Genomic DNA, 72,089 nt, shown 5'->3' with positions numbered 1-72,089 from the left:
AGGGCCCTAAGTGTGTTTTCTCACAAGAATCGATGCAAGTTTTGCTGAATTTGGCCAAAAAAGGTCAAAAACAGTCAACCCGAGGCGGATTTCTGACACAAGCAGTGGTGCCGTCGCCCAAGCACGGCGGAGCGGCCGTGCCAGAATTTTGAAATTGGCCGAGTAGGCCCTGGATCTGATTTTTGGGTTATTTAGGACATGTGTAGGTACCGTAAGCACGTTTCAATTCCCGAGGAAAAATTCAAGGAACTCAAGGACTGCACGTAGGCGCAGTAACAATCTAGTTTTCGGCGTTGAATCAAGTAAGGAGCCCTCACCCTATTTCCTATCATGGAATTGAAGTTTGAATAAATGATAATACTATTTTTTGTGCAAATTAATAAATATGCATAATTAATTAAGGTTGCTTTTGGAGCCCGAATCAGACATTATTCTCTGTCGATTCCTGTTTGATTTATTTTACAGTTTAAATGCATTATGGTATCTGGTCTATTTATTCTATGGTTTTAAATGCATGTATTACTGTCTTACTTGACCACTGTGTGATTTTAGAATTTACAATATGATTGTATTATTGGGTGCATGTTTATTGTTTATGTGATTATGTTCAACTTGGTAACGGAGACTACCGGAAAACAGATAAGGTGACAGCCTCACTAGATATCCAGGGAGATGGTTGACCAATCAGGTTCATAGGAAACCATACTGTGAACGTTGTCTCATACCGGAATGGGTATGGAGACTTGGTAATTTGGCGCTCATATCGGACGGGGTATGGGGACGACCCGCTTCACCCTCATACCGGACGGGGTATGGAGATGGCCCTGAAATTAAGATTGTTAAGGAGAATGGTTCACGTGTAGCGGGGACACCACTATGGATCCCCATGGATATTAGTAGGCTGGTAAAAATGAGAAACGGTGATAATCAGTTATTGCTAATGAATACGGATTTATGATATGTTTTATGTTACTGATTATGTATGAAATTGTGATCTGTATGATGTTATTATCTTTATAGGTTGTTTTCATAGGTTCTCCAAGGGTAAGAAAAAGGGTAAATGGTTTTATTTTAAATAAATGTATTGGTTTAAAATTTGTGCTCCATTGGTTGTTTTTGGTTTTCTATCAACCTTTGCTTCTGTGATAGTGATATAGTATGATGTCCTTACTGGGCTAGTGTAGCTCATTCCTTATTTAACCATTTTAGATTAGGAGGACCTAGTTCCCAAGCCCGATCCACAAGAAGACTGCGAGTAGATGCTAGATACTTTATAGTTTCCTTTATTTTTCTCATTTCTCGTATTTCTTTCGGAGAACTTATTCTGTGATGTTGTTTAGTACTTTTAAGTTATTGTGTAAGGGATGTTAACCTTAATTTTTTATTTCTCTTCCGCACTCAGATTATTATTACATGTATTTCCTTTTGAATTTCTAGGGCCGTTACACATGAGTTCCTCTATTTGTCACATATTACCTAGCAACATTTCAACTTTTGTGACAGTCTGAATCAACCACTAAAATTATATCGTCTATTGTCTAATTTCTACCTGTAATAGGACCCTTATTAAAGGTACCATATATAAATTTTATACTTGACGAATATTTTTCTAAAGTTTGGATTGTTATTTGAGGATGTTTAAGCTTCCATTTCGTATTTTGTTTCTTTTCTTCTTAGTTAGATTTAAAAGTTTAGTAGAATAGTACATAACTTACCTAGAAATGTAGTAAGGACTATTGAAAGATATATATTTATTCATAAGCCTAAGTTTTTTGTTGACTTGCTTAAGCAAAATGGTTTTTATTGTTTATGGATGAAGACATTTTCTTTAAAAAAAAGTAAATGTTATAATGTTGTTATTGTATTGACTTACATTGTATAAACTTATACCATACTAGAAAGAAATACGACTAATTTTATAGGTCAATAAAATGACAAAATAGAACTTATCTTGAATGAATTATTTAATCTCATACAAATGAATGAATCAAATGACGTACATTTATTGTTTAAAATATAGTGTTTTGACAATTGATCAAGAGAACTGATGCTTTAATAAATAATGAGAGGTGATTGATGGCGATTACAATGAGATGCAACTATTACAAAGATAGAAGTTTTGATGTCTTACAATAGAAGAGATCAAATTTTCTTTAGGTTTGAGTACATAAACATGAACTATTTTATTTCTAGCTTCTTATGTATTTACTTTATCGATATAAAAGTTAAATAATTTTTTTCAAAGAAATGGATAGATTTTGCATGAAATGGACAAGTGGCTTCCTTTATTTGGTGTATATTTATTTACTTAACGACATTTTGACTTTTAGTGACAACCTTTATCACCTGCTAAAATTGTGTCATTTATTGTCTAATTTTTAGTTGGATTTAAAAGTAATTTTTCATTCCACATTTTGTTTCTCTTTTTCTTAATTGGATGTAAAGTGTAATTAGATAATATGTAACAAAGCTAGAGATGTAGTAAAGAATTTTGAAAGATATATAGTTGTTCATGAGTCTCAATTTTTTGTTTACTTGCTTAAGCAGAATGGTTTTATCCATGATTTTTTTTTAAAAAAGGAAAAAGTAAATCATGTATTGGATGTTAGTGTATTAATTTACATTGTTTACTGGCTTATACAGTATTAGGAAGAAATATGGCTAAATTTGTAGTTCAGTCAAATAATAAGGTATGATTTAACTCGAATAAATAATTTAATCTATAGAAATGAGTGAATTAAGTAACGTAAATTTACTATTTAAAATACAATATTTAATGACTAATAAGAAAAATTGATACTTCAATAAATAATGAGAGGTGATGGGTGATGACTGGAATGAGATGCAACTAATAGAGAGAGAGAGAGAGAGACGTTTTAGTATCTTGCAACAGAGGAGATTGAATTTTCTTTAGGTTTTAGAACATAAAGATAAACTATTTTATTTATGGTTTCTTTTGTACTTCTTTTTGTCAATATAAAAGTTAAGTAATTTTTTTTCAAATAAAGAAATGGACAGGTTGTGCATGAAATGGATACGTGGCTTCCTCTAAATTTGCGGCATTTGAACTTTTAGTGAAAATGTAAATTTGTTGGTAAAATTTTATCATCTATTGTCTAATTTTTAACAGCAATTAACCATTCTTAAAGGTGCCAATATAATGTCTTTATCAGCTGAAGTAATTTATTTAGAGAAAAACCATCTTTGTCATTTATACAATATTATAAATGGATTAAATTAAACTCTTGTTTTATTAAAAGAAAATATTTTTTCTCATAAAACGGTTGGCAAAATTAATCTAAACTCGGAACACAAAACACAAAAATATGCAAGTTCATTAACGCATAGAATATTGATAACCTAAATATTAATCACTAGAAATGACTGAGATTATTAGCAATTTGTTATAAATACTAAACTCATTATAACTCTCAGCCACTTCGGTGAGCATTGCAGATTTGAAAAAAAAAATAGTCTCCTTTCTCTCGGTAAAACCATTTTCTCTTCTCTAATTGTTTCAAATAGGACGGATCGAAGCACGCAGCTGCTCGAAATGATCCCCTTAATGGAACAAGAGGTTTAGTGCTTAACATCTTATCTATTTTTTTTCTTATTTATTTATCATGTATATATATCGATACTATTGATTGATTTGCATTCAATTTTTTTTAAAGGTACGATAGATAGCTTTTTTGGAATAGCATATGAAATGAAAGGAGTATTTTGTAACACCCAAAATAATTTTTTCTATTTTATTTTTTTTGATGTAATTTAATTTAAATTAATTTTTTGAATATAAAAATATTAATAATGATAAAATTGGGTAAAAATATTATTTGGATTTAATTGAAATTGATTTTGGAAAAAAGGGGTCAAATTTTGGATTCTAGGGGCATTTTTGAAAAGAAATTCGGAAACCGTGGGTCAAAACGCAATTTAGAAAAATTGTGCCCCATCAGCGCCACGTCAGTAGCCACGTCAGCGGCCCAGTCAGCAGACTTGGCCAACTAGGACCTGCCGCGTGGCAAGGCCACGCCGACCCGGGAACGGGCCACGTGGGCGATCCGCGTGCGCACGATCGGACGGCCCAGATGCGTCCCCGCGCGCACGGACGGCCCATATCAAGCGTGCGCATGGACGGCCCAGATGCACGCGCACGGACGGCCCAGATTCAATCAAGTACGGACGGCTCAGATTTAATCGCGATGGACGGCCCAAATTTAATCCAAATTAAATCGCGATCGAACGGCCCAGATTAAATCAAGATGGACGGCTGTGATTAAAAGGCAAAGGGTATAAATAAACCCCCCACACCTGACCAGAAAAACCCTAGCCGCCAGCCCTCGCCGGAGAAAACGAACCAGACGCCGCAGGAGCCGGCCGCCGCCACCCGCCGCCGCACCGGGGAGTTTTCTGACCGCCGATCGAGGTAAATTTCATACCCCCGGCTCGTTTTTCAATGCTGAGTTCCCCTATGGCCAAATCGGAGCCAAACTCCCGGCCAAACGGCCGAAACCTAGCGGCGCTGCTGCGCCTCTCCTCGATTTTTGCCTCCGATGAGGCCCTTCCCAGCCTCCGTTTGATACAATTTTTATATCACCGTGATCACCATTCTTTTCTCTACAGGTTGATCAGAGCCAAATCACCAAAACACGAACCACGCCGGAGAGCCGCCGCACCCGAGAGCACGCCGCCGGTAAGCTTCAGTTTTTCGTAATTTTTGGCCCCCCGAGGGCCCTAGGGTTGTTTTATCACAGGGACCGATGTAAGTGTGGCCGAATTCGGCCGAAAATGGCCAACCCGAGGCGAATCGTCGTCGCAAGCGGCGGCGCCGTCGCCGGAGCACGGCGGAGCCTCCGTGCCGGAATTGCGATATTGGCCGAAAGGGGCCCTAGGTCTGATTCTGAGATTTTTGGGACACGTGCAGGTACCGGTAGCGTATTTCAGTTTTTCGGAAAAAAATTCAGGAAATTTAGGTATAACCCGCAGGCGCTCGGAAAAGCCTATTTCGGGTCCCAAAAATAAGTAAGGATTCCTCACCTTATTTCTTATCACGGTATTAAAGTGCAATAAATGATAAAATGGTATTTCATGAATCAATAGCTGTGTGAAATTGTTTAAGGTTGCTAATGGAGCCCGAGTCTAGTGTATTTGTCGGTCAGTTGTTGTTTGTTCTATTTTACAGTTTTAGATGCAGTATGATGTCTGATATTTTTATTTCATAGTTTCGTGTGCATGTATCACTGTTTCATTGATTATGGACTGAATGACTGAGAACCCGATGTTGTGTGTTGTCTTGTTGGCATGAACTACTGGTTTGCATGTTTGTGTGTGACTTGATGATGGTGACTAAAGAAAAAGGGATAAAAGGTTATGTGAATTGGCAAACGGATAATGTGGACAGCCTGACTAGGTATCTTGGGAGATGGTGGACGGACCGGGTCCGTAGGGAACCCTACCGGGAACGTGGTCTCTCATACCGGATGGGGTATGGAGACATTATGTGTTTTGGTGTCCATACCGGACGGGGTATTGAGGTTCATGGTTTTGGCGCCCATACCGGACGGGGTATGGGGACGACCCTTGAATCAAGGTTAAGGGTTCACGGGTAGCGGGACCCCTATGGATCCCCATGGATACTAGTAGGTTGATAAAGAGGAATTATGTTGTTTAAAGATTGAAATGCAAACGCGTGATAAATGTTGTATTATAAAGTCTATGTGATAACGTGATGATGATAATGTGTTGCTTGTGTATTGTTTTATGGATCTCACCCAGGTAAATGGAAAGTAAACGTTTTTATGAACAAATGGGTTTATTACAAATTATGCTCCATTGGTCGTTTTTGTTTTCTACCCACCCTTACTCCTGTGGCAGTGAGGTAGAGTGATGTCTTTACTGGGTTAGTGTAGCTCACTCCTTACTTAACCATTTCAGATCAAGAAGACGTGGTTCTTGAGCCCGTTCCGCAGGAAGACAGCGAAAGGGATGCCTAAAGATCCCATAGTTATAATTGTAGTTCTTACCTTCGAGCATTTATTTTAATTAGTTTATTCCCTCATTTGTTGAACACGTTTTGGTATTGCGTAAGGGATGTTAATTGCAATGTTTAATACGCTTCCACAAATTCAGACTATTTATCTATATATATGCCTTTCCAATATTAAATTTTTTCGGGGCTGTTACAATGTATATATATCGATATTATTGATTGATTTGCATTCAATTTTTTTTAAAGGTACGATAGATAGCTTTTTTGGAATAGCATATGAAATGAAAGGAGTATTTGATTGCGGTCCTAAATATTTCTATGATCTACTCTCCACCTTTGTAGTTGAATATGAAATCACCTTATCAGACATGATTAAAGCTTTGTATGTGTACATAATATATATCTCGATATAGATCTGAGTAGTTATTAACCACGTTTGACTAGTTAATGGGTTTTAATTATTTGGTCTTCATCTCTTAATTTGCAGAGACAAAGTATCTGATGTAGATTTTCCTAAAATTTGTGTACTTTGCAATAAAAAATGACTTCTTACTTCTGAAGGAAAAAATAAACATCCTTTTTGAGGTAATTTTTTATTTCACATATTTTGTGAAATTTTATTTATATATATATCTTTTTCTCTTATGGATTTCATGAAAATTTTAACAGAATTTAAATTTGCTGATTTATAAAGTACGAGTTTTACTTAATTAAAAATCTGTTTTGCTGGCTAATAGTTATAGCTATTAACAATTATAATGAATTATAATAATATGGTAGCAGTTAAAATTTTTCTATTTTATTTAATATTTATAAATTTAAGTTTCACTGAAGATGTAAAGTTTATATTTTAATTAAAATGTAAAAATATTTTTTTTAAATATTAAACATTGTAGATTTCAATTTAAAAATCTTTATTATTATTATTATTCCCTGAATGTGATATGTATGGTGATGTAGTTGGAAGCAAGCACCACCCCTCGCAAGCGCAAACGCACTCCTTTAAATTAAGGTACTCTTGCTGCTTACAACTTATTTAATTCGATTCATATTTTTTTTAATTCTTTAATCTTTTAATTCGAATAGTTCTAGTAATGGAGAATATTACTCTCGATTGGTTTGCTATTATAACAAGTACAGTTTCTTTTTAACTAATTCTATTCGAGTTTAAATTAATTAAGAATAAAATAAGATTTATATTTTTCTTTAATTACTGTAACTTAACTAAAGTAATTATAACCCTTTATTTAATTTATAAAAGTTAACTGAAATACTTAACATTTCACTATTAGTATTTTATCTATTTTTATTTCTTTCAATAACAATATTATAAAGTAATTATGTTTTCTTTTGTTGGGCAGATAGGGTGGATGAAAGCTTCTAAAAATCAATACCAATAAATTCTCTACAGGTTACAATAAATATTCCTTTTTCATGGAAAACAAATTTAAACTCTAACTTTTTTTTATGTTGGTGGTGATGCCATGATTAAATTGACTTAAATCTCAACGTGCCTATTATGTTTTTAGGCGAAAAAAATAGTTCATGATTATTAGGTTCCCTTAGTTGAGGGAACTATAGTAGATCAAAATCTCGACCTAATTTTTAATTTTTTGATTTGAAACTCAAATTTATTTTGCAGAGATAGTTACAAACTAAAGGGTTTTGTTTCAAAAAATTATAAACTTTGTTACTGTTGGTTGAGATGAATCATTGATATTTAATAGTTTCATGTAAAAGTATATTGGTGATAAAAGATAAAAGAATTTACCTTAGACATTTACTTTCTATATAAATAGGACTTGAAGTTTGAGGATACATTATAAGGATTAAGGTGTGCACTAGGTCAATCGGATAAGGTGAGTATAGAAAAGAGCTTTTTGACATGTTAATTGCTTGATACAATTAGCTTAGCTATAGATCATAGATTTTATTAATTTACACAACTAGAAAAGTAAAAGTTAGAAATCTTTCAAGAAAATTTTAAGAAAAGTGAAATTGAAAAAAAAAGAGATAAAAGGGAGAGCAATAGAGAAATGTAGCAATAAGATACTATTTATAAGGTAAACATAGGATGATCTAAGTGAAAAAGAGAAAATAGCCACTAACATCCATTAACATGGGAACATGCATTTCATGCACCAAAAATGCCCCTATTAAAGTTTGTGACTATTGTTCATTTATCACAATTAAGCACACAGTACAATGAAGTTTTTAAGAATTTTCATAAATTATCATAAATATGGTGGTTTAATAGTTAAGATTCTTAAGTTTTTAAGAATTTTCATAAATTATCATAAATATGGTGGTTTAATAGTTAAGATTCTTACATTTTTCTTGAAGACAACAAGTCTGAATCTTATTAAAATGTAAAATATATCACTTTTGAGATGTAATTATATGGATTAATGATGATTTGTTTATAATATTTGATTCAATAGAATCAAAAGATTTAACTTATGACTGTGTTGACAGAGATATAGTAATCAAATTGAATTTTGTCCTAAAGAGTCATGATATATCCAAACGAAAATAATATTCTGTAACGATTAGATTCTTTTAATTAGAACAATTATAATAAGCGAAAAATTCTGAATTAGCATTTTTCTTAAATTATTTATTAACATAAATATTAAAGAAGAAGAAATAGACTTGGATTTTATACTAAAATATTTATTATTAATTATTTCAATAGTAATCGTTCATGAATGATAAATCTTTTTTCACATAAGAACTCTGAACAAAAGAGGAAAGAGGAAAGGATTAATTTTCTTTTTAAATTCTATTTTGATTCTTGGTAGCTAACTCATCATTATATTAATAACTAATATTATTCATTATTTTCTTATAGTAATTATTTTTCAATTATAAATTAAAACCAAACAAAATATTATAATTTTCATTTCCTTTATTTTTTAACTTTTAGTTATCAGAACCGAAAAACATATTTTTTTTCTCATTTATATATATTTAGATATTCTCATGTATAATATGGCAATCATCATCATCATATCCACTTCCTATTATAAATTCCATTGAAAACTTTATAGTGATTTACCATTACATCAAGTTACAATAGCTCTTTAAATTTATAAAACGCACAAACAAACACACACATACACACACACACACACATATCTGTGTGTTTGTGTGTCTATTTCTCAAAAAGATCTGATGATAAGAAAACTTAAATAACTGTAGTTACTTTTATTAGGCATGTATCAATTATCAAATCAAAACAAAATGTAAGTAAATTTGTATTTCATTCAATTACAAGATAAAACAAATTAAAAAATAATAAAAAATGATAGAAGCTAAAATTTTTTATTTTAATTTTACATAAAATTAATTTTCATTTATTAAAAATTATTTTAACATTTTACAATATAATTAAATATAATTTACCAACTTTTTAATATTTTATAGATAAATCATTTGTACTTTACCATTATCTATAAAAGTTGTATTTATAGTTCGGACTATAAACTATACATTTTATATATTATTATTGATAAGTTGTGCTATTATTAGTGGATAAGTAATATATAATTAATAAAATATTCAAATTTATATTTTTTAATAAAAATTTGAAGAATCTCCCTTCTTTCCTGCTTCAGTTGAGATACTTGTTAGGATATTCGCCCATGATTCCATCAATTTTTCCCCCTGTTCATCTTGTAACCATTTACTCGTCGGAACTGGATTCTGTCGGGGATTTGCGCAGAGGGACTGATCCCATTCCTACTGCAGCGGCACCGCACTAGAATAGATGTGGAGTTTGCAAAAAAATTCTAAATGCCCCAACTAACCGCATAGGAAGTAGAATAAAGGCAGGCATTCATACTTGAAGATTGCAAATGCGGATTCCCCATTTCTTAGGTTGAGCCTCTTTCTTATGAATAGAGGCTTTCAGACATCAATTGCCACCTGAACCCACAGACAACCCCCCATCTCAGCCATAGAAGATGAACTTGTGTCATAGTCGATAAAGCCCCCCAATAGGTTCCCAAACTGCCTAGCCATTATTTTCGATACACAACCCAACGGGAGTGAGTGAATCTATACCTAGAAGAGGCTTGTGTCAATGGCTACTTTCATTGGATGTTTTCCCTCCCTAAGGTGGTGCACAACCAACAAGTGGTTGTTAAAAGTCCATGGCCCTCTGTTGAGCACTCTTTGGAAATCCCATTCGCAGAAAAATCTGTACAACAGATCTGAGATCAACAATATTTACCCCCCTTTCAATCTCCTCAGGTCTGCTAGTGTATTCATCATTGATTTAAACTTCACAACCGCTTCCATCAAGAATCTTCCCACCAAACAGAGGTCATACGAATCTTGCTATTCAGGGACAAGTTCAGTTAAGTCCGAGCCCCCATCCTCCTCCTCTGCGATCGACAATGACGCTACGCTATCCACAGTATCCATGGATCACCCCTTACGTGCCAGTCGACTAACTATTAAGAGAAAAAATAATAACTTGTCTATGGTGTAAAAAGGTCTCACTACTGGAAACAATACCTCTTGTAACAAAAAAAAACAAATGGAGAAGAGGGTCATCCAACATTGACTTGGTACTAGACCAAGTCAATTCTTATTTATATTCTATTTACATTTGTAAGTTTCAAAACCTAACCCTCTCAGTAAATAAGGGAGGTAATTAATTCTACTTTGTGGAATGAAGGAATCATCAGGGTAGATTCATTTTTTTGTTGTAACAGTTGTTTGAATAGCCATATGTACTCGTCAACTGTTTATTTCAAGCAAGGGAAAAATTACCTTTATTGTTCATTTGAAATGGTAATGGACATTTGGTATTCAGTTTTTGATTTTTTGGAGCTTGCAACCTTTGTAGCAAAAGAGTGGTTATATAGAATAATTCTGCACATGGTGTAATAGGGGCTTGTTCCAGCAACTATGCTGGAAGTGAAATTATAAAACTAAATAAATTTGGGAAACAATAGTGGAAGTTTAAAAATAAAGCTAGTATTAAGTACTTGACAAGCTTTATTTAAATTGATATCATATCTTCGTGTTTCTCAAGTGAGTTTCTGGCATGTGTAATAAGTATATGATTCTAGTCTGGTCGATTCAAAAAATGTTCAACTATTAGAATTGTTACTCAATGTATTTTTTTGTTGCTTCCGAATGGTGTAATTCCACAAAATGATGGAGATTGTATAGTTTATAGCATATATTTTTGGAGATAGTTCATAGCTTACATGTCTGACACAATAGAGTTTTGGTTTGTGCCTTAAGTATGTTTCTAACATGGTGGTGGAAATAACATATTATGATCTGACTCACTAGCCTACATGAATCGGCTATTATTTAAATTTATAAGTTGGTAACTAATATATCTTATTTATTTACCTTCTTTTCTATGGCATCCCCAATTAATCCTTATTTTTTATTTCTTATAGGCACTATTTTATTTTGCCTTACTCTGTGCCCATAAAATGCTTACTCCAAAATGGATCAGTGAATCTTATCTGGGCATTGAATAATCGCCTACTTGCTCTTTTATTCCACATCAGGGAGTATTATTGGATTGATTTATGAAAACTGAATGAGATTTATCGTTACAAGATTGAGGAGTACTCATATGATGCAGTTAATAAGTTCAAAATTTACCCAGATCAAATTTCTCCGTGGTTGGTGGAATAGATGCCTAATAAAGGAAGTTATCTAATTGGAAACTTACAGGCAGCATATATGGATTTCCAATTTTTTTCTCTAGGAAACATGTGGTCTGTTGTAGTAGTTTGGCAACAACTAATCAGTCACATGCCATACTAGATCTTATTGAAGTGAAATGGGTAGATTTGGTAGCAGACATGCCATTAAAGATATGTAATCCCACTTTTGAAGGTCAAGAGTGGCAAATAATCACTGGTAGTGATCCTAAGAACACATAAGATATTTGCTCTCATATTATTTATTTATGATCTATCTCTTCATTATCTTCAGTATTTCTCACTACATTTCTTTCTGATGCAGGCCTTGGTCTTACCACAATGGTGGTTTTTGGCTGACTCTGCTATGGCAGGTTAGTTTGTTATGCTCAAATATTCTCTCTGTTGCTAATGTTTTATTCATTGCTCCAAAAAACCCTTTGTAGAAGTTATGTTTAGGTATACGTTTCCTGAGTTGTCATGCTTGAATCCAATAGGATATGGTACCTCGTTGATGTTTTATAAAATAAAGCAATAATGAAGGAATGTTGACAGTGCGGCTTAATATTTTAAAAATGGACTTTTTGTAGCTTATTGTGGCAACCGTAAAGATGAAAATACCAGAAATCACTACAAGAGCTATTGAAGTTGCTTAAAGACACATATCAAGAGACTAGTGGCTTGAATACTATGACTAAAAAGAGGAAGGTTCATCAGGAATTAAGCACGGTTATTCCAGACATGGTCAATTGCTGGATACCTTATGGCTAAGCTTATACTTGCAGACCCAACTGCAGCCAAAATTCTGATAACTGAAGAGGATTCTGAGCTTATCAATGCCTTCTCTTGCATGATAAGTGCTAACCCTAAGAGAAAGTGTGGTCAGAAGAACTCCCAAAAGACTTACATAATATAAGATTCTGAAGCTGCTTTTATACAAGGATAAGTAACTTCAATTTATGGCTCAACTTACCTATCTGAACAACTTAAATGTATAACGGTGATGATAACAATGGTTTATTTTTAATTTTATTTTGGGGTTAAAGCTTTTAAGCAGTGATTCGAGTATCATAGGATCTTAATGTAAAGATGATTTGTTGATTTACGATTAGTATTAGCTTGAAACATCTTCCTGGATTGGATATTAAACAAATTATTTCCTTTATAGACTTTATATGTAACACCCCACAAACCTTTGCGTTTAATTTGTAATTAGAAAATCCCTATTTATTCAAGCCCTAAGGTGACTTGAACTCTTTTAATTATTTCATAATTTTTATATTGCATTTCATAAATTTAATTCACATTTTTAATTTTATTATGAAATTTTTATTTTTATTATTTTTGTCAATATTATTTTATTCTATTTTAAAAATAAATTTTCAGGAGAAAAGACAGAAAAAGGGGTAAAATCCCATGGGAATATACCTACGGGAAAAGACCAACGCGGGCATTGCACGCCTCGTGCGCATGCATGCGTGCGGCCAACACCGGAGGTGCACAATGTGTGCACGTCCCATCACCGCAGGGCACGAGGTCAATTTGCGCGCGCAGACAGGCATGACACCATGTGCCCTATGCACACGCCGTCCACGCTGTACGCCCTGCACGCAGTAGGATAAGCCAACGCACCTGCAGGCTAGGCATGCAACGCGCAGCCAACTGGGGAGGAACACTATTGCCTCAGGCAGTGTGCTGCCACAACCTTGGGTGTCAAGCACTGCCTCGGCTCGTGCACGCCACTAGTTGGGTGGTATGCCATTGTTGTCTTAAGAGTGTGCCACCGTCAGTTGGGAGGCTTTCTTCATTTTTGCACCACAGTCGAGTTATGTCACATCACTTCTTTCCCATTTAACTTTCCCTTTCCTCACTAGATTTCGTCATTTGTTTCAAATTTAATGGTCCCCATTTTCTATAAATAGGGACCCCTCTCTTCAATTTTCTTATCACTTCCATTTCATTCTTCCATTCTCCAAGAGCTTAGGAGTGATTTATGTTTTTTTCCTCCCTCATCTGGTCTAGAAAGAAGTGAGAGGACCGCTCCCTGTAGATGATGGTGTACCCTCTGACGAGAGTGGTGCTGTGAATTATCTAGTAGGGGTCACATTTGGTTAAATACTGTCGTGGTTATAAGCTATCTAATAAAACTACTATGGTTGGCACGGTCGTTGTCATAGATCATGTCATGGTTTGGCAAGCCGAAAATGTGTTATTGGCAAATTACTGTTATATATCTTATCTGATCATTCCACATGAGCAGTCAAAAATTCGTATTTGCCCTTAGTAGATGGAAGTTGGAATGACTTCCCGAAGCATGACATAAAAATCTAAGTATATCATGATTTATTTAATTTTCTCTATTATGAACATGATTGATTTGATTGTTATGACTATGATATGATAGATTTGATGTTTTTTTAATAAATAAATTATTTCCATAAATAAGAAAGGACCCTGATGGTAAGTATTGATGAAATAATTATTCACTTTTAAAATCTTATGATGTTATTTAAATATTATTTTCCTTACTGAGTGTATGGAACTCATCCCTTTTTATGCTCCCCCCTAAGACGAGGAAGATAGTGAGGAACAGATCGCTGACCTACCCTTTGAAGTCTATAAGGATTCCGTGGATCCACAAACCTTGAGGGCATGACTTGTCCCAAAATTTTCTAATGAGTCCATTCATATAGTAAAAGAAGTGGCCCTTTTTGTATTTTGATATTTTGTATTTTGTTGCAACTTCTGGCCTTAGTTATATATGTATAATTGGAACTCATATATTTTGGTAAGGAATTTATAATAATTTGCTCCGCTACATTCAATTATCTATCATGCACTTGTAACCTGTTTCTGCATTTGGCACCCTTATAACTTAATTAGCATTTGAGATGTCACATTATATCATATACATAGTACTATAGGAGTGAAAGGCATTCTTTTGAAGAGTTCACTGTAAATCGAGAATATTCTTACATTATTTTAACTTTATTATTCGATTATGACATTTTATGTATCTTGCATATAATTTTTGAGTGGTTATGGTATTTTTCTGTCTCGTAAATGGTCACCATGCTATCTAAATTAATGTTTGACAATAGAACTTTTTTAATATATTCCCTTGGTTGATTCCAGATTAGTCGAAAAAATTCAACTGGTATGTAAAATATTACTTGAGAGAGTGATTAGAGAGTGATGATAAGATATTTCTTGCAAACTAATATTTGTATTCATTGCATATTTTTGCATTACTACAGACTTGTAAGTTTTTAGTTCTGAGTATCAGCTCATAAAGGAAACTAAACATATAGAATTCAACAACTTCTACTTCATCTAGTTCTAGCATTAGCCACAGTCCTTCTCTCAAACTGTACCACAAAAAATATCAAAAACAAAAAAATAAATATATTTCTAGCGACAATAGAAATTAACCTCATATATATGTATATATTTTCAATTTATAAATGAATAAATTACATAGAAATTTTTAGGTTGTAGGTCAAATTATACTACTCATTGAGAAACTATATTGTAAAAATAGATATAGTATAGTATAGTAGTAGAAGTTAAAATATTTGTATAGGTATCTAATTGTTCCATTTGCTTTAATTTCTAAAAAGCTTCATCATTTTCTTAAGAAATTTAATTGCTACATTTCTCCCATATTTTATAATTTAACAATATATCACAATTTTAATATTTAACATCTCTCATTTATGTTTTTTGAGAATTGAAATCTAATTGATCTTCCTATATATGAAGGATTACGAAATAAAATTTTATTCAATGAATTTAAGCTAAAAATATAGGTGGTTCAAAAATAAAATTAATGAATATATACCTCATTCAACATGTAATGGATTACTAGTAATTACACAAAAAGTAAAAATTGAATCAAATGAACAAGATAGATTTAATACCGCTTAATGTAAGTACAGATATATACTTTTGGACATATTTAATTTACAATATAATTTTATGTTTTTCTGTTATTTAAGGTAAAGAGGTAATTTCATAGAAAGTCAAATATGTGCTTTGTGTTATTTAGCGGTTTGAAACTTAGGAATCGTTGGAAGAATATGATTCCTTATAACGAATCTACTTTATAATTACTACCTAATTGTGCGTTATGCATTAGGAAAAAAAAAGAACTTAACTTTATAATACTACCAATCTAACTCTTGTTTTCCTATCTCATATCCTTATGTTTTTCCTCTTTCTCACAATTATTTTTTGACTCTTCTTATATTTCTAAATCACCTAAAATTGATTACATCGTAAAACAATAATAAATGTGAGGATAAGATTATGAAGCAATTATATTGTGGTGGAGAAATTAATAGAGTTAAACAATATAAGATTAGACTTAAACAATATCTAAATTTAGAAAATTGAATGCTTGTTAGAAGTCAAAGTCTAGAGATTTAATTTCTTCATCAGTCATTAAAATTTAAAATTTTGATTACTACTTCAATAATTAAAGAGATAAAAATCTTCTTTTCAAAAAGTAAATATATAAATATATTTAAGAAGATGTTATTAGTTTCTACCATAATTATTAAAAGTAAAAATATTAATTATGCCTCAATTATCAAAACATATTTTGTAATATCTATTTAATTTAGGGATTTCGTTGCCATCCTCAACGGTTCTGGAGGTTCCTCCTTAATTTTAAAAGAGGACGTTGGGCTACAGGGGAAGAGAAGAAAATTCAGAGCTAGGGTAAACCGAGAGGAAGTTTTTATGCGATTTCTTCAATAAGATTAATCAGCTAGTAGTGGAATCGGGAGCGGAACAAGGGAGGAATCTGTCAATAAGATTAACACCATCACTAAGAAAAAAGGTAAGTGAAATTTGACTCTCACCGCTTGAGTAAAATTTATCTTCTAAATTTTTTGAGATATTTTTTAGAAGAAATGAGTTTATCTTGGAATAGGGACATTTTCTTGAAATCAGATTAGAACCAGGAGTAAAAATAAAAAAAATTGAGACTGAGAAATGAGGATAAACAAAAGATTGGAAAAATGATGGAATTATCGTGTGGACAACTATGAGGAGAGGACATAGGAGATATGCTAGAAACATAGGAGGAAAATTGAAAGGATGAGAACGGGTGAGGGATAGGAAAAAGAAAAAGAGGAAAATAGTGGTCTGAATCTGATGTCTGTTTGGGAATTATTATTTTGTTATCTTTTATATTTAATTCTCTTTATGTCTGTTTGGGAAATGGTGGTATTGGTGAGTCGAGACAAGAAAACAAACTGGATAGGGATTAAAAACAAAATAAATATAAAATTCTAGGAGGCAAATCCAGGTGAGCGAGATAGTGTTCTCTGTGAGGGTAAAAGTGATGTTGTTTGGAAGTAGGAATGGGATTAACAATGGAACAAACAAACTCTAGGAGCTGATTTGGGTGAGCAGAGACAATGTTCTCTGTGATCCATGTGTAAGAAAGGATAATTTACACAAACTTTAATTATATTTTTTTTTAATTTTAGATAAATCTAATGGTTAACCCTCACTAGCAAGTGATGTGAACATTGCTCTTAGACACACTTATTTTTATTTAGAGATACAACTTTATTGTATTTTTCGTGCTGGGAATATAAGTTTTTATGGTACCCTAACTCCCTATAGAGGTATGGGTTGTTATAGCTCTTATCCAATCATTTCGAATAGAAGGATCAAAGCACACAGCTCCTCCACATGATCCACTCGATGGAATAAGAGGTTTAATGCTTAACATCTGATATATTTTTCTTTTATTTATTTACCGATCATGTATATATATCAATGTCATTGATTGATTTGCATTCAATTTTTATTAAAGGATATGGTAGATCACTTTCTTGTAGTAGCATATGAATTGAAAGGAGATTTTGGTTGTGATCCAAATTATTTCTATGATATGGTTTGCACCTTCGTGGTTGAATATGAAATCATCTTATTAGATATGGGTAAAGCTTTGTATGTGTACATAATATATATCTCAATATAGATATGAGTAGTTATTAACAATATATGATTAATTGATGGGTTTTAGTTATCTGGTCTTCTTCTCTTAATTTGCAGGGACAAAGTATCTAATGCGGATTTTTCTAAGATTTGTGCACTTTACATCAAGATTAAAGGAGCCTCCTCAAGGTATATAAGTAATACTAATTATCACAAATCAAAACTCTTTAATTTGGAGTATTTATGTGTGTTATTATTGATCTTATAATATATATTTAATGATAAAATTTATCAAGCACAATTTTTGCTAGTAAAAATTCATAGATTTTAATAGTTAAATGATATGTCATGGGATGTATAGTTTGATTTGAACTCATACTCTTATAGATAAGGATAAATATACTTAGATATCTATCCAAAAAATATATAATTATTAATTTAATTAACTATATACGTGTATACTTAATTAATTAAATAATTAGTTTAATAGTTTATGTGTTTCTTCTTTTATAGGAGATTATAAGTTCGAATCAGATTATATTTTTATAGGTATCATCGTTTGAAAGTTATTTGTATCGTAGTAATTAGTGTATATCACTTAACTAATCTTGGGTGAAACTGTATTTTATGTGTATTCGTACTTGGAGATCATTTGTATTGTGTTATTCTTGTGCATATCACTTAATTAATAGATGTACCTAATTTTTACTTTTTACAAAATAATTAGCTAATATTAATTGTAGCCTTCGCGCTTGTCAAATGGCATTGAAATGTAAGGAATTCGTCAAGGCATTTGATAAAAAGAATAAGGAAAAGTAAGCTTTTATATACAATTGAGGTCATAAATCAATTAACAGTCTTTATATATTCATGTGGTAAACGAATTTTATACTTAATTTTTATTACAGATATTACTAATATATCTCTTTAAAGAGTTTTCTTTTTTTTTTTCAAATTTCTTTATTGGAATAAAAAAGTGCATGGATGCATTAGATGCAATCAAACGTGAATTCTCATTAGTGAAGGAAAAAATGAAAATCCTTCTTAAGGTAATATTTTATTTTACATATTCTATAACATTTTATTTTCATGTATATCTTTTTTTTTTGGACATTGTAAAAATTTTAACTGAATTTAAATTTGCTTACTTATACAGCATGAGTTTTACTTCATTGAAAATCTATTTTATAGGCTGCATAATTATAGCTATTAATAATTAAAACAATATGATAGTAGTTAAAACTCTTACGTTCTATTTAAAATTTATGAATTTAACTTTTATTAAAAATGTAGAATATTTTATACTATATAAGTCTGTAAATTTCAATTCAATTAAAATTTTTACGAAATCTATAAAAGAAAAAGATATATATGAAAATAAATTTTATAAAATATATAAAATAGAATATTACCTCAAGAAGGATTTTTATTTTTTCCTTCATTATTGAGAATTCATGTTTGGCTGCATCCACTGCCTATGTACCTTTTTAAAAAGATTTAAATTTAAAAAAAAAAAACTTAGTGAAGAAATATATTATTAATATGTACAATAAAAAATAAGTACTAAATTTATTTACTATATTCACTAATTGATTTGATTTATGACGCTGTCAATTATGTATGAAAGTTTACCCTTCCTTACTCTTTTTATCAAATGCCTTGACACGTGTGTATATATATATAAACACAATTCATATATATGATGGTGTATGAACAATCATATGTGGCCCCAATAAGTTTGAAATTCATTTGTGATCGGTGGTCGTGTTTACTCACTAAGTCTTATCTTGGTGGCGATCTTCATGTCCTCTGTCAAAGGCAGTTGGATAAACGCTTCAACGAAGCTGCTACCTAGTATATACTTACAACAACATTAATTATCTGTATCTATAAATATATATTATATGATTATACAAATTGTTAAATTATTATTACGATATTCAGTGCAATTAGTATCGTGATATACGTACATACATTATCTATATACACTCGCACACACATGTATATGTATTGATAAATTGAGAAGGTTATGTATATATATATATAGACACACACATTATATATTTATATAATTCCCAATTATAAGTATCTTCTTTGAAGTTTTTAACCTTTCCCCTTTGCACCTTCTTGATTCTATCATATTTCTGCATAAATATATATATATATATGTATATATAGATAACATCTTCATTTTCATCTTTATTAATTAATAAAATCTTCTTTTCATATTTTAATATGATCCAAAAATGTTAAAGTATAAGAGCCAAATTCAAATGTGAAGGAATTTGGTTTACAATTTCATGAACTTATTTATATATTCATAAATTAAATATATTATATATTTTTATAATATGGGTAATATTACAAGAGATAATTATATTTCTTAAATGTTTTGTTAAATATATTAAATAGAATAAAGTATTAAAATTTTCAACAAGCTATTCGCATAACTTATCAAACTCAATTTTATATATTTCGAACTTATTTAAATTTATTCATTTATTTTTTTTCAAAAAGATTTGTGACCTTATCCTTTTTGCACAGATTTTATGCATATGAAGTCATAGTGGTCATAGAATACTTAAACATGATGGGAATAGTTTAGTGCGATTGAAAGCCCAAAAACGTGTTAGTAAGATTTGACGACCACATTTTGTTGACTGACTTCAATCTCTCACGAAAAGATGATAATTCCACATCAACTATTCACATAATTTTTTAAAATGCATCATCAATCACAAAAACAATTTGTTATCCTGTTGATCAACCCAACTTTTCTAATTCTTCAAGCATTCTACCCAATTGTATCACACCTGCAGTAGCCTCCTACTTACACCCTAGTCAACATAAATAGAAAAAAGTCAACACATCACACAGCTGTGGAAATCATCATAGAGCCAATGAATATCTATCAATGTCTTTTATTAGGACCCACGAGTACTTAGCACCAGAAATTGTGTCTGGTGAAGGGCATGGAAACTTGGCTAATTGGTGGACACTAGGGATATTCATATTCAAAATATTATATGGGACGATACCGTATTAGGGAGCTGACCAGGAGTTGCCCCTAGCAAATATTATGAGTCGAGCACTTGAGTTTCCTATAGAACCCATGGTTTCAGAGCCAGCAAAGGATTTGATCACAAGGCTATTAACTAAGGACCCCACAAGGCAAATGGGGTCCACAATGGGTGCAACAACAATCAAACAGCCCCAATTTTTTGATGGTCTTAATTGGGCACTTTTGAGATGTATAAAATCACCATTTGATCCTTCTCCATATCTTGTAATGAGTTTGTTACATTTGATAGTACTATAGAGAGTTCAGTAGAGTATTACTAGGAAGCAAGAAATTTATTCTTTAATTTAAATGATAAATGTTTTTTTTATGTATATCAAATTTTAATAACTAGACAGAAGTGAGATTGAAGTAATTTATACATTGGAGTAAGAAATTTTAATGAAATTCATGTTGAAAGGTTCAATATTTATAAAAATATATAATTAATGATTTACTGGATCATTTTATCTAACAAATGATACAGCATTTTCAATTATTCTCAATTAATGTCTTTACTTAACCGTCTAGAAGTAATATTAATTTCTCTAATACGTGGTATAAGAGGTAGTAATACTCTTTTTAAGGTATTACTTGGATAAACCGAAATGTATTACATCAAGGTCCTGATAATATCAAATAGCAAAACTCATGGGTCCTTGTGCAATGCTTCATTACTGCTTACCTAATTTGGGATAAACAATGTTAAGGTTCAAGGTTAGTTGAGGATAAGGAAACTTTTGGCTTCTAAAGCTATTTTGAGATACCTATGATGTTACAAGATAGCTTTGTCAAAAGGTTGTGTAAGGTTTTAAAATTGTTCTCACGTTCTAGACCTATCTTAATAAAGACAAAGATGAACTTTTATATTTTTAATTTTTTTTTGTACTCCTTTTTGTTGATAAAAAAGAAAAACAACTCTTTTTTTAAAGTAAAGAAATAGATAGTGTGGGCACGAAATGGACACATGAGTTCCTCTATTTGTCGCGTATTACCTAGCAACATTTCAACTTTTGTAATAGTTTGAATCAACCACTAAAATTATATCATCTATTGTCTAATTTCTAGCTATAATAGGACCATTTTTAAAGGTACCATGTCCAAATTTTATACTTGATGAATATTTTTCTAAAGTTTAGGTTGTTACTTGAGGATGTTTAAGCTTTCATTTCATATTTTGTTTCTTTTCTTCTTAGTTAGATTTAAAAGTTTAATTGAATAGTACATAACTTAGCTAGGAATGTACTAAGGACTATTAAAAGATATATATTTATTCATGAACCTAAGTTTTTTGTTGACTTGCTTGAGCAAAATGGTTTTTACTGTTAATAGATTATGATTTTTTCTTAAAAAAAGTAAATGTTCAAATGGATGTTATTGTATTGACTTACATTATATAAACTAATATCGTACTAGAAAAAAATAAACTAATTTTGTAGGTCAATCAAATAACAAAGTAGAACTTGACTTGAATGAATTATTTAATCTCATGCATATGAATAAATAAAATTACATGCATTTACTGTTTAAAATGCAGTATTTGATGATTGATCAGGAGAGCTGATGCTTTAATAAATAATATGAGGTGATTGATGGCGACTGCAATGAGACGCAACTAATACAAAGATAGAAGCTTCGATGTCTTATAGTAGAGGAGATAAAATTTTCTTTAGGTTTAAGTACATAAAGATGAACAATTTTATTTTCAGCTTTTTATGTATTTCTTTTTGTCGATATAAAAGTTAAATAAATTTTCTTTTCCAAGTAAAGAAATGGATAGGTTGTGCATGAAATGGACAAGTTGCTTCCTTTGTTTGTTGTATATTTAGTTAGCGACCTTTTGACTTTTAGTGACAAAATCTATTAGCTACTAAAATTGTGACATTTATTGTCTAATTTTTAGTCGGATTTAAAAGTAACTTTCATTCCACATTTTGTTTCTCTTCTTTTTAATTGGATGTAAATATGTAATCAGATAGTATATAACATAGCCAGGGATGTAGTAAGGACTTCTAAAAGATATATAATTATTCATGAGTCTTAGTTTTTTGTTCACTTGCTTAAGTAGAATGGTTTTTATCCATGATTTTTTAAAAAAGTAAAAAGTAAATGCCGTATTGGATGTTATTGTATTAACTTACATTGTTTGCTGTCTTATATAGTACCAAAAAGAAATACGACTAAATTTGTGGTTCAGTCAAATAATAAAGTATGATTTAACTTAAATAAATAATTTAATCTCATACAAATGAGGGAATCAAGTAACGTATATTTACCATTTAAAATATAATATTTAATGACTGATAAGAAAAACTATACTTTAATGAATAATGAGAGGTGATGGGTGATGACTATAATGAGATACAACTAATAGAGAGAGAAGTTTTGGTGTCTTGCAAAAGAGGAGATTGAATTTCTTTAGATTGTAGAACACAAAGAAAAACTATTTTATTTCCAGTTTCTTTTATACTTCTTTTTGTCAATATAAATGTTAAATAATTTTCTTTTTCAAATAAAGAAATAGACAGGTTGTGCATGAAATGGATAAGCGGCTTCCTTTATTTGCCACAAATTTACGTTGCGGCATTTTTACTTTTTATGACAATATAAATTCACTGGTAAAATTTCATCGTTTATTGTCTAATTTTCAACAGCAATTAACTGTTCACAAAGTTGTCAATATAATGCCTTTTATCAGTTGAAGTAGTTTATTTGGAAAAAAACCATCTTTGGTTTTTATATAATATTAAAATGGATTAAATTAAACTCTTGTTTTTTATAAAAAAAATTACTTTTTTCAGAAAAATGTTGGCAAGATTGATCAAAACTTGTCACACAAAATTCAAAAATATCCAAGTTTATTAATGCATACAATATTGGTAACCTAAAAATTAATCACTAGAAATGACCTAGATTATTAGCAATCTATTATAAATACTAAACTCATTATAACTCTCCACTGCTTTTGTGAGTACTGCAGATTCGAAAAAAAAAACAATATCCCTCTCGACAAAACCATATTTCTCTTCTCCAATAGTTTCGAATAGGATGGATCGAAGCACACAGCTCCTCGACATGATCCATTTGATAGAACAAGAGATTTAATGCTTAACATCTTATCTATTTTTCTCTTATTTATTTATCGATCATGTATATATATCCATATTGTTGATTGATTTGCATTCGATTTTCTTTAAAGGGCATGGTCGATCTCTTTTTTGGAATAGTATATGAAATGAAAGAAGTACCTGGTTGCAGTCCTAATTATTTCTCTGATCTGCTCTCCACCTTCGTAGCTGAATTGAAAATCACGTTATCAGAATGGCTAAAGCTTTGTATGTGTACATAACATATATCATGATATAGATCTAAGTAGTCATTAACCACGTTTGATTAGTTAATGGTTTTTAATTATTTAGTCTTCTTCTCTTAATTTGCAGGGACAAAGTATCTAATGTAGATTTTCCTAAGATTTGTAAACTTTGCTTCAAGATCAAAGAAGCCTCCTCAAGGTATATAATTAATACTAATCATCAAAGCTCAAAACTCTTTAATTTAGAGTATTTATGTGTATTATTATTAATCTTATAATATGTATTTAATAATAAAAATTCTCAAGTAAAATTTTTGTTTGTAAAAATTCATACATTTTAATAGTTAAATGATATATCATGAGATATATAATCTGATTTGAACTCATACTCTTATAGATAAGGATAAAAGTACATAGACATCCACCTAGTAGATAAATAGTTAATAATTTAATTAACCAAATATCTATTTATATTTGATTGGTATATGTGTATACTTAATTAATAAATTAATTAGTTTAATAGTTGAGACATTTCGTTTTTTACAAGAGGTCATAAGTTCGAGTCAAATTATACTTTTATTTGTTCTATCATTTGAAAGTTACTTGTATTGAATTGCAATTAGTGTATATTGCCTAATTAATCTCGAGTGAAAGTATACTTTTGTGTGTATTCTTACTTGAAGATTATTTGAATTGCGTTATGATTGATGTATATAACTTAATCAATAGATTTACACAATTTTTATTTTAAAAAATATTAGTTGATTTTAATTGCAGTCTTAGTGCTTGTTGAATGGCATTAAAATGTGAGGAATTCATTAAAGCATCTGATAAAAAGAGCAAGGAAAGGTAAGCTTTCATCCATAATTGACGTCATAAATCAATTAACATATCTCTTTTTTGTGTTTTTTTCTAAATTTTTTTAATTTTTTTTTAAAAAAGGTGTGTAGTAGCATTGGATGCAATCAAAATGAATTCACATTGGTGAAGGAAAAAATAAAATCCTTCTTGAGGTAATATTTTATTTTATATATTTTGCAAAATTTTATTTTCATATATATATTTTTCTCTTATGGATTTTGTAAAAATTTTAACTCAATTTAAATTTATAGACTTATACAGTATTTGTTTTACTTAATTGAAAATCTATTTTGCCAGCTACATAATTATAGCTATTAATAATTATAATGAATTATAAAAATATGGCAGTAGTTAAAACTTTTGTGTTTTATATAAGATTTACGAGTTTAAGTTTCACGAAGATGTAAAGTTTACATTTTAATAAAAATTAAAACTATTTTTTTAAAATATTAAACATTGTAGATTTTGATTTTAAAATCTTTATTGTTATTATTATTATTTTTCACTGAATGGGGTATGTACACTGATGCAGTTGGAAACAAGCACTACCCCTCGTAAGTGCAAGCGCACTCGTTTAAATTAAGATAAAGTTGGGAAACTCATGGGTCCTTGTGTGGTGCTTTAGGATTGCTTAGCTAATTTAGGATAAACAATGCTAAGGTTCAAGGGTAGTTGAGGATAAGGAAACTTTTGGCTTCTAGAGTTATTTTAAGATACTTATGAGGTTACAAGATAGCTTTGCCAAAAGGTTGTGTAGGGTTTTAAAGTTGTTCTAGTGTTCTAGACATATCTTAAAATAATTATGAGGTGTCGAGCTGTATTAGGTCTTACTAAAGCTCTACAACTGCGGTGTTACATCTAAATCTAAAGGTTTTAGTCTTTTCTCTTTTTTTTTAATGTTATGTCGCACTAAGATATAAATTTTTTGTCCTAAAATTTAATTTAGTATAGATTTTATTTTACTTAGTTATATGGCAAATTTTGTACCTAGTATAAATTTTATACTTGATGAATATTTCTTTGAGTTTAGGTTATTACTTGAGGATGTTTAAGCTTACATTCTGCATTTTGTTTCCTTTCTTTTGAGTTGGATTCAAAAGTATTATATGAATAATGCATAGCTTAGCTAGAGATGAGTAAGGACTTCTGAAAGATAGATAATTGTTCATGAACCTCAGTTTTTGCTTCACTTACTTGAGAATGATAGTTTTGGTCTCTTACTTGAGCATGATTTTTTTATTGTTAATGAATAATGATTTTTCCTTAAAAAAAAAATCATAGTTGATTCAGTGCCAAAAACAAATACTATTAAATTTATATTTCAATCAAATAATAAAGTAGAACTTAATTTGAATGAATTATTTAATTTTATGATAAATAAGTGAATTGAATGATGTATATTTATTGTTTAAAATGTAGTATTTGATGACCAATTATGAGAATTAACTCTTCAATGAATAATTAGAGGCGATTGATAGTGACTACAATGAAATGTAACCAATAGAAAAATTTGCAACAGACAAAGATGAACTATTTTATTTTTAATTTTTTTTTGTACTCCTTTTTGTTGATACAAAAGTTAAACAACTTTTTTTTGGTACTCCTTTATAGTGTGCTTGTCCTCACTAATAGATATCTCCTTCGTTTGCACATCCACTTTACTTATCATTAGCCATGTGATTCAGAGAAAAGAAAAAGCAGAGAGAAAAAGAAAAGATAGTAGAAAAATAAGAGAAAATTTAGATATAGAATTAAAAATAATCAAATGAAATGAATAAATAAAACAAGGGGACAAGATGAGAAAAAAAGAGCAAGTTGAATTTTCATATAATTTCTTATTTATTTATAATGATCCACAATTATCCAAAACAAAATTAAATATGATATATACAATTACATTATTATTGGTTGTGTGGAGATATTGAAACCACACGACATTGTCTTCTCTTTTTCCAGATTTTTCTACTCTCAAACATTGCTTCGATACAAACCCACTTTTTATTTCATGTAAGGTATGCACTTTTTTTCTTTTATTTTCTCGATTTAGTTTTAGAGTATGTTCATTTTTAATATCACTTCATCTGGGTTTGGATTTAAGCTATGATATTTTTTTTCTTCTTTCGGAATCCTTGATTTATGAATGGTCCAATTAGTAGGACTTTTGTTAAGTTCTATCATGAATTGACTGGTTATTTCGATGCTTTTTGTTGTTTTTTACAAAAAATTTGCATCACTGTCTCGTAATCATCAGCTTTTGGCTTTTGATGAGTTTTTCTCACCGTTTGAGTACTCCTATTATCTGAATTTTGGGTATTAGAAGATAATTCTTCTCTGGTTCCTAAAAATAAAGGGGAAGAATTGATGTATTACATATATTTGTAGCATCATTTCTGTGACATGCCAAATGCTACTTGAGGCAATGGGTATCAGATACAGAAACAGAATTACGAGTGCATGATAAAATTTTATGCAGCGGAATAAATTAATACAAATCCCTTACAATATATATGAGTTTCATTTACATATATATAACTGAGGTTAGAAATGGCTACAAAATATAAAGTCAAAATACAAATGAGGGCCACTTCTTTCACTATGCTACTGGACTCATCAGAGTGCGAGAATGATCATGCACTCAAGTTTTCTGGATCCACAGGATCCTCATAAACCTCAATAGGTAGGTCAACAGGTAGTTCCTCAATTTCTTCCTCATCGGGGGGGAGGGGGAGGGGCATAGAAAGAGTGAGTTTCATATACTTAGTAAGGAAAGAAGTATTTAAATAATATCGCAAGGTTTTAAAAGTAAATTATTCTAACATAAATGCTTATCATTTGGCTACTTTGTAGACCTATCTTACATTATGAAAATAATTTATTTATTAGAGAAAACTGCACGTTGATAGAAGCAAAACAAACACACATCAGACCAAATAATAGAGAAAATCAAATAAATCATGAAATGCTCAGATTTTTGTGTCATGGTTTTTGATTTTGTTACAATTTTCATTTCTGAAGGCAGATAGAGATTTTTAACTACCCATGTGGAATGACCGAATCATATATAGATAACAACAATTTGCTCAGGCACATTTCCAGCTTGTCAAACCATGATACGATCTATGACTACAGCCGTACCGACCATAGTGATCCTATCATATATTCTATAGTCATGATAGTACTTAGCCAAAGGTGACCCCTAACAGATATTTGTGTCACCGCTCTCGTCGAAGGGTACGCCATCATCCATAGGGAGCAGTCCTCTTATGTCTTTCCAGACCAGATGAGGGAGGGAAAAACAGATACCCTAAATGGGGTTAGGGAAACAGATACCTCTCAGAGATAAAAAACCTAATGAGACACTTGATGCATTATACATGTCTATACATACTTCAAATAATTCATTCTTCATTCCACATTTTTTTTCTTTTTTTTCTTTTTTTTTTATTTTCTAGGTAACAACACTGACTTCAGATTATTATATGCAAATCATCAAGTGTTTATAAATCAAATAACATGCTTGAAATTAAGAATAGTTCAACTTATTAGACCTATGAACATAAAAACATGCAAAACAGGAAAAATCAAAATTATTATATTTAATAATTTTTTTATCTAAAAATATTTCTTAAGATGTTTAAAGAAATACTAAATTCCTTAACGAAACCTTGATAATTTCTTCTACACCATTCTTCTTTATTTTTCTCCTTCTCTCTCTAGAGTATTCTCTCTCTAATTCTTGAAAAATAGAAGAATGGAAGTTTGTGGAAGAATGAGAAGGGAAGGCCCTATTTATAGAAATTAGGAATCATCAGATTCATGCCAAATGGTGAAATTCAGTGAAGAGAGAGAGGAAAAAGATGCTCGACATGAAAAACGAGGGAGGAGAGTCTCCTTTGCTGGCGGCGCACTGCCTGAGGTGGCAATGGCCCGCCTAGTGCGCTGTAAGCTAACCTATTGGCGCACGACCCTCTTGCCGCGTACGTAGAATCTAGCCTCCTCGTGTGCAGGCCTATTGCCTGTAGGCCCTAGGCGCATAGTTGCCTATTTGCGCAAGCCTATTGGGCGGACGGCATGCGAGGTGACGTACAGAGGGCTCGCTTGCGCGTGATAAGATGCGTGCAGGGTTTGACCCCGCACCGCGCATGTGGATGGGACATATGCTCTGTGCACACGTCCTGCCCCACTGTACACATGCGCGCGTACAGTGCGCAGGCGCCCGCGCAGGTAGCTCCCTTCCCCGCAGGATTTTTCCATGGGATTTTTCCCGTTTTGTTGCTTTTCACAAATTTCATTTTTTTCTTTTTTTTTTGTACTAAATAAAATAAAATGAAATTAAATATACTTAAATAAAAATAGAATTAATTAAGATAAAATTAAATAAAATCAAATTAAAATCTACAAAATTCACGAATTACGATAGTAATTTGCAGAGTAAATTAAATGAGTTCAATGCGTCCTAAAGACCAGGATAAATATGGTTTTTCAAATTAATTAAGCACAATGATGAACGGGATGTTACAATTTCATTAGTCTTCCTTGAGTGTCAAAGTTTATTTTCTTTTTTATTGTTGAATTTTTGGCTTTTGGGCTGAATGTCTAATTTAGTCGAAAGTTTTCACTAAAATACTTGCAGTGAATCTAATGCCTTGATTTGTTCATTTTGCTTGTTTTTTGATTTAAAGTTAATCATTCTTGAAATCAAAGTGGACGAAGATGTTTTTTCGATCGGGTCAGGAATCTCTTGGGTGCAGTTTGATCAAATAAGGGTTTGAGGTTTGAGAGGTTATAATTATTTGATTAGCATTATGTCTATGGGAGCTTCTGGGGCAGTTTTGCCCGTTTTATCTGGAACTATTCCCTGTCCTTTTAATTCTGATCCATGTTTTAGCAAATTGGATTCAATATTTCATCCTAAATGAGTTGTAAATTTTTTGAAAAAAAGGGCACAGAGGTATAAACAATTTTTCATGTGTCCTACTATGCCACTAGGTTTCATGGGATCCCAACTAGTTAAGGGGTTAGGAAGTGGATTGCATAGGAATAGAACAACAAACAGGTTCCAGCTTCTAAGCTGCAAATTACAACATGATGAAAAGTTTGGGGGAACAACTATCGAAAGAAATGGAGCATGGTTTGTGGATAGTGCTAATGAACTAAATTAAATAATAGGGGATACAAACTGAGTGTTCTGGAATTTGGGGATGTTAAATAATTGAAACAGTAAAAGGAGAGTTTAACATCTAATTGTACAGCTGGACCAGTTACGACAAACTTTCAGAAGGCCATTATAGATTCTATTGAGGATGATGCATAGGACCTATTGCGTGACTCTGTGGCTTATTACTGTGGGAGTCCTATTGGAAATATTGCCGCCAATGATCCCACCAGTTCCAATATGTTAAATTATGATCAGGTCTTTATCCGTGACTTTATACCTTCTGGCATTGCCTTTCTTTTGAAGGGAGAGTATGACATTATTCAGAATTTTATCTTTCATACCCTTTAGTTGCAGATAATGTGAAATTTTATTAGTAGGATCGCATTTGCTTTTTATTCTGGCAATTAATCATTTACAAATAGCAGTTTGGACTAAAACACTTTTTTGCTTGCTTCTGTAAATTAAGAAGTGCAACAGATACACGTGATATGCATCTTTCTTTTTGTTGTTCATATCTCAGCTGGGCTTTTCCAAGAAATCCCTCTACTGATTAGGCACTTTTTGATTATGAAAAAAATATCATATAAGAGAAATGTATTTTTTCAAATAAGCATCCATCTAATTTGTTCATAAGTAGTCCACATAGTTAAACCTCTATCAATGAGTTCACTTTCAAATCTGGCTATCAAGATAATTCCATAAATTCTTAGTAACTGGTTTTTATGTGTGGTTGAATGTACACAGGACAGCATGTGCCTTTTCTATAATATTTTTACAAGATTATGATTATGTTAATGAATCTTCTTGATATGTAACTATATTGTGAATAAAATTGACTACTTGTTTCATAGTTGCGAGAATGTGACTATTGGCACCTAAAAAACCCATGCAGTGATGTAATTTAGAAAATGCTTTGAGTACTAGGTAAATCTGTGCATGAGCGATCCCTAGTGGGGCCATGACCATCCGATAAATTATATCCTAGTCTCTTGCTCACCTCAAACATAATTGATATGTATTTTGTTTTTGACTTTCTTTACAGAGCTGCGACAAATGATGGACTGTTAGAGCCCTTATCAGAGGTTGATGCCGACTAGTTTCATGGTGTAAACTGTTCCCTTGGATTGTGATGATTCTGCTATAGAAGAAGCATTGGATCCTTACTTTGGAGAGGTAGCAATTAGCATTGTTGCACCAGTCTATTCTGGTATGCGGCAAACTTTATATCATGCCAGAAATTGTTCAGAAGATGACATATGAATTGTGTTTGTTTATCATGACGAGTTTTTACTTTTTTTTCCTTTTTCATAATTCCTTTTACCTCTACTTCTTTTGTAGGTTTATGGTGGATTGCGTGCATATGGAAAGTGCTCTGTTGATCTATCTATTCAGGAGAGAGTTGACGTGCAAACTGGAATTAAAATGATATTGAAGCTTTGTCTTGCTTATGTTTTTAACATGTTTGCTACATTCTTGGTGACTGATGGTTTTTGCACGATTGGAATTCATGGTCATCCTCTCAAAATCGAGGTGATTAGTTCTCCTGGTATTGAAGTAGTATTTTTTTAATTTAGAATATAGAATTAGTATGTGGAATGAGGAATCATCAAGGCATATTCATTTTTTTGTTCTAACAGTTGTTTGAATAGCCATATGTGCCTGTCAATTGTTTATTTCAAGCAAGGGAAAAATTGCCTTTATGGTTCATTTGAAATGCCAATGGACATTTGGTATTCAGTTTTTGCTTTTTTTGGAGCTTGTGACTTTTGTAGCAAAAGAGTGGGGGTACAAAATAATTTAGCGCATGGTGTAATAAGAGCTTGTTCTAGCAACTGTGCTGGAAGTGAAATTATAAAACTAAATCATTTTGGGAAATAACAGTGGAAGTTTAAAAATAAAGCTAGGATTAAGTACTTGACAAGCTTGAGTTAAATTGATATCATACTTGGTGCTTCTCAAGTGAGTTTCTGGCAGGTGTAATAAGTATATGATTCCAGTCTGGTCGATTCAGAAAATGTTCAACTATTGGAATTGTTACTCATTGTATTTTTGGTTATTTTCGAATGATGCAACTCCCCAGAATGGTGGAGATTGTATAGTTTATAGCATATATTTTTGAGATAGTTCATAGCTTACATGTTTGACACCATGGAGATCTGGTTTCTTCATTAAGTATGTTTGTAACATATTGGTGGAAACAGCAGATTATGATCTGACTCACTAGCCTATATGAATCGGCCATTATTTAAATTTATAAGTTGGTAACAGAGAGATCTTATTTGTTTACCTTCTTTTCTTATGGTATCTCCAGTTAATCCCTTTTTTTTTTTCTTGTAGGCACCATTTTATTCTGCCGTACTTTGTGCACATGAAATACTTACTCTAGAAGATGGTTCAGCTGATCCTATCTTGGCACTGAATAATCGCCTACTTGCTCTTTCATTCCACATCAGTAAGTATTATTGGATTGATTTGCGAAAACTGAATGAGATTTATCATTACAAGACTGAGGACTACTCATATGATGTAGTTAATAAGTTCAATATTTACCCATATCAAATTTCTCCTTGGTTGGTAGAATGGATGCCCAATAAAGGAGGTTATCTAATTGGAAACTTACAGCTAGCACATATGGATTTCTGATTTTTTTCTCTAGGAAACATGCGGTTTGTTGTAAGCAGTCTGGCAACAGCTAACCAGTCACATGCCATGCTGGATCTTATTGAAGCGAAATGGGCAGATTTGGTAGCAGACATGCATTCAAGATATGTTATCCCACTCTTGAAGGTCAAGAGTGGCAAATAATCACTGGTAGTGATCCTAAGAACATGCAAGATATCTGCTCTTGTATTATTTATTTATGATCTATTTCTTCATTATCGTCAGCCTTTCTCATTACATTTCCTTCTGATGTAGGCCTTGGTCTTACCAAAATGGTGGTTCTTGGCCAACTTTGCTATGGCAGGTTAGTTTGTTATGCTTAAATATTCTCTCTGCAGCTAATGTTTTGTTCATTGTCCCAAAGAACCCTTTGTAGCAGTTATATTTAGGGATAAGTTTCCTGAGTTGTCATGCTTGAATCCATATTGGATATGGCACCTTGTTGATGTTTTATAAAATAAAGCAATAATGAAGGAATGTTGGCAGTTTTGGAGAAGAGAGCTTTGTTGAACTCAGACTTGCTGCAAATTTACTACAACAGCAAAGAAAAATATAATAGACAAGAAATGAAAGCAGTAGGAAAATAAAAATATTAATCAAAACATTTAATGGGTATGAACTGTTGCTGGAATTTTAAGTGCAATGGGATGATATATTCAGCAACTAGAAATGCCTTTTAAATAGGCTTTACAACTCAACTAAAAACAGAAAAAATAGTAGAATAATTTGCCACTCAAATTCTATCACTACTGACAAAACATCAGAAATTTTAGGAGATAAATCAAAAATTCAGTCAAATATCCAGCTGTCAATATTGAATTAGTCTTCAATACTCCCCATTGATTCAAAGTTGCAAAAACCAAGCAGATTTCTCAAGTAGACATGCTTGTCGTAGGAGAGATTTTGAAAAAATATCAGCTACCTACTCATTGGTATTGCAATACTGTAGTTTAATTGACCCATCTACCACAAGATGACAGATGAAGTGAACTTGAATATCAACATGCTTTATTCTCCCATGATAGACTGGATTCTTGGACATAACAATTGTTGTTTTGTTGTCATAATAAATAGTAGTTTCTTCATTTTTCTCTTGACTGAGATCTACCAAAATTCTTCTAAACCATATTGCTTGATAAGCTGATGTCACTGCAGCTGCATATTCTGCTTCTGATGAAGACAGAGCTGTTGTAGCTTGTTTTTTTGAGCTCCAGGCAATAGCTACTAATCCGAGATTGAATATGTAACCTGAAGTGCTCTTTCTATCCTCCAAGCAACCAGCCCAATCACTTTCACTGAACCCAGCCAGTCTGAAATATGATATTTTCTCATACCACAACCCATAATCAAGTGTTCCAGCCATATAACGCAATACTCGTTTGGTTGCCCCTAGATGATGCATTGAAGGGTTGTGCATAAACCTGGAAATTAGTCCAATTGAAAAAGCTCTATCTGGCCTTGAATGGGTCAAGTAAATTTACCCATCAACAAAGCTTTCAAAGTGGCTTGTGTTAGCTTGTTAAGTTCCATCAACAAGCTACAACTTCTCATTCAAATTCATTGGTGCTGCTGCAAATTTACAACTAAACATGCTGAATTTTGTAAGTCACTTGCATATTTTCCTTACGACATAAAAATTCCATCTTCAACTTGCTTCACCTCTAACCCAAGAAGATAATTCAGCAAACCCAAATTTGACATCTCAAATTTCCTTTTCATGCACAACTTGAACTCATTAATAAGAGAAGAAGATGAAACCATATATATCATGTCATCAACATGAAGGCAAACAATGAGGGAATCATTTTTACCTTGTGTTTTAAAGTAAAGAGTGTGTTCATTCTTACTTTTCTCAAAGCCATTCTCCAAAAACTATGACTCAATTTTGCTATACCATGCCCACGGAGCCTGCTTTAAGCCCTAAAGAGCCTTCTTTAACTTGTACACTTGCTCCTCTTTCCCATGAACTACAAAACCTTCAGGTTGAGAGACATACACTTCCTCATCCAGCTCTCCATTTAAGAATGCTGACTTGACATCAAATTGGTAAATAGGCCAATTTAATTGAGTAGTTAAAGCTATTAGAATTCTCACTGTCTCAAATCTTGTAATCGGATAAAATATTTTATCATAATCCACACCTTGTTGTTGTGCATAGTCTTTCACCACAAGCCGTGCTTTGTGTTTTTGTATGCTGTCATCTGCTTGAAATTTTGTTCGAAACACCCATTTTACTCCAATAGCTTTCTTGTCTTTCGGTAGATCCACCAAATCCCATATTTCATTTCTACGAATTGCTTCAAGTTCTTCCATCATTGCATGATGCTATTCTTCCTTCTCAGCTGCTTCTTCTAGTGGATTAGTTACAAATAAGGCTTGTGAAGCCTCGTAAATTTCAGCTAATGGCTTGAATTTTCTTGGAGGAGTATCATCATCGGATGAACTTTTACTACTAGAACTTGAAGAAGTGGAGGCTGATGGAGTTGAAGAAGGTGAGCTGGAAGTATTTAAAGGAGTTGGTTGTTGTCCATTAGTTAGTGGAGCTTCATTTTCAAGTGGAACTTCAAACTAAATGCTATCTAATTTTTTTTTCCAAACTCCAACTTGCATCTTCATCAAATACAACATTCCTACTAATAATTATTGTTGTGATGTGAACTCACTAGCAAGTGCACTAGTTCGAACACGTACCATAGCGATAAATTCGTATATCTTCCCTTGAGGACTAATATAACAATTACTAGAATCACAACTAATTGATAGTATTTGGCCAACAACTAAGAGAATGAATATAAATTAAAACTTAATAACAAAAAGAAACAATGAATTCAGATTAATTAACAATCAAGATATAATAATAGTCAAGATCTTAGAATCCACCCTAAGTTCAACTATGAATTTCCTTAATTCAATCTACAACCAGAACTTTCCCCCAATTTTATTCAATCATGTAGTAATCTCTTTCTAAAGATCAATTACCTTACCTACTTCATTGTAACACACATATCTCTATGAATTAGTATGAATCAGTGCATTAACATTCAATCATCAAATATATAAATCATGCCTAATATCTCTACTCACATTCAATCTATTGTGCTAACTTGCTATTCTAATGAACAATCAATCTCTCAATTCAATCATTCGTCATAAGTAAATAAATAAGTGATCAATCTATTTATGCATTAAGTCACAAGATAAAACATAGGGATTGGGGAAAAAGCCTTTCATAGATTTAATAAGAAAATCACAAAGTATCTATTAGGATTTCATCAAAGATCCAAATAAATGAGTTTAGTTACACATCATAAAGAAAATTACGAGAATAAAATCTAAAGGAAACATGAAAAGAATAACCGAGTAGAAGAAGTTCTTGATATCTGCAGTTGTCTTCTCATTTTTCCTCCTCCAGTCTCCCCTTTTTTTTTAGATCCTCTTCTTTTAATATCATTCAAAACCTTATGTTCTGATCTGGCACGCCCCGACCGTGTCAAATTGACACAAGACTATGTCTTCCTCGAAATTATGTCAATTTTCAGCTTTTAGACATGACATGGCTGTGTCTCCCAGACACACAATCGTGTCTCTTTCATTGAGAAAAATAGAAACGCTACCTTCTTAACACATGGCTGTGTGTTAACCTAGTATAGGGCACACGACCGTGTCTTTCAAGAACATGGTCATGTCTCACTCCTCAAAAAAAGAAACGTTGGCTCCGTAACACATCTTCATGTTTCAACCATTTTTTGCCCAAATCTTGTTCTAACCCACTCTAATTTGCTTCTAAGTCCCAAAATCATTCGTAAAAAGTGCCAAAGACAATCCAACAACATATTTTGCAAAAATCAATCAAAATCAACTCAAATAAAATAGAAAAATATTTATAAAATTCAATTATATCAACTCCCCCACACTTGAGTTTTTATTTGTCCTCAAGCAATCTTAAATCCATTCCACAGCAAAAACATTAATGAAATCCTCCTCATCAATACTATATTACCTCAAGATAACACAAAATAATATGTAAAAAGGCACAATCATCTATATAAGATAATTCAATAACTTTAGAAGATAGACCCCATCCAGACTAATCTTATTCTTACAAATTAAGTATCCAAAACATTCTATGAGTTGTTCAATCATTCGTAGTATCCAAACTTTATAATCCAAAACATAATCAAGCTCAGTTGACAAAAGAGTAGGCATACATACAACTTTATTTATTATTATTTTTTAAAGCACCTTATTAGTTGTTCATAATGTCAATCGACTTTTTTACGCGAGAGCAAACATTGGTGATGCCAGCCCCGGTTACTCAGTTGATCACACTTCTAAATGGCCACTAGCTCTACTCATAATCAACATTTTATTTTTGGAACTACATCGGTCCACTAAGGAGTAAACCCTTCCTACCAAATGCAGCTGCGTTCACAGGGCTCAAAATGAGACCTCTAGTTAGGCAGTATAGTGTCGAACTGCTAAGCTATGCCCTTTAGTGGTGTAAAATTGAGTGATTAGCAGAGTATTTTTTTTTTACTAGCTTTACTCATCATCAACATTTTATTCTTTGAGCCAAATCGGTCCACTAAGGAGTAAGCTCTCCCTACCAAAGGCAGCTGCGTTCCCAAGGCTCAAATTGGAGACCTCTGGTTAAGCTAGCATAGCGTCAAACAGCTAAGATACGCCCCTTGATGGTGTAAAATTGAGTGATCAGCAGAGTATTTTATTATTATTATTATTATTATTACAAATATATATATCTAATTCTATACCTAAATATGCTTTCTTTTGTAAGGAATTATTCAATTTAGACAAAAGAATAAATTTCACGACTCAAAGGATGTAGAAGATCTTAAACTCTTAAAACTTGAATAAACTAAATAAGGTCAAATACGTCCATTGCTAAACTATTTCCACAAATAATCTTATCTCAGTACATATAGATTTAATGCCATAATTATTATAATAGGTAGTCATGACGCAACAGGACACATCAAGATCAAACCATAGAACTTCATTAAGAGTTAATTAAGATTTAGAGGATAATAACAAATATAGAATTAGAATACCACTCCCCCACACTTAAATGCAAATATGTCCCCATAGTTCTCAAAGCCAAAAAATAAAAGGCAACGACAACAAAAGAAATGAAACTTCCTTGAAATTTTGATGGAGTAGCGTCCATTGCAGCCTCGATGAAGTTCGCAAAAAAAAAACCTAAAAACATACTGACAACACAAAAGTCGAATTAAGCAAGCAAGTTATTGGTAAAGGAGAGAAGGAAACTAAAAGATATAAAAGGTAAAGATAGACTGAAAAACAAATATAAAGAAAATAAAAAATAAAATAAAATAAAAACAAAAGTGAGACTAACTGTCTGATGGTGGGTAGGGTGGGGGTTGGAATCCTATATACTGAAAGAACACCATCATATAATGCTCAATTTACCTTTAGCGTTCTTTAATTCTTTCTTGCGCCCTACTTAGCTGATCTAGTCTTTCCTCTAAGATGGAACTTGAATTAGGACATACTCCTACATTGGCCTGGAGAGAGCTAGGCCCACCCCTATCCATGGGTCCCGACCACCTTGATTTTAACTTGTCTAGTGGTTTCTTAGTTGATGGTTTGTCTTATCTTCACTAGAGTTACGAATCTCCTCAAATCTGAAGTTCTTTTGTGCATTAAACTAAGGTATCGCTTCTAGCAAATCTACTTGCTCCTTGACTTCTTCATTCTTCATGTTACTCCTTTCTCCATTCATGAAACCTTGTTTTATTGCATCTTTAAAGTAATTTTCCTGAAAAACCACCTGCACGATCGAATCAAGTGTATCAATCATGAAACAAGTATCATATGAAATATGTGCATATTTTATGGATTTAGACATATAAAAAGAAATTTCCTCATCAAATACCATAAGTGTCAATTTGCCATCATGAACATCAATTAAAGCTCTAACAATTGCTAGAAATGGTCTTCCTAGGATAATTGGTATCTCAAACTCCTTTTCCATATCTAAGATCACAAAGTCTACTAGAAATATAAACTTATCAACCTTAACTAGCACATTTTCTATTATTCCAACTGGAATTTTAATAGATGTATATGTTAACTGCAAAATAATCTTAGTAAGCTTAAGTTCTCTCAATCCTTGCTTCTTGTAAGTATCATATGGCATCAAATTGACACTAACTTCTAAATACATAATGCTTTTTCAATTGAAAGATCACCTAAGTTACATGGAATAGTAAACTTACCTGGATCCTTTAAGTTTTGTGGCATCTTGTTTTGTAAAATAGTTGAGCATTCTTCATTAAGCATTACCATGGCAACGTCATTTAACTTCCCCTTCTTTGAGAGAATCTCTTTTAGGAGCTTTGCATAGCTAGGCATCTGTTTTAAAGCTTCAACTAAAGGAATATTAATATGTAATTGTTCAAAAATATACAAAAAAACTCTGGGAGCCGATTTCGGTGAGCAAAGATAGTGTTCTCTGTGATGCACATATAGGAAAGGATGAGTTACACAAACTTTAATTAGATGTTTTTTTGATTTTAGATAGATGTAATGGTTAACCCTCATTGGTGAGGGACGTGAACACTGCGCTTGGAGATAGAAGTTTATTGTATTTTTCCATTGTGAATATAAGTTCTTATAGTACCTCGATTCCCTGTGGAGGTATTGGTTCTTACAACTCTTATCCAATCATTTCGAATAGGAGGATCAAAGCACACAGCTCCTCAACATGATCCACTTGATGGAATAGGAGGTTTAGTGCTTAACATCTAATCTATTTTTCTCTTATTTTTTTACTGATCATGTATATATATTGATGTTGTTGATTGATTTGCATTCGATTTTTGTTAAAGGATATGGTAGATCACTTTCTTATTTCTATGATCTCCTTTCCACCTTCGTGGCTGAATATGAAATCACCCTATCAGACATGGGTAAAGCTTTGTACGTGTACATAATATATATATTGATATAGATTTGAGTAGTTATTAACCATATATGATTAACTGATGGGTTTTCACTATTTGGTCTTCTTCTCTTAATTTGCAGGGACAAAGTAGCTTATGCAGATTTTCTTAAGATTTGTGCACTTTGCATCAAGATTAAAGGAGCCTCCTCAAGATATATAAGTAATACTAATCATCACAACCCAAAACTCTTTAATTTGGAGTATTTATGTGTGTTATTATTGATCTTACAATATATATTTAATAATAAAAATTCCCAAGTATAATTTTTGCTAGTAAAAATTTGTATATTTTAATAGTTAAATGATATGTCACGGGATGTATTGTAACACCCGGGTCGTCCCTCATTTATTCAGGCTTTTAGGCCGTATTAAACTCATTTAATTTACTCTGTATATTATTTATCGTAAAATGCAAATCTTATTGTTTTTAATTATTTTAATTTTATTTGATATTATTTTACTTTAATTATTAATTTAATTTTATTTACATTATTTATTTTATTTTAGTAAAAATTGGAAAATTAAAAAAAAAAGGGCAAAATGGGAAAAGAAAATCCCACGAAAAAAATCTCCTTGGGAAGTTTCCTGCACACTGTACGAGCGTGCACGCGTGCACAGCAGACATGAGACATGCGCATAGCGCACACATCCCATCTGTGTATGTGGCGTGGGGACCCTGTGCGCGTCCTGTCACGCGCAGGTGGGTCGTCTATGCGTCACCTCGTGCGTGGACAAGTGCCGCACACTTTACATGCATCGTCCGCATAGCAAGCCAATGTGGATAGGTCTCTGTGTGCCTAGGGCTTGTGCACGCAGTGCCAAGCGTGCCTAGGCCATTTGCGCGTGGTAGGTGGCTTGTGCACCTGCAGGCTAGCCTGTAGCACGCTAAGTGGGCCATTACCACCTCAGGCAATGTGCCGTCGTTGCCTCATGCAGCGCGCCACTGCCGTTGGCAGAAGAGGCCTTCCTCCCTTGTTTTTCATGCCAAACATCTTTTTCCTCTCTCTCTTCACCAAATTTTGCCACTTGGAACAAATCTAATGATTCTAAATTTTTATAAATAGGTCTTCCTTTCCCACTCTTCCTCACACTTTCATTCTTCAATTTTTCAAGACTTAGAGAGAGAAAAAAAGAAAGAGAGAGTAATTTAGAGAGAGAATGAGGGAAATAAAAGAAGAACGATGAAGGAAAAAATATCAAGGTTTTAGTAGGGAATTTAGTATTTCTTTTGAGGTCTTAAAGACTATTTTTAGATAAAGAAAAATTACTAAATTATGATAATTATGACTTTGCCTTTTTTGCATGCTTGTGTGTTTGTAGGTCTTATAAGTTAAATTGTTATTGTTTTTAAGCAAGCTATGCGATTTATAGACATGATGTTTTGCATGTAATAAAATTAATATGAACTCAGTATTGTTACTGGAAAAAATAAAAGAAATAAAAAAAAAGAAAGTGGAATGAATTGTCTGAAGTATGAATCAGTTTTAACATGCATAATGCATTAAGTGTCTCCTTAGTTCTTTTGTCTCTGAGGAGTATCTATTCCCCTATCTCCATCAAGGGTATCTATGTCCCACTCCCCCATCTGGTCTTGAAAGATGTAAGAAGACCGCTCCCTGTAGATGACAGTGTGCCATCTAGCGAGAGTGGTATCGCAATATCTGTAGGGGTCACCCATGGCTAAGTAATGTCATGATTATAGACTATCTGTTATGACCACTCTGGTTAGTACAATCGTGGTTATAGATCGTACTATGGGTTGGCTAGCTAAAATTATGCCTAAGCAAATTGCTGTTATTTATATCTGAACTAATTATTCCACAAGAGGAGTTTAAAATCTACATCTACTTTCAAATATGGAAGTAGTAATGACTTTGCGAAGCATGACATGAAAATTTGAGTATTTCATGATTTATTTGATTTTCTCTATTATCTGGAATGATGTATATTTGTTTGATTATATTAACGCACTATTTCTTAATAAATAAATTATTTTCATAATATAAGATAGGTTTACGAAGTAGCCAAACGGTAAGTATATTTGTTAAAATAATTCTCTTTTGAAACCTTATAATATTATTTAAATATTATTTTCCTTACTGAGTATATGGAACTAATTTTTTTCATGCCCCCAGATGAGGAAGAAAATGAGGAATTGCAAGCTGACCTACCCTTGGAAGTTTATGAGGATCCAGAAAACTTGAGTGCATGATTGTTCTCGCACTCTGATGAGTCCAATAATATAGTGAAAGAAGTGGCCTTCTTTGTGTTTTGATTTTGTAATTGTAGCCACTTCTAGCCTCAATTATATGTATGTAATTAGAACTCATAAATATTTATAAGACATTCATATTAATTGGTTTTGCTGCTTAAACTTTTATCATGCACTCGTTCTTCTGTTTCTGTGTCTTACACCCATTTGCCTTGATTAGCACTCGGGATGTCACATATATAGTCTAATTTTAACTCATACTCTTATAGGTAAGAATAAAAGTACTTAGATATCTATCCTGTAGATAAATAATTATTAATTTAATTAACTATATATGTGTATACTTAATTAATTAAATAATTAATTTAATAGTTGATGTGTTTCTTCTTTTAAAAGAGATTATAAGTTCAAGCCAGATTGTATTTTTATGTGTGTCATCATGTAAAAGTTATTTATATTGTATTATAACTAGTGTATATCACTTGACTAATCTGGAATCAAACTATATTTTTGTATGTATTCTTACTTGGAGGTTATTTGATTTATGTTATGATTGATGCATATCACTTAATTAATAGATAACCAAATTTTTATTTTTAAACAAATAATTAATTGATATTAATTGCAACCTTTGCTCTTGTCAAATGGCATTGAAATGTGAGGAATTCTCAAGGCATTTATTACAGAGGATTGAACAAGGTCACGATCAAGAACAAGTATCCCCTTCCCCAGATTGATGACCTCTTCGATCAGCTGCAGGGTGCACAGGTCTTCTCTAAAATAGACCTACGATCAGGTTATCATCAGGTGAAGATAAGAACAGAAGACATCCCCAAGAAGGCCTTCCGAACCAGGTACGGACACTATGAGTTCCTGGTCATGCCATTTGGGCTAACCAATGCCTCTGCAATCTTTATGGATCTGATGAACAGGGTCTTCAGAGAGTTCTTGGATCAATTTGTTATCGTGTTCATGGATGACATCTTAGTCTACTCAAAAAGCAGAGAAGAACATGTTCACCATCTTGCCTAAGTTTTGCAGGTCCTCAGAAACAAGAAGTTATATGCAAAGTTGAGTAAGTGTGGATTCTGGCTTGAGCAGACCGCCTTCCTAAGACACATCATATGGAAGGAAGGGGTATCAGTGAATCCTGAAAATGTTGAAGCGGTACTTAGTTGAGAGAAGCTGACATCAGTTAAGGAAATCCATAGCTTCCTGGGGATGGCAGGTTATTACCGCAGGTTCGTTGAAGGATTCTCTAGTCTAGCAGCTCCTCTAACCCGACTCACAAAGAAGAATGCCAAGTTTGAGTGGAATGAGAACTGCGAAAGAAGTTTTTTAGAATTAAAGAAGCGGCTGATTACTACACCCGTGCTGGCTTTACCGAGTGGATCGGGAGAATATACAATTTATAGTGATGCCTCCTATCTAGGCCTGGGTTGTGTTCTGATGCAGCATGGAAAGGTTATAGCATATGGGTCCAGACAGTTAAAGAATCATGAGAAGAACTATCCCACCCATGACTTAGAGCTTGCCGCAATCATACACGCCTTGAAAACATGGCGCCATTATTTGCACGGAGAGACCTTTCAGATCTATACCGATCATAAGAGTTTGAAACACATATTCACTCAGAAGGATCTTAACATGCGTTAGAGAAGGTGGATAGAACTCCTTAAGGACTATGATTGTGATATCTTATACCATTCGGGTAAGGGCAACGTGGTAGCAGATGCACTCAGTAAGAAAAGTGCAGGTATCTTACCCCATTTGATGGTTTCAGAATATAGGCCAATTAGGACCACGCAATAGGTTCGACTTCAGGATCTGAAGAGAGTCACATGTTTGGGTCGTCTAATAGTTCAGCCTGAGTTAATCCAGAGAATAAGGGAAGCTCAGTCAGTCGACCCCGCCTTGGTAGCCCGCAAGAAGGATGCAGAACAGGGAGTGAGCTCAGAATTCTGAATCTCTGCCGATGGATTACTTTGTTTCCAAGACAGGGTGTGTATCCCAGATGATAGTGAGTTAAAAAGAGATATCATGACGGAGTCCCATAACTCGAAGTTTGCCATGCATCTAGGAAGCACCAAAATGTACCAAAGCATGCGACCCCAGTTTTGGTGGAATGGGATGAAGAGAGACATAGCCGACTTTGTATCTAAATGCTTGGTATGTCAGCAGGTCAAGGCAGAGCATCAGCGCCCAGGTGGGTTACTTCAGTTTTTACCGATCCCTGAGTGGAAGTGGGAACATATCACCATGGACTTCGTATCGGGGCTACCCAAGGCACGTTCAGGACATGATGCCATATGGGTAATTGTTGACCGACTTACCAAGTCTTCCCACTTTCTAGCCATCAGGATGACCGATTCCTTGGACAAGTTGGCAAGGATGTATATCCGAGAGATAGTCAGATTGCATGGAGTTCCAGTGATAGTAGTATCCAACAGGGATCCTAGGTTCACTTCTCGGTTTTGGAGTAGCTTTCAGCAAGCTATGGGAAGAAAACTGTCTCTTAGTACTGCCTTCCATCCCCAAACTGATGGACAATCAGAAAGGACAATTCTTACACTTGAGGATATGCTCCGAGCTTGTTTCCTTGAGTCTGGGGGCCATTGGGACGACCATCTACCCCTGATAGAGTTTGCCTACAACAACAGCTACTAAGCAAGTATCGGCATGGCTCCATATGAGGCGTTATATGGGCGCCCGTGCAGATCACCGATTTGTTGGGAGGAAGTGGGCGATAGAAGATTGTTCGGCCCGGAGTTGGTAGAGGAGACCACGTCCAAAATAGTTAAAATCAGAAAGAATATTCAGACAGTTCAGAGTAGGCAGAAGAGTTATGCAGATACTCGGTGGAGAGACCTAGCATTTGAGAAAGGCAACCAGGTGTTTCTTAAGGTCACTCATTTCAAGAGAATTAGTAGGTTCGGCAGGAGGGAAAAATAAAATCCCCGATTTATTGGACCTTTTAAAATCTTAGACAGGATTGGTACTGCTGCCTACAGACTAGCACTGCCTCCAGAGCTCTCCAGAGTCCACAATGTGTTCCACGTATCCATGCTACGTAAGTACAACCCGGACCCCTCTCATGTCTTGGCTCATGAACCACTTCCACTCTAAGAGGACTTATCTTACGAAGAAGTACTAGTCAGCATCACGGACCAAAAGAGCAGAATACTCCGCAACCGGAAAATATCATTTGTAAAGGTCGTGTGGCAGAACCACATGCTCAGGGAGGCTACCTGGGAGCTAGAATCAGATTTTAGAGCCCAAAATCCGCATTTGTTCGACCAAGAGTAAGAAGCAAATTTGGGGGACAAAATTTCTTTAAGGGAGGGAGAGTTGTAACACCCAAATTATTATTTTTATTTTTTGTATTTGAATTTTAGTTTAATTTTTTATATATTTAATTTATAAGATTTTAATTTAATTTAATTTAATGAAAATAAAAATAATAATAATGATAACATAAGGTAAAATTATTTTTTGGATTTAATTGAAATTGATTTTGGGAAAAAGGGGTGAAAATTTGGATTCTGGGGGTATTTTTGAAAAGAAAATCAGAAATCGGAGGTCAAAACGCAATTTAAAAAAGTTATTCCACGTCAGCAGCCACGTCAGCAGCTCGGTCAGCAACCCCAGCCAACCAGGACACGCCGCGTGGCAAGAAAATACTGACACGGGATGGGCCACGTGGGCGATCCGCATGCGCGCGATCGGACTATCCTGATCCGTTCCCGCGCGCACGGATAGCCCAGATCAAATGTGCGCACGGATGGTCCAGATCTCACGGGTACAGACGGCCCATATTCAATCAGGCACAGACGGCGCAAATCACATCGCCATGGACGGCCCAGATTTAATCCCAAATAAATCGTGATCGGACGGTCCAGATTTAATCTAGATGGACAGTTGAGATTAAAAGGTGAAGGGTATAAATAACCCCACCCACATCCGACCACAAAACCCTAGCCGTGAGTGCCTCGCTGGAGAATAAGAACCAAACGCCAGAAGAGCCGGCCACTGCCACTCGCCACTGCACCGGAGAATTTTTCGATCGCCAATCGAGGTAAATTTTCTCTCCCTGGCTTATTTTTTGATGCTGAATCCGCCTACAGCCAAACCAGAGCCAAACCACCAGCCAATCGGCCGAAAAACCCCGCTGAAGTCCAGTAGTGCCGCCACGACTTCCCTCTGTTTTTGCCTCCGATGAGGCCCTTTCCGGTCTCCGTTCGATGCAATTTTTATACCACTATGATCACCGTTCTTTTCTCTACAGGTTGACCGGAGCAAAACATCAAAATGTGACTCACGCTGGAGAAGCCGCTGCACCCGAGATCACCATCGCCGGTAAGTCTCAGTTTTTCACGATTTTTTGGCCCACCAAGGGTCCTAGGGTTGTTTTATCACAGGGACCAATGCAAGTTTAGCCGAATTCGGCCGAAAACGGCCAAAAAACTGCAGGCGGCGGTGCCGTCACCGGAGCACGGCGGAGCCGCCGTGCCAGAATTCTGATATTGGCCGAAAGGAGCCCTAGGTCTGATTTGGGATTTTTTGGAACATGTGCAGGTACCGGTAGTGCATTTCAGTTTCCTGGAAAAAAAATTTAGGGAATTTAGAGACAGCCCGTAGGCGCACCGTAGAGCCGATTTCAGACCCCAAAACAAGTAAGGACCCCTCACCCTATTTCCTATCACGGTATTAAAGCTTAATAAATACTTAAACGGTATTTTGTGACTATAATTATAGATGTATAATTGATTAAGATTGCCAATGGAGCCTGAATCTGATACATTATTGGTCAGTTGTTGTTTGATCTATTTTTCAGTATTAAATACAGTATGATATTTGATGTAATTATTTTATGGTCTCGTATGCATGAATCATGGTTTCTTTTATTATAGTTGGTATTACGGTGAACCCGATACTGTGTTGTCTTATTTGGTGTCAATCACTAGTTTACATGTTTGTGTATGATTGAATGATTGAGACCAAGAAAAAGGGCAAAAAGGTTATGTGAATTGATGAGTGGATAATGTGGACAGCCTGACTAGATATCCTCGGAGATGGTGGACGGACCGGGTCTGTAGGGAACCCTACCGGGAACGTGGTCTCTCATACTGGACGGGGTATGGAGACCTTATGTGTTTTGGTGCCCATACCGGACGGGGTATGGGGACGGCTGTTTCACCCTCATACCGGTTACAAAGTAGGACATGTGTCCTGTTACAAAGTGTATATGATTTTATGATGATTATCATGTTATTATTTTCATAGGTTATTTTTATGAATCTCACCGAGGTAAGTGGACAGTAAAGGTTTTTATGTTAATAAATGAGTTTGTTATAAATTATGCTCCATTAGTTGTTTTTGTTTTCTACCAACCTTTACTCCTATGGCAGTGAGATAGTGTGATGTCTTTACTGGGTTAGTGTAGCTCATTCCTTACTTAACCATTTCAGATCAGGAAGACGTGGTTCCCGAGCCCGTTCCGTAGGAAGATGGCGAGTTAAACGCCTAAGGATTTTATAGCTCTATTTATAGTTTTTATTTCGAGTATCTCTTTTAATTAGCTTATTCTTTCATGTTTTGAGTATGTTTTTGGTTATTGTGTAAGGGATGTTAATCAAAATTTTTATTACGCTTCCGCATTTGAGATTTTTAATACATACATCTTCATTTAAAATTTCGGGGCCATTACAGTGTTACTAGGAAGCAAGACATTTATTCTTTAATTTACATGATATATGTTTTTTTTATATATATCAAATTTTAATATCTAAAGAGAAGTGAGATTTAATTAATCTATACATTGGAGCAAGAAATTTTAATGAAATTCATGTTGAAAGGTTCAATATTTATAAAAATATATAATTAAGGATTTATTGGACCATTTTGTCTAACAAATGATATAACATTTTCAATTGTTCTTAATTAATGTCTTTACTTAACTGTCTAAAAGTAATATTAATTTCTATAATATGTTGTATAAGAGGTAGTAATACTCTTTTAAGGTATTACTTGGATAAAACCGAAATTTATTGCATCAAGGTCCTGATAATATCAAGCAGGACAACTCATTGGTCCTTATGTAGTGCTTCATTACTGCTTATAGAATTTGGGATAAACAATGTTAAGGTTCAAGGGTAGTTAAGGATAAGGAAACTTTTGGCTTCTAGAGCTATTTTAAGATACCTATAAGGTTACAAGATAAATTTTCCAAAAGGTTGTGTAGGGTTTTAAAATTGTTCTTGTGTTCTAGACCTATCTTAAGATAACTATGAGATTTTGAGCATGTATTATGTCTTAATAAAGCTCTAAAACTACAGTGTTACATCTAAATCTTAAGGTTTTAGTCTTTTTTTTTTCTTAATGTTATGTTGTACTAAGATACAAATTTTTTGTCCTAAAATTTAATTTAGTATAGATTTTGTTTTACTTAGTTATATGGTAAATTTTGTACGAAGTATAAATTTTATACTTCATGAATATTTCTCTGAGTTTAGGTTTATACTTGAGGATGTTTAAGCTTTCATTTTGCATTTTGTTTCCTTTCTTAGTTGGATTCAAAAGTATAATAAGAATAATACATAGCTTAGCTGGATATGAGTAAGGACTTCTAAAAGATAGATAATTGTTCATGAACCTCCTCAGTTTTTGCTTCACCTACTTGAGCATGATGGTTTCGGTCATTTACTTGAGCATGATGATTTTTATTGTTAATGAATAATGATTTTATCTTAAAAGAATAATGTTATATTAGGTGCTATTGTATAAGTTGATTCAGTATTAAAAATAGATACTATTAAATTTATAATTCTATCAAATAATAAAATAGAACCTAATTTGAATGAATTATTTAATATTATAATAAATAAGTGAATCGAATGATGTATATTTATTATTTAAAATATAGTATTTAACGACCAATTATGAGAATTAACACTTCAGAGAATAATGAGAGGCAATTGATGGTGACTACAATGAAATGCAACCAACACAAAAATAAAAGCTTTGGTATCTTGCAACAAAGTAGATCACATTTTCTTTAGGTTTTAAGACAAAGATGAACTATTTTATTTTTAATTTTTTTTTTTGGTACTCCTTTTCGTTGATATAAAAGTTAAACAACTTTTTTTTTTCAAGTAAAGAAATAGATAGGGTGGATACGAAATAGACACATGAATTCCTCTATTTGTCATATATTACCTAGCAACATTTCAACTTTTGTGATAGTCTAAATCAACAGCTAAAAATTATATTGTCTATTGTCTAATTTTTAACTATAATAGGGCCATTTTTAAAGGAACCAGGTACAGATTTTATACTTGATGAATATTTTTCAAAAGTTTGGGTTGTTACTTGAGGATGTTTAAGCTTTCATTTTGTATTTTGTTTCTTTCCTTCTTAGTTAGATTTAAAAGTTTAATCGAATAGTACATAACTTAGCTAAAGATGTAGTAAGGATTTTTGAAAGATATATATTTATTTATAAGCCTAACTTTTTTGTTGACTTACTTGAGCAAAATGGTTTTTATTATTAATGGATGATGATTTTTTCTTTAAAAAAAGTAAATGTTGTAATGGATGTTATTGTATTGACTTACATTGTATAAACTAATACGGTACTAGAAAGAAATACGACTAATTTTGTAGGTCAATTAAATAATAAAGTAGAACTTAACTTGAATGAATTATTTAATCTCATACAAATGAATAAATAAAATGACGTATATTTACTGTTTAAAACATAATATTTGATGATTGATCAAGGGAATTGATGCTTTAATAAATAATGAGAGGTGATTAATGGCGATTGCAGTGAGATGCAACTAATTCATAGATAGAAGCTTTAATGTCTTATAATAGAGGAGATTAAAATTTCTTTTGGTTTGAGTACATAAAGATGAACTATTTTATTTCCAGCTTTTTATGTATTTCTTTTTGCTGATATAAAAGTTAAATAATTTTTTTTTTTTCCAATTAAAGAAATGGATAGGTTGTGCATGAAATGGACAAGTTTCTTCCTTTATTTGCTGTATATTGAGTTAGTGGCATTTTGACTTTTAGTGAGAAATCTATCAGCTACTAAAATTGTGTTGTCTATTGTCTAATTTTTAGTTGCATTTAAAAGTAACTTTCATTCCACATTTTGTTTCTCTTATTCTTAATTGGATGTAAATGTGTAATCAGATAGTATATAACATAGCCAAAGATATAGTAAGGACTTCTAAAAGATATATAGTTGTTCACGAGTCTTAGTTTTTTGTTCACTTGCTTAAGCAGAATGGTTTTTATCCATGTGTTTTTTAAAAAGGAAAAAGTAAATGTTGCATTGGATGTTATTGTGCTGACTTTCATTATTTGCTGACTTACATAGTACTAGAAAGAAATACGACTAAATTTATAGTTCAGTCAAATAATAAATTATGGTTTAACTTCAATAAATAATTTAATCTAGTACAAATGAGTGAATCAAGTAATGTATATTTACTGTTTAAAATATAATATTTAATGACTGATCAAGAAAACTGATACTTCAATGAATAACGAGAGATGATGGGTGATGACTGCAATGAGATGCAACTAACAAAGAGAGAGAAGTTTTAATGTCTTGCAATAGAGGAGATTGAATTTTTTTTAGATTTTAGAACATAAAAATAAACTATTTTATTTCGGTTTCTTTTGTACTTCTTTTTGTCAATATAAAAGTTAAATTATTTTTTTTTCAAATAAAGAAATGGACAGGTTGTGCATGAAATAGATACGTGGCTTTCTTTATTTGCCGCAAATTTATGTTGCAACATTTTGACTTTTTATGACAATATAAATTCCCTGGTAAAATTCTATTGTCTATTATCTAATTTTTAGCAGCAATTAATTGTTCTCAAAGGTGCCAATATAATGTCTTTTATCAGTTGAAGTAATTTATTTGGAGAAAATCCATCTTTATTGTTTATACAATATTAAAATCGATTAAATTAAACTCTTGTTTTCTTTTTTAAAAAATATAAAACTATTGGCAAGATTAATCAAAATTCAGAACATAAAATTCAAAAATATGCAAGTCATTAATGCATACAATATTGATAATGTAAATATTTAATCACTAGAAATGACCTTGATTATTGGCAATCTATTATAAAAACTAAACTCATTATAACTCTCCACCCCGTTTGGGGAGCACTGCTGATTGGAAAAGAGAAACAATCTCCCTCCTCTCGGCAAAACAATTTTTCTCTTCTCCAATTGTTTCAGATAAGATGGATCGAAGCACACAGCTCCTCAACATGATCGACTCGATAGAACAAGAGGTTTAATGCTTAACATCTTATCTATTTTTCTCTTATCATTTCACCGATCATGTATAAATATCGATATTGTAGAATGATTTGCATTTGAACCGCTAAACTACGCCCGTTGGTGGTGTAAAATTGTGTGATCAGCAAAGTAATTTTTTGTTTTTTACTAGGTTTACTCATAATCACCATTTTATTCTTTGAGCCAATTGGTCCACTAAGGAGTAAGCTCTCCCTATTAAAGCAGCTGCATTCCCAGGGCTCAAATTAGAGACCTTTGGTTAAGCTAGCATGGTGCCGAACCGCTAAGCTACACCCCTTAGTGGTGTAAAATTGAGTGATCAGTGGAGTATTTTATTATTATTACTATTTTTATTGCATACATATGTAATTTTATACCAAAATATGTTTCTTTTGTAAGGAATTATTCAATTTAGACAAAAGAACGAATTTCACGACTCAAAGGATGTAGAAGATCCTAAACTCTTAAAACTTGAATGAACTAAATAAGGTCAAATACTTCCATTGCTAAATTGTTTCCACAAACAATCTTATCCCATTATATATAGATTTAATGTCGTAATTATCATCATAGGTAGTCATGACACAACAGAACATATCAAGATCAAACCATAGAACTTTATTAAGATTTAATTAAGATTTAGAGAATAACAACAAATATATAATTAGAATACCACTCCCCCACACTTAATTTCGACTATGTCCCCATAGTTCGTAAAGTAAAAAAAAAAATTTTGATGGAGTAGCATCCACTGCAGCCTCAGTGAAGTTTGCAAAAAAAAAAAAGGACCTAAAAACATACTGACAACACTAAAGGCGAACTAAGCAAGCAAGTTAGTGGTAAAGGAGAGAAGGGAACTAAAAGATATAATAGGTAAAGATAAACTGAAAAAATAAAAACATAAAGAAAATGAAAATAAAAAATAAAATAAAATAAAATAAAAACAAAAGTGAGACTAACTGTCTGATGGTGGGTAGGGTGGGAGCTGGAATCCTATATGCTGAAAGAACGCCATCATATAATGCTCAGTTCACCTTCGGCGTTCTTCAATTCTTTATTGCCCCCTATTTAGCTGCTCTAATCTCTCCTCCAAGATAAAACTTGAATTAGGGCATGCTCCTACATCAGCCTGGAGAGAGTTAGGACCACCCCTATCCATGGGTCCCGACCACCTTGATTTTAACTTGTCTGGTGGTTTTTTAGTTGATGGCTTATCTTTATCTTCACTAGAGTTACTAATCTCCTCAAATCTGAAGTTCTTTTGTGCATTAAACTGAGGTCTCACTTCTATCAAATCTATTTGCTCTTGACTCTTTCATTCTTCATGTTACTCTTTTCTCCATTCATGATACCTTGTTTTAATGCATTTTTAAGTTAATTTTCTTGAGAAACACCTTGCACGACAGAATTAAGTGTATCCATTATGAAACAAGTATCATCTGAAGTATGTGCATATTTCATGGATTCAGACATATAAAAAATAATTTTCACATCAAATACTCTAAGAGTCAATTTACCATAATAAACATCAATTAAAGCTTTAATAGTTGCTAGAAATGATCTTCCTAGTATCATTGGTATCTTAAAGTCCTCTTCCACATCTAAGATCACAAAGTCTATTGGAAATATAAACTTATCAACCTTAACTAGCACATTTTCTATTATTTCAACTGGAATTTTAATAGATGTATCGGCTAATTGTAAAGTAATCTCAGTAGGCTTAAGTTCTTTCAACCCTACCTTCTTGTAAGCATCATATGGCATCAAATTGATACTAGCTCCTAAATCACATAATGCTTTCTCAATTGAAAGATCACTTAAGTTACATGGAATAGTAAACTTACCTGGATCCTTCAACTTTTGTGGCATCTTGTTTTATAAAATAGCTAAACATTCTTCATTAAGCATCACCATGGCCACGTCTTCCAACTTTCTATTATTTGAGAGAATCTCCTTTAGGAACTTTATATAGCTAGGCATCTGTTTTAAACCTTCAACCAAAGGAATGTTAATATGCAGTTGTTTAAAAATATCCAAAAACTTACCAAATTGCTCATTTTTTTACTGTTGCTTCAATCTCCCTAGATATGCAATGTTAGAGTGTTCTCTTCCTCGATTGGGTAGCTCCTTCTCTTGATTTCTTTTTTTTTTTTCTTCTTCTTTGTTTGGGTTGCTCTCATCTACTTGTGTTATCTTCCTTGGTTCTAACTCTACTAACTATTTTCCACTCCTCAATGTTATAGCATTCACATACTCTCTTGGGTTGGTCTCTGTGTTGCTTGGCAAAGTTCCTTGAGCACACTCAAAAATCAACTTTACCAAATGCCCAATTTGGTTCTCTAGACTCTTGATGGAGGATTCATTACTTTGTAGCCTAGTGTTCGTTGCTATCATGAATTTGGCGAGCATATCCTCTATGTATGGCCTTCATTCAATGGGGGCAGAGCTAGCGGGGAAGCTTTTGTTTGATTATTTTGGTTACCCCATGGAAAATTAGGGTGATTCCTCCATCCAGGATTATAAGTATTAGAATAAGGATTCCCTTGTTGAACTTCATAATTCTGAACTTGCACTGCTTGTGCTGTCACCTATTCATGCTGTCTATCTTCTTAGTTAAGGCCTCAATTTGTGCAGATAGAGCTGTATAGTTGTCAACACTATGCAAGCCGTAATTATTTCTTGATGAAGATCTCTCCTTCTCCCATTAGTAACTATTGTTTACCATCTTCTCAATCAACTTGTAGGCAGCCTCAGGTGTCTTATTGTTCAGTGTTCCTCAAGCTACTATGTCAATCATTATCTTGATATTGGTTGTGAGACCATTATAGAATGTCTGTACTTGCAGCAGCATAGGTAGACCATGGTGAGGAACTCTCCTTAGCAAATCCCTATAGCGATCCCAAGACTCATACAAAAATTCTCCATCTATTTATGCGAAAGTGGTGATTTCATTCCTCAACCTACCTGTCTTTGAAGGTGGAAAGTACTTGGCTCAAAAAGGTAGAGCCATATCCTCCTAAGTAGTGATGGAACCAGCTGGTAACGAATTCAACCAAGCCTTAGATCTATCCTTCAATGAGAAAAGGAAAAGTCTCAATCTAATTGCATCATTACTCATTCCATTATGCTTGAAAGTATCACAGATTTCTAGAAAATTGGCAATGTCCTCATTTGGATCTTCAGCTGGGAACCCAAAAAATTGTACACTTTACTGAATCATCTAGATGATGGCTGGCTTAATCTCAAAGTTGTTAGCTGCTACAGCTGACCATGTGACACTTGGTTCAATTCCAGTAAGAGATAGAATAACATAATCCATCATTGTGCACTCTCTTCACCCTTCTGGTTCATCAACCATTGTTGTTGTTCCTCTTCTCAACAAATTTCTGACACGAGATGGGAGAAGTCTACTTTTTGCTTGTGCTCTCAGTCTGTGGCGAGTCCTCTCGATTTATGTATGAAAAATCAATGGTTCTTTGTTTCTTCTTGTCATGCACTACAGAACCCCTTGTAAATAACTAGCAAAACAAAAAAAATAAGGTAAAAGTACCAAATTAATAAAAATTAGTCAACTTTAATATTGCTAGTATTAGTCCCCAGCAACAGAGCCAAAACTTTGTTGTTATGTGAACTCACCTAGCAAGTGCACTAGTTCGAACACATACTATAGCAATAAGGACTATTATAACAATTATTAGAATCACAACTAATTGATATTATTTGGCCAATGGCTAAGAGAATGAGTATAAACTAAAACTTAACAACAACAAAAAAAAACAATGAACTAAGATTAATTAGCAATCAAGATATAATAACGGTCAAGATCTTAGAATCCACCCTAAGTTCAACTATGAATTTCCTAAATTCAATCTACAACTAGAACTTCCCCCAATTTCGTTCAATCATGTAGTAATCTCTTCTCAATTAACAATCAAGATATAATAATAGTCAAGATCTTAGAATCCACCCTAAGTTCAACTATGAATTTCCTTAATTCAATCTACAACCAGAACTTTTTTCCAATTTCATTCAATCATGTAGTAATCTCTTTCTAAAGATCAATTACCTTCCCTACTTCATTATAACACACATATCTCTATGGATTAGTATGAATAAGTGGATTAACATTCAATCATCAAATATATAGATCATACCTAATATCTCTACATTCAATTTATTGTGCTAACTTTCTATTCTAATAAACAATCAATCTCTCAATCCAATCATTCATCATAAATCAATAAATAGGTGATCAATTTATTTATGCATTAAGCCACAAGATAACACATAGGGATTGGGGAAAAAGCTTTTCATAGATTGAAAAAGAAAATCACAAAGTATCCCTTAGGGTTTCATCAAAGATCCCAACAGAAGAGTTTAGTTACACATCTTAATGAAAATTATAAGAATGAAATCTAAAAGAAACGTGAAAAGAATGACCGACAAAAATAAGTTCTTGATGTCTGCAGCTGTCTTCCCTCCTCTCCTCCTCTAGTCTCCCCTTTTCTTTTTTAGATCCTCTCTTTTTTATATCGTTCAAAACCTAATTTTCTAATCTGGCACGTCCCACGACAATGTCGAATTTACATACAGCTGTGTCTTCCTCAAAATTATGTCAATTTTTAGCTTTTAAACATGACATGACCGTGTCTCCTAGGCGCACAGCTGTGTCTCTTTTGTGGAACAAAATAGAAACGCTGCCTTCTTAACACATGGCTGTGTTAACCCAGTATAGGGCACACGGTCGTGTCTTTCAGGAACATGGCCATGTCTCACTCCTCCTAAGAAATAAAAATGTTGGCTCCATAACACATAGTTGTGTGCTATGGCCATCTCTCCCACATCTTCATGTTTCAACCCTTTTTTGTCCAAATCTTGTTCCAACCCATTCTAATTTGCTTTCAAGTTCTAAAATAATTCTTGAAAAGTGCTAGAGACAATCCAACAGCATATCTGGCAAAAATCGATCAAAATTAACTCAAATAAAATAGAAAAATATCTATAAAATTCAATTATATCAATTATCTTTCCACTCAAAGAGTTATAGAGCCTATATGCTTTATATTGAGAGAAATAACCAACAAAGATTCATTTCACAGATTTTTCATCAAGTTTGCTGTGATTCTGTGAATCTATCAAGGAATAGGCCATACAACCAAAGATTTTTAAGTGGCTTACCTAAGGTCTCCTACCACTCAAAGCTTCATATGGTGTTTGGTTGAGAACAGCCCTTGTAGGAGATAAATTCAATAGATAGATAGCAACAACAACATTTTCAGCCCCTTATCTTTTCGCAACCTTTTTGCCATTTCAACAACTGTTAAGTTTTTACGTTCATCCACTTTGTTTTGTTCTAGTGTATGTGGTGTTGTCAATTCTCTGTGCAAACCTTGTTCTTCACAAAATTGATTAAATTCGTTAGATAGAAACTCCCCTCCTCTATCAGTATGCAATGCCTTTATGCTTCTTCCACTTTATTTCTCAAGGAGTGCCTTGAACTTCTTAAAGATCTCAAACGTTTCAGAGTTGAATTAGAGAAAGTAGACTTAACTCATACGGCTGTAATAATCTATAAACAACAAAAAATATTGACTTCCACTAAAAGATTGTGCTTTCATAGGGCCACACAAATCAGTATGTACAAGTTCAACACACTCATATGCGCTTCTAGACTTTCCTATAGCAAATGGTTTTTTACATTATTTCCCATAAATGCACCATTCGTAAAAATTTAAGGACTCAATTTTAGGTAGCCCGAACACCATTTCCTTTTATCTCAATAATTGTAGACCTTTTACATTCAAATGTCCATATCGTAGATGCCACAATTTTGACTCTTTATTTTCTTTGACAATAAGAGCATGGTTTTTAACACTAAAAACCTCAAGTTGGAAAAGCTTATTAAGTTCCATTTAAACATCAACAATAATTCGATCAAATGTTTTATCTCTAATCACACAAGAAACATCATCAAACATTATAGAATACCCACTAGCCATAAGCTGCCCAATGCTCAATAGATTTTGTGATAAAGTAGGAATAAAATAGACATTGTGAAGGAGTTTTGTGTTACCATGACCATTGTTTAATGCCACCATGCCTTTGCCATCATCACCAAGTCTTACTTTCACCTTACATGACCCATCCAGCTCATTGAATAAAGATTTGATCCCGGTCATATGGTTGAAGCAACCACTATCCAAAAATCATATGCCACTTGAAGCTTTAGTACCATCTTGATAGGCCATAAATAGCTTAATCTCCTCCTCATCTTCAACATAATTTGCTTGATTTTCTCTTTCTAGCAGTCTACCTTTACATCCTCGTATCGTTTGCAATAATAACACTAAATATTACTTTTGTAATTTTTTTATTTTCCAATCATCTCCCTTTGTTCATCTTGTCCAGCAATTCTGCCTTTACCTTAATTACCGCTGCCTCGATAACCTCCTCTACCACATCCTCTACTTGTGCCTTCTTTGAATCATCTTGTTATTTGGGAGACTCCCCCATCACTTGAAAAGCCTTCTCTTTAGTCTTTTCATTCACCTGATTCAATCTTTGCCAATGGGATTACAAAGAACCCATCAGCTCGTCAAATGAGTAAGTAGCTAAGTCCTTAGACTTCTCAATGGCTACAACAATGTGATCAAAACTTAGAGTTAAACACCTTAACACTTTTGCAATAGTTGTTTGATCAGAAATCTCTTCCTTGTAAGATATCATTTAATTAACAACCGTTGCAACTCGTAAAAGAAATTCATGTATGGATTCTCTAATTTTCATTTACAACATTTCAAAGTCACGACGGAGAAATTGAAGTTTTACCATAATTATCTTCGATGAGCCTTTGTATGTTGTTTGCAAAGTCGTCCATGCTTCTTTGGTTGTATTTAAAGTTGAAACTTTAGAAAAAATATATTCATGCACTGCTTGCTGGATGAAAAATAGTGCTTTGGAATCCCTTTTTTATTTTCTCTTAACCTGCCTTCTTCATCCGAATTAGGATACCCATTCTCAACCAATTCCCATAAATCTTGAGACTTGAATAATGTCTTCATTTTAATGCTCCAAAATTCGTAGTTTTCACCATGAAAAGATAGGAATTAATGGTTGAGAAATACTCACGACATTGCCATTTGTCACCATGAGATGCACGCTCAATTGCAACCATACTTTGCTCTGATACCACTATTGTTGAAGAAGAGAGCTTTGTTAAACTCAAACTTGCGGCAAATTTACTGCGGCAGCAAAGAAAAATATAGCAGACAAGAAATGAATGTAGTAGAAAAATAAAAGTATTAATTAAAACATTTTATGGGTATGAATTGCTATTGGAATTTTAGATGCAGTGGGATATATTCAGCAACCAGAAATGCCTTTTAAATAGGCTTTACAACTGAACTAAAAATAAAAAGAAATGGTAGAGCAATCTGCCACTAACTCAAATTCTATCACTACTAACAAAACATCATAAATTTTAGGAGATAAATCGAAAACTAAGTCAAATATCCAACTGTCAATGTTGAATCAGTCTACAATAGGCAGTGCGACTTAAGATTTTAAAAATGAACTTTTATAGCTTACTGTTGCAGCCATAAAGATGAAAAGACCAAAAATCACTACAAGAGCTGTTGAAGTTACTGAAATACACATATCAAGAGACATGTGGCTTGAATACTATGACATGAAAATAGAAAGGTTCATCGGGAAACAAGTACGGTTATTCCAAACATGATCAATTCTTGGATACCTTGTGGCTAAGCTTCTACTTCCAGACCCAAGTGCAGCAAAAATTCTAATAACTAAAGATGATTCTTAGCTTCTCAATGCCTTCTCTTGCATGATAAGTGCTAACCCCAAGAGAAAGCATGGTCAAAAGAACTCCCAACAGACGTATATAATATAAGATTCTGAAGCTGCTTTCACACAAGGATAGGTAACTTTAATTTATGGCTCAACTTACCTATCTAAACAACTTAAATGTATAATGGTGATGATAACAATGGTTTATTTTTCATTTTATTTGGAGGTTAAAGCTTTTGAGCAGTGATTCGGGTATCATAGGATTTTAATGTAAAAATGATATGTTGATTTAGGATTAGTATTAGCTCGAAACATCTTCTTGGATTGGAGATTAAATAAGTTGCTTTCTATTTACAGACTTTATATCATATACATAGTATTATAGGAGTAAAAGACATTCTTTTAAAGAGTTCACTATAAATCAAAAATACCTTACATTATTTTAATTCTATTGTTTGATTATGATATTTTCTGCATCTTGTAAATCATTTTGTATTGGTTATGGTATTTTTCTATCTCATAAATCATCACCTTGCCATCTAAATTAATGCTTGATAAAAAAACTTTTCAATACATTTCCTAGGTTGATTCCAGATTAGTTGAAAAAATTCAACTTGTATGTAAAGCATTGTTTGAGAGAGTGATTAGAAAGTGATGATAAGATATTTCTTGCAAACTCATATTTTTATTCATTACATATTTTTGCATTACTATAGACTTGTAAGTTTTTAGTTCTTAGCATCAACTCATGAAGGAAACTAAATCTCTGTTACAAAGTTCCAAGTTTATGGGATTAGTTCATAGAAGAAACTAAAGCTCAGCTCATAAAGGAAACTAAACATATAGCATTCAACAACTTTTGCTTCATCTAGGTCTAGCATTAGCTACAATCCTTCTCTCAAACTGTACCACAAAAGATATCAAAAATAAAAAAATAAATATATTTCCAACAACAATAGAAATTAATCTCATATATATGTATATATTTTCAATTTGTAAACGAAGAAATTACATAGTTTCTATTTAGGTTGTGGGTCAAATCACACTAGTAATGTAACAGCCCTGGAAATTCATAATGGAATGTATATTAAAAATATCAAATGCGGAAGCGAAGTCAAAAATTCGATTAACATCCCTTACACTAAAACCAAAAACATGCTCACAATATAAAAGATCAAACTACCTAAAGGAGAAACTTGAAAGTAAAAGTTACAAATATGGCTATGGAGTCTTTAGGCGTCCCCTTCGTCGTCCTCCTGCGGAACTGGCTCGGGAACAAGGTCTTCCTGATCTGAAATGATTAAATAAGGAATGAGCAACACTAGCCCAGTAAAGACATCACGATATTTCACCGTCACGGAGGTAAAGGTGGGTAGAAAACACAAAAAGACCAATGGAGCATAATTTACAACAAAACCTTTTATCAATAATAAAACCTTTACCATTCACTTACCTCGGTGAAATTCATAAGTCAATATACGAAAACAATAACATCATCATCATCATGAAATCATATATAAACTGTATAACGTAATACTTATCAAGCCTTTCGTAATACAATCGTTACACAATATATTTTCTTCATTTACCAGCCCACTAGTATCCATGGGGATCCATAGGGGTCCCGCTACCCGTTAACCCTTAACACTTGAAATCATATTCCAGGGCCGTCCCCATACCCCGTCCGGTATTGGCGCCAAAACTATAAACCTCATTACCCCGTCCGGTATGAGGGTGAAACGGGCCGTCCCCATACCCCGTCCGGTATGGGCGCCAAAACAAATAAGATCTCCATACCCCGTCCGGTATGGGAGACCACAATCCCGGTAGGGTTCCCTACGGACCCGGTCCGTCCACCATCTCCCAGGATATCTAGTCAGGCTGACCACATTATACAATTACCCATTTACGTAATCTTTCATTCTCTTTTTCCCTCAGTCAGCATTATCAATACACATACAAACAAGCAAGACGATAATTTATGCCGAACAGACAACATACAGTATCAATATCCCAATCATTCAATCCATAATCAGTAAAATAGTAAAATATGCACACGAAACTATAAAATGAAAACATCAAACCTCATGCTGCATTTAAAACTGTAAAATAGGCCAAATAACAGTTAACCGACAAACACACTAGACTCGGGCTCCATTAGCGACATTAAGCAATTTCACACATTCGTTGATTCATGAAATACCGTTTTATCATTTATTGAACTTTAATACCGTGATAGGAAATAGGGTGAGGGGTCCTTACACGGCTTCACAGTGCGCCTACAGGCTGTCCCTAATTTTCCCTGAATTTTTTCCCGGGGAACTGAAACGCACTACTGGTACTTGCACGTGTTCCAAAAAATCTCAAATTAGGCCCAGGGCCCCCTTTCGGCCAATATCGCAACTCCGGCACGGCGACTCCGCCGTGCTCCGGCGACGGCGCCGCCGCTTGCGGCGGCAGTTAGCCTCGGGTTGGCCGTTTTCGGCCGTTTCAGGCCGAATTCGGCCACACTCGCATTGGTTCCTGCGATAAAACAACCCTACTGCCCTCGGGGGGCCGAAAATTTACGGAAAACTGAAGCTTACCGGCGACGGTGCTCTCGGGTGCGGCGGCTCTCCGGTGAAGTTCGTGTTTTGGTGATTCGGCTCCAACCAACCTGTAGAGAAAAGAATGGTGATCACAGTGATATAAAAATTGCATTAAACGGAGGCCGGGAAGGGCCTCATCGGAGGCAAAAACCGAGGAGGGGCGCGGCGGCGCCGTTGGCTTTCGGCCGTGTTTTCCGGCTGTTTGGCTGGGATTTTGGTTCCGATTTGGTCACTGGTGAAATCAGCGTGGAAAAACGAGTCGGGGGTATGAAATTTACCTCGATCGGCAGTCGAAAATCTCCCCGGTGCGGCGGTGGGTGGCGGCGGCTGGCTCTGGTTCGTCTTCTCCGGCGAGGGCAGGCGGCTAGGGTTTTGTGGTCTAGTGTGGGGGTTCTATTTATACCCTTTTTCCTTTTGATCTTAGCCGTCCATTTTGATTTGATCTGGGCCATCCGTTTTTGATTAAATCTGGGCCGTCCGTGCGATTAAATCTGGACCGTCCGTGCGCGCGATTGATCTGGGCCGTCCGATCGCGCGCACGCGGATCGCCAACGTGGCCCGTCTCCGGTCGATGTGATTTTGCCACGTGGCAGGTCCTGGTTGGCCAGGACTGCTGACTGGGTCTGCTGACGTTGCTGCTGACCTGGCGCGTGCGTTTTTTTTTTTTTTTTTTTTTTTTTTTTTTTCCTCTTCTTCTTCAATTTCCTGGGCTCTACAACTCTCCCCCCCTTAAAGAAATTTTGTCCCCAAATTTGTGTCGTTGCTCTTGATCGAACAGATGGGGATATTGGGCCCTAAATTCTTATTCCAGTTCCCAAGTAGCCTCCCTAGGCGTGTGGTTCTGCCACACGACTTTTACAAATGATATTTCCCGGTTGCGGAGTATTCTGCTCTCTCGGTCCGTGATACCGATCGGTACTTCTTCATAAGACAAGTCCTCTCGGAGTGGAAGCGGTTCATGAGCCAAGACATGAGAAGGGTCCGGATTGTACTTACGTAGCATAGATACGTGAAACACATTATGAACCCGGGAGAGCTCAGGAGGCAGTGCAAGTCTGTAGGCAGTGGTACCAATCTTGTCTAAGATTTCAAAGGGTCCAATATATCTGGGGTTTAATTTTTCCCTCCTGCCGAACCTACTAATTCCCTTGAAGGGGGTGACTTTAAGAAACACCCAGTCGCCTTTCTCAAAGGCCAGGTCTCTCCTCCAGGTATCAGCATAACTCTTCTGCCTACTTTGAGCTGTCTGGATGTTCTTCTTGATCTTAACTATCTTGGACGTGGTTTCTTCTACCAAATCCGGGCCAAACAATCTTTTATCGCCCACTTCCTCCCAACAGATCGGTGACCTGCACGGATGCCCGTATAGCGCCTCGTATGGGGCCATGCCGATGCTTGCTTGGTAATTGTTGTTGTAAGCAAACTCTATCAGGGGTAGGTGGTCGTCCCAATGGCCCCCGGAGTCAAGGACACAAGCTCGGAGCATATCCTCCAGCGTACGAATTGTCCTCTCTGATTGTCCATCGGTTTGGGGGTGGAAAGCAGTACTAAGAGACAGCTTTGTTCCCATAGCTTGCTGGAAACTATTCCAAAACCGAGAAGTGAATCTGGGATCCCTGTCGGACACTACTGTTACTGGAACTCCATGCAGTCTGACTACCTCCCGGATATACATTCTTGCCAACTTGTCCAAATGATCAGTCATTCTGATGGCCAGGAAGTGGGAAGACTTAGTGAGTCGGTCAATAATTACCCATATAGCATCATGTCCCGATCGTGCCTTGGGTAGTCCCGATACGAAGTCCATGGTGATGTGTTCCCACTTCCACTCTGGAATCGGTAAAGGCTGAAGTAACCCGCCCGGGCGTTGATGTTCTGCTTTGACCTGCTGACATACCAAGCACTTAGATACAAAGTCGGCTATATCTCTCTTCATCCCATTCCACCAGAACCGAGGTCGCATAGTTTGGTACATTTTCGTACTTCCTGGATGCATGACGAACCTTGAACTATGGGACTCTGTCATGATGTCTCTTTTTAACTCACTGTCGTCTGGGACACACACTCTATCCTTGAAACGAATCAATCCGTCGGCAGAGATCTGAAATTCTGAGCTCACTCCCTGTTCTGCATCCTTCTTGCGGGTTACTAGGGCGGGGTCGACTGACTGGGCTTCTTTTATTCTTTAGATTAACTCGGGTTGGACTGCTAGGTGGCCCAAACATGTGACTCTCTCCAGATCTCGCAGGCGAACCTGCTGTGTAGCCCCAATGGACTTACACTCTGAAACCATCAGATGGGCTAGGGTGCCTGCATTTTTCCTGCTGAGGGCATCGGCCACTACGTTGCCCTTACCTGGATGGTATAGGATGTCACAATCATAGTCCTTGAGGAGTTCCATCCACCTTCTCTGACGCATGTTGAGATCCTTCTGAGTGAAGATGTGCTTCAAACTCTTATGATTGGTGTAGATCTGAAAGGTCTCTCCATACAAATAATGGCGCCAGCTTTTCAAGGCGTGTATGATTGCGGCAAGCTCCAAGTCATGGGTAGGATAGTTCTTCTCATGATTCTTTAGCTGTCTAGACCCATATGCTATAACCTTTCCATGCTGCATTAGGACACAACCCAGGCCCAGATAGGAGGCATCACTATAAACTGTGTACCCTCCTGATCCACTCGGTAGAGCCAGCACTGGTGCAGTAGTCAGTCGCTTCTTCAACTCTGAAAAACTCCTTTCGCAGTTCTCATTCCATTCAAACTTTGCATTCTTCTTTGTGAGTCGGGTTAGAGGAGCTGCTAGACTAGAGAACCCTTCGACAAACCGGCGGTAATAACCTGCCATCCCTAGGAAACTGCGAATTTCCTTAACTGTTGTCAGCCTTTCCCAACCAAGTACTGCTTCAACCTTTTCAGGGTTCACCGACACCCCTTCCTTCGATATAACACCTAGGAAGGTGGTTTGCTCGAGCCAAAATCCACACTTGCTCAACTTCGCATACAACTTCTTTTCCCTGAGTACCTGTAGGACTTGGGCAAGATGATGAGCATGTTCTTCCCTACTTCTTGAGTAGACTAAGATATCATCAATGAACACGATGACAAATTGGTCCAAGAATTCTCTGAAGATCCTGTTCATTAGATCCATAAAGATGGTCGGGGCGTTGGTTAGCCCAAACGGCATAACCAGGAACTCATAGTGTCCGTACCTGGTTCGGAAAGCCATCTTGGGGATGTCTTCTGCTCTCACTTTTACCTGATGGTAACCTGATCGTAGATCTATTTTAGAAAAGACCTGTGCACCCTGCAACTGATCGAAAAGGTCATCAATCCGGGGAAGAGGGTATTTGTTCTTAATTGTTACCTTGTTTATCCTTCTGTAATCAATGCACAGTCTCAACATTCCATCTCCTTTCTTTGCAAAAGTAACCCCGGCACCCCATGGGGAAACGTTGTGTCTAATGAAGCCACTGTTTTGTAGCTTAGTGATCTGTTTCCTTAGTTCTTCCATCTCGATGCGGCTCATTCGGTAAGGAGCTACCGAGATGGGCTGGGTTTCTGGCTGTAAGTCTATGGTGAACTCGACCTCTCTGTCCCCTGGTAGGCCGGGCAGTTCATCCGAAAATACGTCTGGAAAGTCTCGGACTACTGGAATCTCTTGAATACAAACTTCTTTCTTGGGTTTACCTAGTTAGAGAAAATACAAGATTAAGGCACTGGAAATTAAGAAGAAAAGAATTTGCCATTAGGGGAAATCAGTACCGAATAATTTTATTAACTTGTAAATGGCTCCTCGTTGGGAGGATTAAATACAATCTTTTTGTTAAAGCAGTCTATGGTGGCGTGATACGCCGCTAGCCAATCCATTCCTAGGATTACATCAAAATCCCCTGTGTCTAAACCTATCAGGTCTACCCTCAATTTCCTATCTGCTATCTCCACGGCACATGCCCTGTAGATAACCTCTCCTAGCAATGTCTCCCCCCCAGCGGTAGATACAAGCAATAATGAATCAAGTCTATTAGGTGATACACAAATTTTGGAAGCAAGAACATGTGAAATAAAAGAATGTGATGCACCAGTATCAAACAAAACATGAGCAATGTGGCCAGAGATAGTATACATACCATGTACCACGTCCGGGTCTGCGTCGGCATCCTTCTGGGTAAGGTTGTAAACTCTGCCCTGGATTGGAGGCCTCCCTTGATTCTGGTTCCTAGGGCACTCCCTTGCATAATGCTGGGCACTGCCGCATATGCGACAGGTGTTGTTGAGGTGGTAGCAGGGTCGGTCCCCATGATTCCTGCTGCAGTACCGGCAGATCTTCCCACGTGCTGCCCCCGTAGCCTGAGGAGGGGCCTGGACGGCGGGTCTAGGCCTCTTACTGGGTTGGACAAGCATGGTAGGCGCTGGCCTGCGGAGCGGGACTGAGGGTCGGGAACTTCCCGCTAGCTGAGGGCGGGTGTCGAAGCTCCTTTCTATGATCTGCGCCTTTGCCAGGACTGCCGAATATGTCTCGAGCTCCATCACCAGTAAATGCTGTCTGATGTCCGGGCGGAGACCCCACTGGAATTTCCTGGCCTTTCGGCCCTCATCCAACAATGTCTCCGGGACATGTCGGCCCAGCTCCAGGAACTTACGGGCATACTCCGACACTGTCATATTTCCCTGGACCAATTGAGCAAATTCCATTTCCTTTAGATGTTGGATGTGTTTAGGGAGATACTCCGCATGGAAGGCCGCTAGGAACTGCTCCCAAGTAACTGGTGCAGGCAGGGTGGCCCGCTTGAGCTCCCACCAGCGTACTGCTTCCCCTACCAGCATGTAGGAGGCAATGGCAGCCCTCTGCTTAGGAACTACTCCCAGGGTCTCGAAAGCTCTCTCAGTCTCTGCCAGCCAGTATTGGGTCTCTTCGAAAGAGGATCCCCCTGAAAAAGTAGAAGGGTTCAGTCTTTTGTACCTCTCTATGAAGCCGGGGTCGATCAAAGAAGGAGCGGGGTCCCGAGGTAGAGGGACTGGGGCCGGCTAAGGGTGAACTGGGGGACCCTGTGGTGGCGCCTGCTGATGTGGTGGGGGCACTGGAATGTGCTGTGGCGGCACCTGTTGGTACTGTGGCTGTGGTACCGGGTCGTACCGCGGCTGTGGTGCCGGGTGGTACTGTGGAGGAACAGGCTCCTGCCGGGGTGGCTCGGGATCAACTTGCTGTAGCGGGGGCTCAACTTGCGCTAGCGGAGGAGGTCCCGATAACTCCCTTCTCTCCTCTTGCCTTCGCTGGGCAGTTGCAAGAGCCTCCACCATCTCGAATAGTCTATCTAAATCCTCCCGAAGTGAATTATCTGGGGCCGCTCGGTTTAGTGGGGGCCTTCATCTCCTCATTCCCGTGTACCTGCATTCACAAGGAATGATTGAGTAACGATATATCGGTGAGTATTTCTCTAAGGCACTATTGTGTAAGGGATGGGTCCGAGGAAATGCGGCTCTGATACCAACTGTAACAGCCCCGAAAATTCATAATGGAATGTATATTGAAAATATCAAATGCGGAAGCGAAGTCAAAAATTCGATTAACATCCCTTACACTAAAACCAAAAACGTGCTCACAATATAAAAGATCAAACTACCTAAAGGAGAAACTTGAAAGTAAAAGCTACAAATATGGCTATGGAGTCTTTAGGCGTCCCCTTCGTCGTCCTCCTGCGGAACTGGCTCGGGAACAAGGTCTTCCTGATCTGAAATGATTAAATAAGGAATGAGCTACACTAGCCCAGTAAAGACATCACGATATTTCACCGTCACGGAGGTAAAGGTGGGTAGAAAACACAAAAAGACCAATGGAGCATAATTTACAACAAAACCTTTTATCAATAATAAAACCTTTACCATTCACTTACCTCGGTGAAATTCATAAGTCAATATACGAAAACAATAACATCATCATCATCATGAAATCATATATAAACTGTATAACGTAATACTTATCAAGCCTTTCGTAATACAATCGTTACACAATATATTTTCCTCATTTACCAGCCCACTAGTATCCATGGGGATCCATAGGGGTCCCGCTACCCGTTAACCCTTAACACTTAAAATCATATTCCAGGGCCGTCCCCATACCCCGTCCGGTATGGGCACCAAAACTATAAACCTCATTACCCCGTCCGGTATGAGGGTGAAACAGGCCGTCCCCATACCCCGTCCGGTATGGGCGCCAAAATAAATAAGATCTCCATACCCCGTCCGGTATGGGAGACCACAATCTCGGTAGGGTTCCCTACGGACCCAGTCCGTCCACCATCTCCCAGGATATCTAGTCAGGCTGACCACATTATACAATTACCCATTTACATAATCTTTCATTCTCTTTTTCCCTCAGTCAGCATTATCAATACACATACAAACAAGCAAGACGATAATTTATGCTGAACAGACAACATACAGTATCAATATCCCAATCATTCAATACATAATCAGTAAAATAGTAAAATATGCACACGAAACTATAAAATGAAAACATCAAACCTCATGCTGCATTTAAAACTGTAAAACAGGCCAAATAAAAGTTAACCGACAAATACACTAGACTCGGGCTCCATTAGCGACCTTAAGCAATTTCACACATTCGTTGATTCATGAAATACCGTTTTATCATTTATTGAACTTTAATACCGTGATAGGAAATAGGGTGAAGGGTCCTTACACGGCTTCACAGTGCGCCTACAGGCTGTCCCTAATTTTCCCTGAATTTTTTTCCCGGGGAACTGAAACGCACTACTGGTACTTGCACGTGTTCCAAAAAATCCCAAATTAGGCCCAAGGCCCCCTTTCGGCCAATATCGCAACTCCGGCACGGCGGCTCCGCCGTGCTCCGGCGACGGCGCCGCCGCTTGCGGCGGCGGTTCGCCTCGGGTTGGCCGTTTTCGGCCGTTTCTGGCCGAATTCGGCCACACTCGCATTGGTTCCTGCGATAAAACAACTCTACGGCCCTCGGGGGGCCGAAAATTTACGGAAAACCGAAGCTTACCGGCGGCGGTGCTCTCGGGTGCGGCGGCTCTCCAGTGAAGTTCATGTTTTGGTGATTCGGCTCTGACCAACCTGTAGAGAAAAGAATGGTGATCACGGTGATATAAATTTGCATTAAACGGAGGCCAGGAAGGGCCTCATCGGAGGCAAAAACCGAGCAGGGGCGCGGCGGCGCCGCTGGCTTTCGGCCGTGTTTTCCGGCCGTTTGGCCTGGATTTTGGATCCGATTTGGCCACTGGGGAAATCAACGTGGAAAAACGAGTCGGGAGTATGAAATTTACCTCGATCGGCGGTCAGAAATCTCCCCGGTGCGGCGGCGGCCGGCTCTGGTTCGTCTTCTCCGGCGAGGGCAGGCGGCTAGGGTTTTGTGGTCTGGTGTGGGGGTTCTATTTATACCCTTTTGCCTTTCGATCTTAGCCGTCCATTTTGATTTAATCTGGGTCATCCGTTTTTGATTAAATTTGGGCCGTTCGTGCGATTAAATCTGGGCCGTCCGTGCGCGCGATTGATCTGGGCCGTCCGATCGCGCGCACGCGGATCGCCAACGTGGCCCGTCCCCGGTCGACATGGTTTTGCCACGTGGCAGGTCCTGGTTGGCCAGGACTGCTGACGTGGCTGCTGACGTGGTGCGCGCGTTTTTTTTTTTTTTTTTTTTTTTTTTTCTCTTCTTCTTCAATTTCCCGGGCGCTACAAGTAATTTAGAAATGTGTTGTAAAAATAAATATACAATATAATAGCTTTAAAAGATTATTAATGAAAATGTGACATGATTACCCATTATAAAAAATACCAACAATAATTATTAATTACCTCATGAAGAATGCTTAATTTTTCTTGCAAGATTGAGAATTCATGTTTGAGTGCTTCCAATTAAAAGATACACCTATAGAAAAGACACAAGTGTCTCAAGATGAATTTTTGAACCAAAGTAATTTGATCATCAATATTTGAGTAAATGAAATTTCAATATATATATATATATATGTATTGGTGCGTATATTTGTATAAGAATATTATAGAGATGAAAAAAAAAACACAAAAATAAATGTTTGCTCACTGTTGCTTAGATTGTTCCTCAATAGGCTTAAGGAATTCACGACAGATCTGTGCCATGCGACAAGCACCAATGCTGGAGTACCATAGTAACCATGATTATATATATACACACACACACACAATAGTATTTATTATGATCTATACATTAATATCATTTATATAGTTTATCCGGGGTTGTCTAATTAATTATCATGATTATCATGAAGAAGCCCCTTTGATTTTGAAAATAAGTTCTCCAATCTCGTGAAAGTCCACCTCCGATTTTTCACTGAAGTTAAATAAAGAGCAAAATTATCTATACTTATATATACACACCCAATTATATATATATTTATACCCACATAATATATGAATGATTAAACAGATATAAATGAATCAAACGACTGTTTATATTTTTATTCGTATTAGAATATTAAGTTCCACTTTTTGCATTACGCAAAATTAATATATATTGCATTTTACAAAAAATACTAAAGACATATGCAATATTATATCTATATTATATATATATATATATAGACACACACATACAATTTTATTATCATATTCGTTAAAATAACTCGAGAATCCTTCATTAAAGTAGGAAGCAGATGGAAAAAATAGAAAGGTCCACATTCTTGAATCTCTTTCATTCCATAAGCCATTGCAAGCTGCTCGTCCACTATTCCCTGCACCTCACCATTACAAGTATTAACTAAACACGCATGCATCAAAATCATTATATATATATATATGTATCATACAGTTGCATAATGGAGAAAAAGTGTGAGAGAGAGAGACAGTAATGAGAAGAAGAGCTAATCAACTGGTAATTGAGAGTGATGAAAAAGACAGTGTCTATAGGTGTATGTATATACATATAGCGTGAAATGGCGGTTTCATAGAGTGGAGTTATTGATAGTGAGTTGTTCACCGTTTTCCTTCACAAGGAAACAAAATTGCGGTCACCTATGCATATAACTCTCTGTTCTCTGATCTGTAAACCACTCATTATTCATAAACATTTTCTATGTCATGTGCTGAGCATTTTTTCTTTTTCAATTTTCTTTTTTGTTTCTAGTCTTTTCTGTTTAGGGTTAATTCATCCTTAGGAGCATTAATATATATATATATGTCTACATATATATAACATACATGCACCATTTTATGACAGAATGACTAAACCATATTCGTATAATATAGTATAGTATTAGAAGTTAAAATATTTGTATATGTATCTAATTGTCCCATTTGCTTTAATTTCTGAACAAGTTTCATCCTTTTCTTAAGAAATTTAATTATTACATTTCTCAAATATTTTATAATTTAACAATATATCACAATTTTATTATTTAAACTCTCTTATTTATGTTTTTTGCGAACTAAATTCTAATTAATCTTCCTATATATGAAGGATTATGAAATAAAATTTCATTCAATAAATTCAAGCTGAAAACATAAGTTCAAAAATAAAACTAATGAATATATACCTCATTCAACATGTAAATGATTACTAGTAATTACACAAAAAGTAAAAATTGAATCAAATGAACAAGATAGATTTAATACCACTTAATGTAAGTACATGTATATATTTTTGGACGTATTTAATTTAGATTGTACTTTTATATTTTTCTGTTATTTAGGGTAAAAAAATAATTTCATAAAAAGTCAAATATGTGATTTGAGTTAGTTCACGGTTGTTGGCTGAAACTTAGGAACTATTTGAAAAATATGAATCCTTATAACGAATCTACTTTATAATTACTACCTAATTGTGCGTTATGTGTTAGGGGAATAAAAGAGAACTTACCTTTATAATACTTCTAGTTTGACTCTTGTTTTCCTATCTCATTTCCTTATGTTTTTCCTCCTTCTCCTAATTATTTTCTAACTTTTCTTATATTTCTAGATCACCTAAAATTGATCACATCGTAACACAATAATAAATATGAGGATCAGATTATGAAGAAATTATATTGTGGTGAAGAAATAAATAGAGCTAATTTTATAAAGAAACTATTTTATCATTGTCTATATGAACATTGCATCATAGATATAAATTATATCATTGAAGAAAGATTGAAAGAAAAACTAAAAGCATCAAGAAAGAAGAAAAAAACTAGAAGTGTCGTAATTTATTTTTGAACTTATGTAATCAAATATTTTAGAGTTTTAACATTATTTTCATTATGTTATCTATAAAAAAATATTATAAGATTACACTTAAAGAATATCTAAATTTAGAGAATTGAATGCTTGTTAGAAGTCAAAGTCTAGAGATTTATTTTCTTCATTAGTCATTAAAATTTAAAATTTTGATTACTACTTAAGCAATTAAAGAGATAAAAATCTTCTTTTCAAAAAGTAAATATATAATTATATAATTATATTTAGGAAGATGTTATTTGTTTCTACCTTAACTATTAAAAGTAAAAAT

General features: G+C 34.6%; 2 pseudogenes; one reads left to right on the top strand and one right to left on the bottom strand.

Moving 5' to 3' along the window:
• The first annotated feature begins 17,500 nt into the window (after window positions 1–17,500).
• On the top strand, window positions 17,501–59,062 carry LOC110825007 (neutral/alkaline invertase 3, chloroplastic-like; annotated as a pseudogene).
• LOC148240157 (uncharacterized) lies at window positions 52,223–57,376 on the bottom strand (annotated as a pseudogene).
• Window positions 59,063–72,089: the final 13,027 nt, after the last annotated feature.

The sequence above is a fragment of the Carica papaya genome, chromosome 9, assembly GCF_054855325.1.
Source record: "Carica papaya isolate Zhongbai chromosome 9, ASM5485532v1, whole genome shotgun sequence".
Classification (NCBI taxonomy): Eukaryota; Viridiplantae; Streptophyta; class Magnoliopsida; order Brassicales; family Caricaceae; genus Carica; species Carica papaya.
Note: the sequence above shows the minus strand (reverse complement) of the source record. Positions and strands in the feature narration are given on the sequence as shown.